Genomic DNA, 72,089 nt, shown 5'->3' with positions numbered 1-72,089 from the left:
AAATCACATATAAGGGTAACTTATATAAATATTAACACCCACAACATAATATATAGAAGAAAATATATTAAAGTTTGAATAACTTAAAGTAATTGCACTTATATGGAGATGCAAGTCGGAGCAATGTGAGAGGTGTATCCCGTGCCACATATTCCACATGCAGCTCCTCTTGTGTCACTTTCATTGATTTTGTATGTTCGTAAGGTGAGTGTGGGGGGAGCCATCGTATTTGTCTTGAGTTCTGCGGTTTATGCTTTTGTTGTTGCTGCAAATGAGATTTTGAGGAAACATGCTTGGAGGTTGAAATTGGATGTTGTTACATTGTTGCTTCCTATCAAAGGAAGTGTGTTTTCTCAAGGGAACCAGGTGGATGACTTTATCTATAGTACTTTGCTTGACATGGGCACAAAAAGTGCTACAATCATATCCCATAGTGCATTGCCTCAGTAGATGTGGGCGTCAAATGTTGCAATATATTCAAATCAATCAACTAAGGTGTCTGATAATGAGAGTCCTGTGTGGGGCTGGACGAATGATGGCATAGAAACTGAGCACTCGTCATTCTCCTATTCTAAACTATGTTCGATAATGGAGTTGCCTTTAACAGTGCCACGCTGGTTGACAATTCCTCTAGTTGAGGAGGAATCTTGATCAAAAGTGTCTACGTTGTAGGCAGTGCTTCACTTGCTCCCATTCTTTTGGCATTTCTCTAGAGTACTCAAGACTGTGGGTTCTGAAAGCAGAAAGGTTGCTTATATGTTGGTGTTTCCATTGGTTGTGCACTCGGTGTTCTTGCATTTTGGTACACTAGATCACATCATCCACCTCAAAATTTTTTACTTCCATTGGTTTTGGATGGATTTTTGATGAGTATCGTTTGGTTCTACATGATTGCAAATGAGCTTGTTGCTCTGTTGGTAGGATTGGGTGTAATTCTAGGGGTTAATCCATCAATCCTTGGATTAAATTTATTGGCATGGGGCAACTTGATGGGTGATTTAGTGTCAAATGTTGCACTGCCAATCAATGGTGGGGATGGTGTGTAGATCACCTTGTTTGGATGCTATGCAAGTCTGATGTTCAACTCACTTATTGGTTTGGGGATGTCTCAATGCTGCTTGAATCCTAGTCAGAGAAACCTGGCTTGTACATTGTTCCACAAGACAAAAGCCTCTTCTATACTATGGGATTTCTCATCTCAGGACCTATTTGGCCACTTGTTTCACCAAGGAATGATATGCGTCCTACTAGGAGGCTTGGAGTCAGCAGCATTGTCCTCTACTTGATATTTCTCTCTGTTAGGGTAATCAGTGCCTCGGGAATCATATCATTGGCTGGCTAAGTTTACATTTGATGTAGCGAATATTAAGGAAGAGTAGGTTAACTACAAAGATTTTTGAAGATGATGATGTGTATTTTGTGTTATCTATTATTGTCATCTTGAAGCTATTTCTCACGAAGGACTAGGAGAAGAAAAAAACAACCCATGATCATGATCAGTTATTGTACTTGCAAGTTGGAAATGAGTAATCAATTGTTGTACAATTAAATTCACTACAAGAAAAAAGGGATATGGCAATGCTTTTGTATGCTTTATTCTGATTTATGATTGCTTGTTTTGTACAAAGATAAGATGATATATTTTGAATTTACCATCCTCTACTTTTATGTTGTGATTTCCCTATTTCAGTATAACTTGAAAATCAAACCAAACATGAGATTTGAAAATCAAATTTGAACACTAGAGGTAAGTAGTATTCTGTTAAAATTCTATCGGTTTCACTGAAATTGCAAGTGCAATCTTTCTCAACATAATTTGAAAATCAAACCAAACATGAAATTTGAAAATCAAATTTGAACAGTAAAGGTAAGTAGTGTTCTGTTAAAATTCTGTTGGTTTCACTGAAGTTGCAAGTGCAATCTTTCTTTGCTTTCAAGATTTTTGTAGGTTAATTATTGACTTCATTTTCATATCAGACAATGCTTATGTTAGAGAACATATTCTTCTCATTTGGAAATTGGCTTGGTTGCTTAATTATTATTGGGGGGGGGGGGGGGAATTTTGGGTGGTTAAAATTGGTTGGATTTTTGTTTATTAGGTAAGTAATCGTTTTTGTATTATTGACGAAATTTTTTGTTACTTTTTTGGGTGGTTAATATGTATATGTATCTGTTTGTGACTAATTAGTCACTGTTATTTGTATAGTGTAGGCAACTGCATTTTCTATTAGGTGCAAAATCAAACTTCAAATTATAGTAGTGTCTTTTGGCTTCTATTGCTAGTAAGTGTTATTCTGTTTTATCATAGTAGTGTTCATGTTTATTTGTATTATTTTCAAGGCTTGCTTGCTCACTTTGATCTTCTCTCTCTTTACTCAAAATTTTGCATGAAATTTCTGATTTGAATATATATATATATATATATATATGTAGTGATGAAGTTAATATTCCATATCTGAGAATATATTGTAGATATGAAGGGGCATGAGTTTTAGAGTGGCCCTATAGCGACCCCGGTCTTTTCCCATTTGATTATTGTATCCGGACTTAGGTTCCGTAGATTCTGTCATTGTATAATTGTTGTTGTTGTCCCTTATTTTCTCATTTGGACTTATAGGATGTGTTGGGTAGGTTTGTTTCAGGTTGGTTGGGTTTAGAAACCAAGTGTTGCTGTCCAGAATTTTGGATCTTCGCTCGAGCGAGGAGTTTGTCGCTCGAGCGAGCTGTTTTTTTTTTTGTTCTTCGCTCGAGCCGGGGTTTGGTAGCTCGAGCGAGAGTTTGCGTCTGATTTGGACCTGTAGCTTTGCATTCTTGGCTCGAGCGAGCTTTTCTTCGCTCGAGCGAGTTAGTTCGTTCTTCGCTCGAGCGATAGTTCCTTCGCTCGAGCGTGTGTCTGGTTACAGACCTGAGGGTTTGAGTTCTTCGCTCGATCGAGTTTTCTTTCGCTCGAGCGAGCTTTTGTGTTGTTGGCTCGAGCAAGGCTTCCTTGGCTCGAGCGTAGCTTCTCTGTGTCTGGTCGCTCGAGCGACCAAGTCTTCGCTCGAGCGAGCCTGTCCAGTTTATATACACAGCAGCGGGTTTTGATCAGTCTTTTTCATCTTCTTTTGATTCCAAACCCTAGGTCCGACTTCTCTCTCTCCCTACTCACCTTCTTTCTTAGGTTTGATCTATTTAGAGGGTGTTTCTACCCTAGTTGCTTTATTAAAATTATAGAGGGAGTCGAGGGCTTTCATTTAATCTGAACATTTGGCGATTTGGAGCACATTGGTATTTGGGCACTCATCTCTGTCTTCACCATTTGGGTTGTTTTCTTCGAGGTAGGGATTTCCTACTCCATTTTATAGGTTTTGTTCTAAGTTTTGGTATTTTGATATGTTGGGGATACTTTGGTAAATTTTGGGAAAAACCCTAGTTGTATTATTAAATTAATTTGTATAATTAATTCATGGAATTGGGAAAAGATGGTTAAATTCATGGAATTGGGGAATTCATTGATTAAATGGCGTAGTTGGATAATTTGAATCATTTGTCTATTGAATTGTTGACATAGTTATTTTCAGTTTAGAAATAACTGTTTTGGGCTATCGGTGGAGGATAGTCGTGATTCTTGTAGACATTGCATGTGGATTAGGAATAACTGAAACTAATCACATTGGTTAAGTCATTAATTTTGACTATTGCATTGATACAGAAAATACGTGTATTGATTGAGCATTGCATTTGCATACATTGTTTTGTGTGGGAGGAGATAGGGGATGTACTCCACGGTTTAGGGGAAGATAGGGGATGGACCTCTGAACCGGATTTTGTTTGGGAGGAGATAGGGGATGGACTCCATTAGCATCACTTTTATGTGTGCTTATTTATATAGAAGTGTTTTTATTGATACAGCACTAAAATGTGTATCAATCTGGAAGTATGAAGTGTTTTGATTTGAGCTTGAGTCTCATTTGTTTGTTGATATTGGAAGGATGTGAATATGATATATATATTTCACTGTTGTAAGTTTGGCCAGGTTCTGAGCCATGTTGATAAAGTTGGAAAGTAAAACGTATCTTAGACAATAGTGTCATGAGACTGTAAAATGAAGTAATTGATTATCTTGGTTAACCATCTGTTGAATGCTATTACTTTGTTCATTGCTTATATGTGGTTTAGTATATTTCTACTGGGCTGTGGCTCACCCTTTATGGGAACATCATTTTCAGGTCCAGGTGATAAGCTACCTCCCAGGACTTAGCATGGAAGGATTTGAAATTTGAAGACTATCTTTAGTTGTTTGTTTTTATTTGATAAATAATCAAGCCTAGGGCTTTAATTGTATTTGAGTTAGAACTCATAATTTGCGTCCAAGTGTTGGCTTGGAAAGATGTAAGCCCATAGGGCATTTAATTTGATGTTACATGTAATGTTTTTATTTAGTAATACTCTGATGAATGAATTAATAGATTGTTTTCTTTAAATAATGCATGTTGATGATATACATATATTGGGTTTATTTTGAGGGCGTTACAGGCCCCTTGATTGAGTTTTGGCTCAATGAGGTGTGTATATTTTGCAGTGTTTAATTGATTTATTTATACTATGCAGCTGATTTTTTCTTTTTGAATTTCAAAATGGCAATTTTAATAAATTTGCACTAGCTTATAGATGGGTCACTCCAAAAGCATTAAGTTCCATAAATTCTATTAAAAAAAATTAAACTAAACAACATTTACTTTGTTTGGCTTTGAGTGATTTTGAGTTTTCAAAAACAATACGAGCTTTTATTTTTTTTATTTTTTGTGTTTTGTTATCTTTAGAGGGGGAAAATATATATTTTTTACTTTTTAGATGTACTTAACCTATATGCATCTAAAAAGCAAAATATTGGTAATTTTTTTTTTTAAATTCAACAAATACAAAAAAAAATGAAAATATACTATTTATTTATTTTTTTGTATGTAAGTGAAGTTTTAAAATATTTTTCATAAATATTTTACTTTTGAAATGTATCTGAGTGTGTAGATTTAGTGAATCCACAAAGTAAAAAAAAATTACTTAAAATATTTAAAAAGTTCACTAAAAATGAAAAATAAATAACTCAAAACTATTTTTAATAATTGTAAGAGTGATTTAAACTTCTTAAAACAATAGATTTTGAATTTATATTTGATGGGGGTCTCTTAACTTTTTAATGAGATTAATTTATATCAAACAAAATATTGGTAACATAAATAATATTTTTAAATTTTTTTTTGATAGTTTGATGGGTTACTCGGACCCCATCGGTTACTATGTGCAGTCACCCCTAAACAAGATACATCTCCACTACTTAGTGACGATGGTAGACATTGATCACATCAACAACTACGATTGGGGTGGCACTGCTCTAATCAACCTCTATAGATTGCTAGTGTTGTCATGTGTAGCTGAGAGATGACCATCGAAGGGCATTAGAAATTATGGAAGGTACAATTTACTGTTTTATGTCATTTCTACATTGCACATGTCATTTATGCATTTATTCTAAAATTTTTGCCTCATCTTGTACTAATCAACTCTTTGAATTGTAGATCTAGAGCTTTGAGTATTTCAGGGCTAATGCCCTTGACGCTCAGGAGATGGACTAGCACGTCATCCTTTGGTCCCGACAATACTTCTGTTAGCATCACCACCAGTCCCCACGGTTGTCGAGCTTTACAAGTTTAGATAGTATTTCGACATAGTCACCCCCGATCAAGTAATTGGCTTAATCCCTAGTCAATCATGTACTATGTCGCTTTCATTCATTATGCTTTGAGATTTCTAAACTTCAAACTTGTCTTGTTTGTGACTTGGGCGTTGTGGGCAGTTGTGGCATTGGATATTGTGATGTGCTTCATCGCGGTGCTCAACATCACTCTGGTGAGTTGGAGAGGATTTTGCTAAAGGGCCCCTTCTGTTGAGTTTGGTATTTCGACAAGCGGGGATGCTGCTAGTCTATGGGGATGGCTGCCCCCAGAGTGCCTGCCGTGGTAACAAATTGCATGTGAACTACTAACACCTTCACTCTAGACGACATCATACCAGCCAAAGAGGGCACTGATGTAGAGATCTTCTATGTTGTGGCATCTAATTCTTTCATGACCATGACTTCCCTACTAAGTGAAGGCAGGGACGCATATATGGCACAATATAATCCATCCATCCCCAATATTATGATCAATTCATCACGCATGCTCCTTGTGCGAGATAAGAGTTTGTGCTTGTGTGTGACTACGTCCCTTTTTTATGAAAAAAGCTAGGAACCCACACTTATGGACCTCAAATTTATCTCGAATGTGTTTGTGTGTAGTGGAGATTGAATTAATGAAGTATGAGGTCTACATATGAAATGAATATGAGCCATTGATTTTTTTTTTTTCTGGTAAATTCTGGGTTGATAAGGGTGGATTTGTAGTATAGTTGCTTTTTATATGAGGCAGAGTTACTATTTCATCTGACTAGTTATTTTATTTATTTATTTATTAATGTTATAAATTTTATCCAATTGAGATTTTACTATGTTAACGGTAGTGTAGACAATAAAATCCAACCACCACCATCACTAACCATCACAATAATCATAGATGAAATATCATTTTACCCCCAAAATGTAACGCCCTCAAAATTAACCCATTATATATCATTGACATGCATTATTTAAAGAAGACAATTTACTAATTCATTCATCAGAGTATTACTAAATAAAGCATTACATGTAACATCGAATAAAATGCCATACAGGCTTACATCTTTCCAAGCCAACACTTGGATTCAAAAATATGAGTTCTAATCTCAATACAAGAAAAAGCCCTAGGGTTGAATGTTTACATGTACTAATAAATAACAACTATTAACTAAAAGTAGTCTTCTTCAATCCAGATGCCAAACCCTCCCAAGCTAAGTCCTTGGAGGTAGTTTATCGCCTGAACCTGAAAATGATGTTCCCATAAAGGGTGAGCCACAGCCCAGTAGAAATATACTAAACCACCTATAAGCAATGAATAAAGCAATAGCATTCAACAGATGGTCAACCAAAATAATCAATTACTTCATTTTACAGTCTCATGACACTATTGCCAAAGATACGTTTTACTTTCCAATTTTATCAACATGGCTCAGAACCTGGCCAAACTTACAACAGCGAATCACATATATCATATTCACATCCTTCCAATAACAACAACAAATGAGACTCAAGCTCAAATCAATACTTCATACTTCCAGATTGATACACATTTTAGTGCTGTATCAATAAAACACTTCTATATAAATAAGCACACATAAAAGTGATGCTAATGGAGTCCATCCCCTATCTCCTCCCAAACAAAATCCGGTTTAGAGGTCCATCCCCTATCTTCCCCTAAACCGTGGAGTACATCCCCTATCTCCTCCCACACAAAACAATGTATGCAAATGCAATGCTCAATCAATACATGTATTTTCTGTATCAATGCAATAGTCAAAATTAATGACTTAACCAATGTGATTAGTTTCAGTTATTCCTAATCCACATGCAATGTCTACAACAATCACGACTATCCTCCACCGATAGCCCAAAATAGTTATTTCTAAACTGAAAATAACTATGTCGACAATTCAATAGACAAATAATTCAAATTATCCAACTACGCCATTTAATCAATGAATTCCCCAATTCCATGAATTTAACCATCTTTTCCCAATTCCTTGAATTAATTATACAAATTAATTTAATAATACAACTAGGGTTTTTCCCAAAATTTACCAAAGTATCCCCAACATATCAAAATACCAAAGCTTAGAACAAAACCTATAAAATGGAGTAGGAAATCCCTACCTCGAAGACAACAACTCAAAAGGTGAAGACAGAGATGAGTGCCCAAATACCAATGTGCTCCAACTCGCCAAATGTTCAGATTAAATGAAAGCCCTCAACTCACTCTATCTTTTTAATGAAGGATCTAGGGTAGAAACACACCCTAAGTGGATCAAATCTAAGAGAGAAGGTGAATAGGGAGAGAGAGAAGTCGGACCTAGGGTTTGGAATCAAAAAGAATATGAAAAAGACTGATCAAAACCCGCTGTTGCGTATATAAACTGGACAGGCTCGCTCGAGCGAAGACTTGGTCGCTCGAGCGACCAGACACAGAGAAACTACGCTCGAGCCAAGGAAGCCTTGCTCGAGCCAACAAGCCAAAAGCTCGCTCGAGCGAAAGAAAGCTCGATCGAGCGAAGAACTCAAAACCTCAGGTCTGTAAACAGACTCACGCTCGAGCGAAGGAACCATCGCTCGAGCGAAGAACAAACTAACTCGCTCGAACGAAGAAAATATCGCTCGAGCCAAGAATGCAGAGCTACAGGTCAAAACTGGACGCCATCTCTCGCTCGAGCGACCAACTCCTCGCTCGAGCGAAGAACCAAAATCCTGGACAGCAACACTTGGTTTCTAAACCCAACCAACCTGAAACAAACCTGCCCAACACATCCTATAATTCCAAATGAGAAAATAAAGGACAACAACAACAAATATTCAATGACAGAATCTACAGAACCTAAGTCCGGATACAATAATCAAATGGGAAAAGACCAGGGTCGCTATACAAAACTTTCACTCTTTTTTCAATTTGACTCCTAGACTTCGATTAATATCAATTTTATACCCAAACTTTTGAAATTTTGATCAATTTAGCCCTTGCCGTCACATTCTGTCTACAATTGGACAAAATGTGTTGACGTGACACCAAAGTTCATTAGAAATTTCATTTTACCACCCAAACTATACCTTAAAAATTGATTTGCTCCTCAAATTAAAAATCAATTTGCTCCCCAAACTAAACCTTAAAAATCAATTTACCCCTTTTACTATGTTAACGTTAGCTTAGACAATAAAATCCAACCACCACCATCACTAACCATCATAATAATCATAGATGAAATATCATTTTGCCCCACCAAACTTTCACTCGTTTTTCAATTTGACCCCTAGACTTCAATTAATATCAATTTTACACTCAAACTTTTGAAATTTTGATCAATTTGGCCCCTGCCGTCACATTTCGTCTATAATTGGACGGAATGTGCTAACGTGACACCAAAGTTCATTAGAAATTTCATTTTACCCCCAAAACTATAGCTTAAAAATCAATTTGCTCCCCAAATTAAAAATCAATTTGCCTGTCAAACTATACCTTAAAAATTAATTTACCCCCCACATCAGCACATTTTGTCCAATTGTAGATCGAATGTGACGGTATAGGCCAAATTGATCAAAATTTTGAAGGTTTAGGTGTAAAATTGATATTAATTGAAGTCTTGGGGTCAAATTGAAAAACACGTGAAAGTTTGGAGGACGAAATGATATTTTTACATAATCATAACACATTTTAATTATTATATCAAATTTCTAATAATTTGAAATATAAAAATCAAACAAACAAAACCCAAAATTGATTAAAAAATCAATTTGTTCCAAAAATCAAAAAATTAATCAAAATTTTTGAAGCAAATCAACTTTTTAGGAACCTCTAGAATTAATTTATGTATATTGCACATACATATCACTCCCTACATTAAAGACTCCAACATGAAAAACATGCTTTGATGTGCATACCATGCCTTTTTGGTGATTATTAATTTATTTTTTATTTATTTATTTATTTATTTTTTTTTGTGAGAAGCAAAGAAACAGATATATATTAGCTTCTGTAGCCATTAACTTGTCTAGCTAGTACATGAGTCCTGATTACCTTTAGAAATAGAAAGAAAATCAAAATCCTTACTAATTAGTTTAATATCATTAATAATAGTCGCAATGCTCCAATCAGGGATGCCTTGCCCTTGCAAAGTAGATATCAAAACTTGACTCCGTAAAAATGGAGATACTTAACTGATGCTGGCCTTTAGCCCAATGAATAGCTTCCCAGCACACTTTAACTTCGGCCAACAATGGAGAAGGAAGCTGCATCCTAGAAGCATAATCTTGAACCCGTGATTGATCTATATTGAAACAAACACAAGCCACACTTGCACTTTGATTAGCTGCCTATTGTGTGAACCATCTATGACAAGTCCACACCTAGTAATCTATCATATTAGAGAGAGTATTTGCAAGCATACATATATCATCATCATTACAAACATCAGCAATAGACGTTGAGGTATTAAAGCCTGCTCTAAACATAGGGATGATCTCCAAGTAACATTAGACGTAAGCTCTTCAGCAAGAAGATTTGCTTGCACTTGTGTCATATTCATGCCTTTAAACACATAACTATTTCTCTAACACCAAACGGCCCAAAGAATAGCAATGGATTGAACAATAATTTCATGATCCCAAGCCTTCTTAATCTATTGTTTGAACCAGTTTCGAAAAAACATCGGATTTTCTCTACAAAAATTAGGCCTAATGAAGAAGCTCACCAAACTCGTTGAGAATACTAGCATTCAAAGAAACAATGGTCCACAGTCTCAATCCCTTTATCACATCGTGAACAACTAGGCTCAATGAAAACTCCTCACATATAACACCCATCAGACCGAAAAGATATAGTGAAGACACTTCTATAAGAAGAGTGTCCTCTTAGGTAGTCTAAGATTCTACAATCGCTTCCAAATGGGATCACTAGAATGGTAATGTGTACCCCTATGCCCTGAGCTTGTCGCATATAAATAACCTGCCTTAATGGTGTATTGGCCAAATTTAGTAAAGTCCCAAATAATTTGATCTCGCAAAGGCACCACTATTAAATAAATACCCCTAATATAATCTATGCACTCCAGTGGAAAGAATACTCCTAGAAGATTAAGCATGATTTTGAGTATCAATGAAGTGAGACAAATTCAAACATGTTAAAGAATTGCGAATAGCTGGAATCCATTGATCCTCCAAAGAGGATTAACTAACTTACCATCCTCTACCACCCATCTTATCTTTGATTTTAATACGTCTCTTCCTCATAAAATTCATTTCCATCCCAATTAAGCATATCGATAAGAAAAGATTGTGATGAACAATATTTCCCCAATAGAGCCTTGGAGAATAGGGATTTAGGGTCAGTCAAAATCCTCCACACATGTTTGGCTATAAGTTCTCAATTAAAAAGACTTAAATATAATCATTTGTTGGTCTAATAATTATAATCACCAAAAACATTTGGTAATTATAATTGGTAGACCGAGAGATGACTTGGTACTGAGTCCTGTTATTTTGTTATTGTGAATTATAATATGTTAATTAGTCTTCAACATCTAATCTAAACATCAATGAACTATTTATATATTTTTATTTCTATATTTCAATTTATATATGTAATTCATGGTTGTGATGCGTATTTAATTTAATCTTTTGAAGATCAAAATAACATTTTAACTAAAATCACAAGATATGGGTATGTTTTACGGGACAAACCGATAATTTTTATAACTAATGAAAATGATAAAAACATGGACTTGAAAACTGTTCATGGAATAAAAGTGAGAATTTTACTAAATAATTATGCTTAAAAATAATTAGTTTTCAATGAATTAATTTTTTATAAATTAAAAAATAATAATCAGTAGCTTAAAGGGGGAATTTCATTTCAATGTTAGTACAAAAAATATTTTCAATTTAGTGGTTAATGTTAATTAAATTTTCTTTCGATATTGCAAAGTTTCCACTAAATTAATATTAATTTTTTCAACTTTTCATTAAAATGGTATTCCCCTTGCGTAGAAAAGAACAATACAGGATCTACGTATTGCGTAGAAAAGAACTATCCAAAACATGCCACTTACCAGTTTTGATCATTTCAAGCTATTTTAAAAAAAAAAATTTAAAAAATGAAAAAAAACTTCAACCCTTCATCCATTCCACAAAAATACCACGATACCAGCAGAGCATTATACAACTACTACTAGATCAGCACCTCATAATTAAACCCTAAATCAGCACCTCATAATTTCATACAAATCAACAAGGAAGTTTGTATCCAAGCTCCAATTTGCATATACAATATTCTCTCTCTAATAATAAAAATTCCTGGACAAAACAAAACCAAATTATCAGCACAATCAATAGTATTTAATTGTTGTATTAACCAAAATAACGGCAAGTCACAATGCAAAAATGGATTGTTCGTTGGACCTATAAAATTCTGAATAAACTATCAATAGATCCTAATAGTTAGATCTAATCCCCATCAAATCTTATTGAAAACAGTTCCTAATAAAATAGACGCTAAAAATAATTTTTTTGTAACTTTTTGCATGTCGCTAAAAATTGACAATTAGTGACATTATTTGTCACGATTTTTATAAATTGTCACTAAAACTTCAATTAGTGACGTTTTTCTATGATAAATTTTTTAAACTCACTGTAAGTTGAAAATTAGTGACACTTTTTTGTGACGATTTTTTTAAACCGTTGATAAAACTTCTAATTAGTGACATTTTTTGTAACAAAATTTTCAAACTATCAATGAAAATTAACAATTAGTGACGCTTTTAATAGTATTTGATGAAAAACGCCATTAATTATCATATAACCTATTTAACAATAAATCCACTTATTAGGACTTATACGAAAATCCCCATAAAATTCTCAAACTGATGAAAAATTATAAACCTTTTATCTTTCAGGCAAATTTCTAACATAGTAAGATTATGGGTTAATTACATTTTTAGTTCCCAAAATATGACTAAATTGGAACAGTTTTTATACATTGGGGAAACGATTGACACAATTTAAACATTGAGGACCAAATTGAAACACTTTCATACATTAGGGACCAAATTGACACAACTTAAATATTGAGGACCAAAATGACACAACACTCATACTTTGGAAACCAAAAATGTAATTAAGCCTAAGATTATGGTAGGGCCCAAATCTTGGCAACTTTACCAGAAACCAAAAAAATAAAAATAATAATAATAATAAATAAATAAATAAAAAGGTGGATGGGTAAAATTTAGGAGGGCAACACTATTGCCAAGGAAAAAATTATGTTGAATTGACAAAACTGCCATCCAAGTCAATTCTCCTGTTAGGGAAGTCAACGATGACTGAGAAGAATGAAAAGAGAAAATTTGATAATAGCCACCCCAAGCAAGTAAAGACTCGTTATCCAGATAATTAGATTGCCTGCAATTGCTGTTGACTAAATAAATGGAGAAACCCAGTTTCAGGCAATGCAACTAGTTCAATCAGCTCATCATGGCTTTCGTGTGGATTTCCGGACTCCACGAGCGATACAGAAATCTGTGAATTTAGCAAGAAGCAAAAACTAAAAACTACTATTCTTTACCATAGATCCTTTGTTTCTCTTACAAATTTACTTGAGATTGCAAAGAAAAAAGATGTTATTTTTAAAAGGAAGAAATTGGAAAAATGGTAGAATGTTACATGGTAAACCAACTAATTTGAAGAAACACAAAAGGACTTCCGGCTTCCTTAAATCAACTTTACCTGCATACATCTAAGAATAACTTCTGGAATGCAACACCTTCGACAAAGGCCCCGCACAATGTATGTAGCTGGGCCTTCCAGTGTTATCTTTGCTTGAATACCAGGCATCTAATCGTGAGATCTCCATTGTTATACCAGCTTGAAATCGAACAAGCTCTCCTGCATTCATATATTATATAACCTAGAAGAAAGTCAATGTTGTTTTAAACAATATACAACCTATAACTAGTGGCTCACAGGTTGTCCATTGTGTTTACATCTCCATTTACTAAATACCATGTAGCACAAGACATATGATGTCAAACAGCTCCAAGTAATTCCTGTTGGATGCCTTGTATTAGACTTTAACCAATCCGACATATAGAACCAAATCGTATTTCAGCAAATTTAGACAAGGACCTGAATGTATTGGCCAATTTGTGACAGAAGAGCCAACAATCCAACTGCCAATATCCTTTTTTCAAGCAACGTGCAGAAAGGGCCAAGAAACTTTTGTAGACTTTCAAATTATCCCATCAACCTTTGTATTTTAGTTGTAAATTCTATTCAACACAAACATGGCATGATTTTTTTGGAAACAAAAAAGTATTTAATTAAAGCCACAAGCTTGCAACTCTGTATACATGTTCATATATACATATAACAAGCTTCTATTTTTTCAAGGTGTATTTGGATGTCCCCTCAAATTTGATTAGTTCTATTGCACATCATGTGGAATCTGAAGTAAAAGTTGATCACCTAAAAAATTGAGCCATCAAGTAAAATAGGAGTCTTCAACCAATTCCAGTTATCAGATTTAGGTTCCAAAGTAATGCAGTTACAACCAGTCCTTACCTTTAAAGCCAGCAGCAATCACTGTAGCAAGAATACCACCATCATTAAGTTCATGTGGACCAAGTCCATCACCGTCTGTTGCCAAGCAGCGAAGAACAACCTCAATGCAGTAATTGTCTGTTGATGAGATAGAGACGCTCACCTTGCCATCAAGTAAAAATGTCAGAGACAAAAGATGTGTGTGTATATATATATATATATATAGAGAGAGAGAGAGACCTAACTTAAAAAGCATATGTGATGAAAACTAGTTTTTTTTTTTTTTTTTTTTTTTTTTTTGAACTGGATGAAAACTAGTTTGGAAGAAGCAAATTTTACATATTACATAATTATATCCTACACCTCATCAAAATATGTAGATTATACAGGACTTAAATATCAAGTGATTCATAAACAAATCAACTGATATGTAATGGTATTGTTTCAGGAACTAAAAGGTTTAATTTGAGTTGCGGTCAAAAGTTTTTAAAGGCGAATGCATAACTCGAGGATTTTTTTTTATTTTTTATTGGCACCGGGTGTCCAGATCACAGTCTGACTAATTCACAATGGTGCACAAGCCCTCGGCAAGGAGCTTTCCGCAAGTGGACCACGGTTAATTCCAGGGTTTTCCCCCAATCTAATAGCTCCAAGAAATTGTTAGCACCTCAGAGGTTTCGATCCCTGAACCTTGGAGGGAGCACAGCCCCAAGACCCAAGGCCTTGCCTCCAGGCCAACCCCTTGGGGTTTAATTCGAGGGGAGGCGTAAGCCTTAATGCGTTGAGGCATAAGCATTCAAAATTTATATTTTAATATTTAGTTATTAAATCAAATATTTTAAATTACTAGATAAATAAATAAAAAATTACTAAAATATAAAAGTGTAAATATTTTTCTCCTTAGATTAAACATTACACTGTAGAGAAGGAAACCTGCCTTCATTAAAAGTGAAATCATTAGCTTTAGTGATTGAACTTCTCACTTGAACATTAACTGTGTTTTTTCTTGATTGATCATTTCCTCTTATAGAATATAGTTGCAAAAATGGTTCTTTTTATTTTTTGCTTTTTTTATGTTTGTTTCATCTACTAGACTAAGTTTAACAAGAGCCTAGGGGAACTTCTTCATATGCCCTCATATGCTTCTGCGCAAAAAATGTACAAGGCTTGACTATGATGCCAACCCCTTGGGAAACATAGTCTAAAAATTAAAGCCTTGATATGTTTTACCTTAGCCTTGAGGCGAGATGAACATTAGGGCGAGCCTCAGTAAAACCTTTTAATACTTTGGTTGTGGTATGAAACCCAAGAAGTAAGGATACAGACAACACAGCAAGTTCCAAATACAATCACAGTTGAGTCATGGCTAATTATCTATTTAATATGAAATTAAAAACAAATTATTGATTTTTTTTACATAGCAAAATTTCTATTTACTATATGAAATAATAACAAATACTTCATGTTCTACATATACATGTTGAAAAGAGTTAGGAAGAGAACTTAATGTTTTGCTTTTAGAAGTCACAATTGAAGAACAATTTTGAAGTTGTAAAAGTTCAAGGTTCTAAATATTAAAAAACCCAAACGATCGATAAATATTTAAATCCATACTACTAATTGTTCTTTGAACTTTTCAAAAAACCACATGTTCATACTTTATACATCATATTCTATGAAGCACGGACACTTCATTTGACGTAACATATCAGTGTCCAACACGTCTAGGACACAAATATGTTCGGAGACACGGCATATATGTGTTGGACACACCCTCTCTTGTGTCCCATTTTTTTCACTTTTTTTGGGTGTTGGACAACCTCTGACATTCTCTATAGCGACCCCAGTCTTTTCCTTTTGATTGTTGTATCCGGACTTATGTTCTGTAGATCCCGTTGTTATCAAATTGTAGTTATCGTCCTTTAATTTCTTATTTTTGAGTTCTAGGATGCGTTGGGCAGGTTGGTTGGGAAACCAAGTGTTGCTGTCCAGATTTTTGGACCTTCGCTTGAGCGAGGAGTTGGTCGCTCGAGCGAGCTGTTGTTTTTGGTCCTTCGCTCGAGCCAGGGTTTGGTCGCTCGAGCGAGAGACTGCGTCTGGGCTTTAGACCTGGGAGTTGTGTTTCTTGGCTCGAGCGAGCTTTTCTTCGCTCGAGCGAGAGAGGTGTATGTTTTCGAGTTCTTCAATCGAGCGAGCATTTCGTCGCTCGAGCGAGCTTCTGGGTTACAGACCTGAAGCATCGAGTTTTTGGCTCGAGCGAGCTTTTCTTCGCTCGAGCGAGGGTTTCTTGTGTCTGGTCGCTCGAGCGACCAAGTCTTCGCTCGAGCGAGCCTGTCGGGTTTAAATATGCAGCAGCGGTTTTTAAAACGTTTTTTCACATTCTTTTGATCCTAAAACCCTAGTTCCGAGTTCTCTCTCCCTCTACTCACCTTCTCTATTAGGTTTCATCACCTTTTAGGGTGTTTCTACCCTAGTTGCTTTATTAAAAAGATAGAGCGAGTCGAGAGCTTCGTTTTAATCTGAGAGTTTGTGGATTTGGAGCACTTTGGTTTTTGGATCATCATCTCCGTCTTCTCCATTCGGGTTATTTTCTTCGAGGTAGGGATTTCCTACTCCATATTATAAGTTTTGGTCTAAGTTTTGGTACTTTGATATGTCGGGGGTTATTTGGTAATTTTGGAAAACCCTAATTGTTTTAATAAATTAATTTGTATAATTAATTTAAGGAAAATTGGGGAAATTAGTTGAATTCATGGAATTGAGGAATTTCTTGATTTAATGGTGTAGTTGGTTAGTTTAATTACCCACCTATGAAAATGTTGAAATTGTATTAGTTAATACATTTATTTCCTGTTTAGAAATAACTGTTTTAGGCTATCGGTGGAGGATAGTCGTGATTGTTGTAGACATTGCATGTGGATTAGGGAAAACTGAAACTAATCACATTGGTTAAGTCATTGATTTTGACTGTTGAATTAATATAGAAAATGCGTGTATTGATTGTGTGTTGTATATGACAAGTGTTTGATTCATTGCATATGCATTTTGTTTGGGAGGAGAGAGGGGATGTACTCCACGGTTTAGGGGAAGATAGGGGATGGACCTCTAAACCGGATATTGTTTGGGAGGAGATAGGGGATGGACTCCATTAGCATCACTATTATGTGTGCTTATTGATTTATGGAAGTGTTTTTACATGTTGTTGATACAGCACTAAAATGTGTATCAAATGAGACGTATGGAAGTGTTTTGATATGAGACTTAGTCTCATTTGTTTTGTTGATATTGGAAATAATGTTAATGTGATATGTAGTTCACCGTTATAGTTTGGCCAGGTTCTGAGCCATATTGATAAAAATGGAAAGTGGAATAAATAATGGAAAGTGAAACTGATATTGTGTTTCAACCATCTATTGAACGCTATTGCTTTATTCAATGCTTATGTTTGGTTTAGTATATTTCTACTGAGCTGTGGCTCACCCTATGCGGGAACATTATTTTCAGGTCCAGGTGATATGCTACCTCCAAGGACTTAGCTTGGAAGGATTTGGACATTGAAGACTTGTCTTTAGTTATTTGTTTTTATTTGAGATTACATGTAAACATTCAAGCCAAGGGATAAATTTGTAATTGAGTTAGTACTCATTCTTTTGTGTCCAAGTGTTGGCTTGGAAAGATGTAAGCCTTTAGGGCATTTACTTTTGATGTTACATGTGATGTCTTTCAATAAAAGTACTCTGATGGATAATTTAATGATTTGTTTTATTTTATTAATGCATGTTAATGTTATATATTATGGGTTTATTTTGAGGGCGTTACAACTTGGTATCAGAGCGTACCGGGTTCGAATACTTCGGGTACGTGGGAAGTGATTAGTATCACAATGGGTTCGTCTCGCTTGATGGAGACTTAGTGTACTGTTATATGCTTAAATGATAACATGCTTATGTGACTGTGGGTATGGAATGTAATTTCTAAGATATTGATTGGAACCTTGAGTTTCTAGTAGTCTTGTTGGAAAGGCACTTGATCAATGCTGCTTCCAACCGGAACTATAGTAACGCCTCGGGACTGTCATTATCCAGGAATGAAATTCGTAGGTGCTTATGTGATTATGTGCTTACGTGGAATGAATTATTGTTGTCCAATGCATTAGGACGCAAGTGTTATAGTTTTGGCACACTTATTAATGTGCTAACGTCTCTGTTACCTTTATTAGGATGTCAGGACGAGGACGTGGTATGCGTGGTAGGCGTGGTGGGCAGGAGATGCCTATACCGGATGAGATTCTGGCAGTACAGGAGAGAGTTGGCCAGGCCAATGTGGCCGAGCCGGTAGGCCAGCAGGCTATGGGCGCTTTGGCTCGAGAGATAGCAGGGGCATTCAGGGAGTCAGTTGGCATTCTTAGGGCTGAGAATCAAGCCCAGGTTGTTGTTGCAAATGCAGGACCTTCTTTTCTGAAGAGGGAGTTCTTCCGGTCTAACCCGGACGAATTTGTGGGTGACCCAAAAGAGCCACTTAAGGCAGATGAATGGCTCGAACAGACAACGAAGACGTTTGAGATGCTTGGCATTGAAGACGAGGGGTTGAAAGTGACCTTGGCATCTGTCCAGCTGAAGGGGGATGTGGGTCAGTGGTGGAAGTTCACCAAGGGTCGTATAGGAGGTACATGGGAGGCTTTTGTGAATGCTTTCCAGGAGGTTCTTATCTCTAGCAGTCAGGGAGAAGCTGAGAGACCAGTTCTGCCAGCTTAAGCAGTTGAGTTCTTCAGTGGCCGAGTTTGAGGCTGCATTTACCAGCTTGTCTAGGTTTGCACCTGAGTTGGTGGCGTCTGAGGAATGCCGTTCTATCGAGTTTGAGAAAAAGTTGAGGCGTGGCCTCAAGCTGAGAGTTGGAGGAACTATGATTCGGGATTATGGGCGTATGGTTGATGCTGCAGCCCATATGGAGATCATGATGCAGGAGGAGGAGGAGGAAGGGCAGAAAGGCTCCAAGAGGAGTCAGGATGGCCAGAGTGATGGCAAGAGACAGAGAGGTTTCACTCCTTAACAGTCTCAGAGTAGCTTTTCTAGATCGACGTTTCCAGTGCCGAGTGCAGATTCTGGGAAAGGCAGCCAGGGAGACATTACCTGTTTCAAGTGTGGTCAGCTGGGCCACAAGTCTCCAGTTTGCCCTCAGAGGGGACGAGTGCAGAGAGCAGCATCTTATTCGGCTCGATCTCAGAGCCAGAGTCAGGGTAAAGGCCAGCCGCTCTCTTGTTTTCAGTGCGGTCAGGCAGGTCACATGAAGAGGTATTGCCCGCAGTTGAGTGGCACATCTGGTGCATCTGGTTTGAGGCAGACTCAGAGTCATCAGCCAGCTCAGTCAGTTCAGGCCTTGAGGGCCAATCAGGGGGCTTCATCGGCCCAATCTGTGCAGCAGTCTTATGCTCCTAGGGGTGAGCAGGTTGATCAGAGACCATTTGGACGCGTGTATGCTGTTACCGCGCAGGATCTTGTACCGGCTCCATCGGTTGTGAGAGGTACCTTCTTGTTTTGCAATTCGGTTGCTACTGTTTTGATTGATACGGGTGCATCTCATTCCTTTGTGTCTACTGCATTTGCATTTGTTTTGGAGTTGGAGTTAGCACAGTTAGCATTTCCTATTTGTGTAGTGTCACCTCTTGGGGGTGAATTGATCTTGAAACAAGGTGTTAGGGGTTGTGATATAGAGGTTGCTGATTATAGGCTTTCGCTCCCTTTTGTAGTTATGCCCATGAAGGGCTTCGATGTTATTTTGGGTATGGACTGGTTATCGTCATACTAGGCTGTTATTGATTGCTACCGCCAGAGGGTCACACTTCGTACCTTGAGCGGGGAGTGTTTTCATTTTCTGGGGGATCGGGTTGGTAGAGTTTTGCCATCAGGGTATGATCCGCGAGGGCGGAGTGAGCTTAGTGGTCTACTTGCTAGCCTTTTAAGTAGTGAGTGTGATGAGACCCAGATTGTGTTGCCGAGAGTGGTTGGTGAGTACTCGGACGTCTTTCCCGAGGATCTCGTTAGTTTGCCACCGCATCGAGAGATTGAGTTCTCTATTGATCTAGTGCCCGGCACGGCGCCGATTTCTATGGCACCTTATCGTTTTGCCCCAGCCGAGTTAGTTGAGTTGAAGATTCAGCTCCAGGAGTTGCTAGATAATGGCTATATTCGTCCTAGTGTTTCGCCGTGGGGAGCACCGGCCCTCTTTGCTAAAAAGAAAGGAGGTGCTTTGAGACTCTGTATCGATTATCAGAAATTGAATCGGGCTACAGTTAAGAATAAGTACCCTATGCCTCGTATAGATGATCTATTCGACCAGTTGAAGGGTTCCCGTTGTTTCTCTAAGATAGACTTGAGATCGGGTTACCACCAGTTGAGAGTCAGGGAGGAGGATATTCCGAAGACAGCATGCCGTACGCGGTATGGCCATTATGAGTTTCTGGTGATGCCATTTGGGCTCACCAACGCACCGGCAGTGTTCATGGATTTGATGAACCGGATATTCCGGGAATTCTTAGATCGTTTTGTGGTCGTCTTCGTGGACGACATTCTGATTTATTCGCCTTCATAGGAGGAGCACAAGGAACACTTGAGAGTGGTGCTTGAGTTACTAAGAGCCCATAAGCTTTATGCTAAGTTTGGGAAGTGTGAGTTCTGGCTAGAAGAGGTGAAGTTCTTAGGCCATGTGGTTTCTGGGGAAGGGGTGTCTGTTGATACATCCAAAACTGAGGCAGTGCAAGATTGGGCACAGCCTAAGAGTGTGTTTGAGATCCGCAGTTTTCTGGGATTAGCTGGGTATTATCGCCGGTTTGTGAAGGATTTCTCCAGGTTAGCTTCGCCTTTGACTAGATTGACTCGGAAGGGAGTCAAATTTGTATGGAGTGAGACTTGTGAAAAGTCGTTCCAGGAGTTGAAAGTTAGACTGACCACCGCTCCAGTCTTGATTATTCCGGAGAGAGGGTTGGGTTATGCAGTCTATTGTGACGCCTCACGAGAGGGTCTGGGCTGTGTGCTGATACAAGAGGGGAAAGTGGTTGCCTATGGCTCACGTCAGTTGAAAGTACATGAGAAGAATTACCCTACGCATGATCTGGAGTTAGCAGCTGTGATATTTGCCTTGAAGATTTGGAGGCATTATCTTTATGGTGAGAGGTTCGAGGTATTCTCGGATCATAAGAGTCTGAAATATCTGTTTGCACAGAAAGACTTGACCTTGAGGCAGAGAAGGTGGATGGAGTTCATTGAGGATTATGACTTCGAGTTGCATTATCATCCGGGGAAGGCCAATGTTGTGGCCGATGCCCTTAGCAGGAAATCTATTGGTGACATAGCTAGTATAGCCATCCGAGAGTGGGAGATGTTGGGTGCACTTGAAGAGTTTGATTTGTTTCTGGGTGAATCCGTTGAGACTGCAGCCTTGTTTTCTGTTGTTGCGCAGCCTACACTTGTGACTCGAGTGTTAGAGGCTCAGAGAGGTGACCTTGAGGTAGAATCCCTCCGAGAGAAGATTTCCAGAGGGAAGGTTGGGAAGGGTTTGACGGTGTATCCCGACCTGAGTGTGAGATACCGAGACCGTCTGTTTGTACCGGAGTCTTGCCGAGAGGAAGTACTCCGAGAGTTCCATCATTCACGCCTTGCGGTGCATCCGGGAGGCACTAAGATGTATCAGGATTTGGGTCGCCAGTTTTGGTGGCGGGGTATGAAGAGAGATGTGGCAGCTTTCGTGCCCAAGTGCCTTACTTGTCAGCAAGTGAAGGCCGAGCATCAGAGGCCAGCGGGTTTGTTACAACCCTTGCCTATTGCCAAGTGGAAGTGGGAGCATGTCACTATGGTCTTCGTTGTAGGTCTTCCGAGGACTCAACAAGGTAGTGATGCTATTTGGGTGGTTGTAGACCGGTTGACTAAGTCGGCACACTTCATTCCTATGCGCGTGAGGGATTCAGTAGATCATCTTGCCAACTTGTATATTCGGGACATAGTAAGGTTGCACGAGGTCCCAGTGACGATCGTCTCAGATAGAGATCCTCGTTTTACTGTCAGGTTGTGGCAGAGTTTGCAGAGTGCCTTAGGCACTAAGTTGACCTTTAGCACGGCTTATCATCCTCAGACTGACGGGCAGTCCGAGCATACTATTCAGATCCTTGAGGATATGCTTCGGGGTTGTGTCCTTGACTTTAGTGGGTCGTGGGAGAAGCACTTGCCATTAGTGGAGTTTGCCTACAACAACAGTTTCCAGTCTAGTATCGGTATGGCACCGTTTGAGGCCTTGTATGGCCGACCGTGTAGGTCTCCAGTTTGTTGGGCCGAGGTGGGCGACGCACCTTTGTTGGGTCCGGAGTTGGTGAGGGAAACGACGGAGAAAGTTGAGCTTATCCGTAAGAGGGCTTGTTACAGCCCAGAGTCGTCAGAAATCTTATGCCGACCGTAGGAGGAGACCTTTGGTGTTTGAGGTGGGTGATCATGTCTTTCTGAAGATATCACCTAGACGGGGATTGATGAGGTTTGGGAAGAGCGGAAAGTTGTCCCCTGGGTTCATTGGTCCTTTTGAGATCCTTAAGAGGATTGGCGAGGCTGCCTATCGTTTAGCTTTGCCACCGCAATTGTCCGGAGTACATGACGTGTTTCATATGAGTATGCTTCGAAAGTATGAGCCGGATCCATCACATGTGTTGGATTGGACCGATTTAGTGGTTGACGAGGATGTCTCGTATGAGGAGAGACCGGTTCGGGTCTTGGATAGGCGGGATCAAGTTTTGCGAGGCAAGACCATCCCTTTGGTAAAGGTTCTGTGGAAACATCACGGGGTGGAGGAAGCCACTTGGGAATGTGAGTTGGAAGTCCGCGAGAAATATCCGGACATGTTTATTAATATGTAATCTTGTATTTAAATTTTTTAATATTGTTGGACATAAGAGCTTTATATATGTCTTAAGTTGTAAAACATTGAGAATGTTTTGGTTTAATGACAGTAGTTTGAAACTTGCCTCATAATGGAAGTGGAATGTAACATTTATATGTTGAATGTGTTGTATACATCATGAAATTGAATATGATATGGAAATGGGAATCACGTATATTGAAATTGTTAAAATTGGAAGGAAAATTGCATATTAATAATGCAGGTTGAAATGTATTTGAGATGCCTCTAGATAAGAGATGAAATGACCGGTATTGGGTCAAGTTGTTTATTATTGTATTGTCATATTGTTGACATTTAAGAAAAACCTGTTTTCGAAAACTTATGCTTAATTTCGGGGACGAAATTCTTTTAAGGGGGGGAGGTTATAGCGACCCCAGTCTTTTCCTTTTGATTGTTGTATCCGGACTGATGTTCCGTAGATCCCGTTGTTATCAAATTGTTGTTATCGTCCTTTAATTTCTTATTTTTGAGTTATAGGATGCGTTGGGCAGGTTGATTGGGTTGGAAACCAAGTGTTGCTGTCCAGATTTTTGGACCTTCGCTCGAGCGAGGAGTTGGTCGCTCGAGCGAGCTGTTATTTTTGGTCCTTCACTCGAGCCAGGGTTTGGTCGCTCGAGCGAGAGACTGCGTCTGGGCTTTAGACCTGAGAGTTGTGTTTCTTGGCTCGAGCGAGCTTTCCTTCGCTTGAGCGAGAGAGGTGTATGTTTTCGAGTTCTTCTATCGAGCGAGCATTTCGTCGCTCGAGCGAGCTTCTGGGTTGTAGACCTAAAGCATCGAGTTTTTGGCTCCAGCGAACTTTTCTTCGCTCGAGCAAGGGTTTCTCGTGTCTGATCGCTCGAGCGACCAAGTCTTCGCTCGAGCGAGCCTGTCGGGTTTAAATACGCAGCAGCGGTTTTTAAAACGTTTTTTCACATTCTTTTGATCCTAAAACCCTAGTTCCGAGTTCTCTCTCCCTCTACTCACCTTCTCTATTAGGTTTCATCACCTTTTAGGGTGTTTCTACCCTAGTTGCTTTATTAAAAAGATAGAGTGAGTCGAGAGCTTCGTTTTAATCTGAGAGTTTGTGGATTTGGAGCACTTTGGTTTTTGGATCATCATCTCCGTCTTCTCCATTCGGGTTATTTTCTTCGAGGTAGGGATTTCCTACTCCATATTATAAGTTTTGGTCTAAGTTTTGGTACTTTGATATGTTGGGGGTTATTTGGTAATTTTGGAAAACCCTAATTGTTTTAATAAATTAATTTGTATAATTAATTTAAGGAAAATTGGGGAAATTAGTTGAATTCATGGAATTGAGGAATTTCTTGATTTAATGGTGTAGTTGGTTAGTTTAATTACCCACCTATGAAAATGTTGAAATTGTATTAGTTAATACATTTATTTCCTGTTTAGAAATAACTATTTTGGGCTATCGGTGGAGGATAGTCGTGATTGTTGTAGACATTGCATGTGGATTAGGGAAAACTGAAAGTAATCACATTGGTTAAGTCATTGATTTTGACTGTTGAATTAATACAGAAAATACGTGTATTGATTGTGTGTTGTATATGACAAGTGTTTGATTCATTGCATATACATTTTGTTTGGGAGGAGAGAGGGGATGTACTCCACGGTTTAGGGGAAGATAGGGGATGGACCTCTAAACCGGATATTGTTTGGGAGGAGATAGGGGATGGACTCCATTAGCATCACTATTATGTATGCTTATTGATTTATGGAAGTGTTTTTACATGTTGTTGATACAGCACTAAAATGTGTATCAAATGAGAAGTATGGAAGTGTTTTGATATGAGCCTTAGTCTCATTTGTTTTGTTGATATTGGAAATAATGTTAATGTGATATGTAGTTCACCGTTATAGTTTGGCCAGGTTCTGAGCCATATTGATAAAAATGGAAAGTGGAATAAATAATGGAAAGTGAAACTGATATTGTGTTTCAACCATCTATTGAATGCTATTGCTTTATTCAATGCTTATGTTTGGTTTAGTATATTTCTACTGGGCTGTGGCTCACCCTATACGGGAACATCATTTTCAGGTCTAGGTGATATGCTACCTCCAAGGACTTAGCTTGGAAGGATTTGGACTTTGAAGACTTGTCTTTAGTTATTTGTTTTTATTTGAGATTACATGTAAACATTCAAGCCAAGGGCTAAATTTGTAATTGAGTTAGTACTCATTCTTTTGTGTCCAAGTGTTGGCTTGGAAAGATGTAAGCCCTTAGGACATTTACTTTTGATGTTACATGTGATGTCTTTCAATAAAAGTACTCTGATGGATAATTTAATGATTTGTTTTATTTTATTAATGCATGTTAATGTTATATATTATGGGTTTATTTTGAGCGCGTTACATTCTCCGGACATGCGTGTCCCTTTTTGGAACAATCCTTGGACACGATGATGGCCTCAAAAAAAAAAAATCACTGATTTTGTTCATGCAGTCTGCAGGAACCCTAGATCTACGATTCAAAGAAAAAGTAGAACAAATCATGCCAGCATAACTACAATTAATGTTATAAAAAAAAAAAGGCAAAAGGAAAAGAAACGTACTTACCTAAGTTCAGCTTAGTCTTCTTCAACAAATCTTTACTTTTTTATTAGGGTTTGTAACCTTTACATCTCACCAAATGGGCTAGGCTGTAATACTCTCTTTTTTGTTGGTATGTTGTACACCTGTTATGGGATTTGTTGGGTGTTTTATTCTACATTTCCATCGATCCAATTCATTATGCAAGGCTATGTATTTGGATCTTAGTTGCACGAAGCAGGGGTGGGGGGGAGAGAGCATATAGAAGTTTTTAAGGTTGGGAATGCCTATGGAAGCGTGTATATATTTCATATATTAAATGTATAAAAATATTCTAACAATTAATTTTCTACGTAAACATAAAATATGTATTAAAATATGAATAAGAATTTGTGATTGATGCCAATTCCAAATTGTTTTTTTCAAGTATGAATACACATATTATATAAATAGAAAGTACTATCATTAGTTTAAGTTGTTATTCTTTTGTTTCTTTAATATTTGTATGTTTTTCATTTCTATCTCAGTTGAGAGCTTGTTTCTTCCTTAACGGAAGGGAGTTTCTTAAAATTTTCTTACTTGGGAGCACAGAAACACGTTTCTCAACAAGAAGCGCCACCTCAGTAGAAGTTTTTTGCTACTAAAATTTGGATATCATCAAGCCCATCCTTTCAAAGAAAGATACGTGGAAAAGAAATATTGCAATCAAAAAAATAAATAAATAAACTAGTTTATTATTAGATAAAAACATGTCCAATAAAAAAGAAAAAAGCATAAAACTCAATATTAATTTAGTATTTTTGAAATTCATGAATATTGTAATATATGTGGCATATAAAATATATAAAAATGCCTTTTCACGCTTCCATAGACATGTCGTGTCTTGCTTTTTTGAAAATCGTTGTGTTGGCAAATCCGAATCATGTTGTATATTTGTCACGTGTCAAGTGTCTGTGTAATAGATGGACCTAATCATGGATAAAGTAGCAGTGACCTTTGGAAAAAAGGGCACCTTAATACATTACCAGACCATCCCACTTAAAATAATGCAATCAAATTTGGCATATAGATCCTTAAGGCACAATGAAGCACAAAAGTGTAAAGCTATCCTCAAATTACCAAAACTAATATACCATTTCATTTGGCTCCTATCCCTCTGAATCATATGACAGGACAAAAGGAAGCAACATACCATGAGCTGGCGATTTAAGTCAACTTCCTTGCTTACTGAAGAATACAGGGCACTCATTAGTGTTGCACACAATGTGGCATCCGGGCACATACATTCACCAGAAGGTAGACAAAGCATTGCAATGGCATGCAATTCTAGGAACAAAGGTTCTACTGATTCATAAACACGATCTTCAGTGGGAACCAACCATGGATTTTCTTTTCCTAAAAAATAAAATATATCAATTAATTCAAACCTGAAAGCTCAGAAGTGGAAGAACATAAAATGATGTGACCAAGACAACGATCCGTAATAAAAACTACACAAATAAACATCGTGGCTAATCCAATGATCTCTACATGCAATGTTTGTAGCATATAGTTAAATCAACTCACTCAAGAGCAGTGAAAATGATGAATTTAGTGTTTCCTTAGCTGCTGCAATCGCTCTTTACTTTTCCTCGACTGACAATTCAAGGGGAGAAACTTCCACATTCTCTAACTCAACTTTCAGCCAGTTGCGATAAGTTGCATCACAAGAGTAGTATTCGCTCTAATTTAATGAAACATTGTACAAACTTGCAGTCTTAGAAGTGATAATGTATCGAGGCCAAAAAAAAGCATAAACAACATTGAGTGCAATGAACAAAAACAGATCTAAATAAACCATACCCAGTCCTGGAACTCTCTTAGGTTCTCAGAAACATCATGATCCTCAGTAGAAAGAAGAGCTTCAGTTGGCTATTTCAAAGGCTCAGCAAGAAAACTTAGCAATGTGTGGGCACCTATGGGCATTGCAGGCACCCTCCACATGGAAATAAGAGCAAACTCCCTGAACAGTATGTTGCTACAATAAAAATGAAAGATCAGTTATAGCAAGCCAACAAGATGAGAACAAGAAAATAGGTAGGTAAGAAAAATAGTAAAGTAATTAGTCAAGCATGTATAAGAATAATGCAAGAAGAGACCACAGTAGCAGACAATGGGAGAAACTAGACAAATTCAAACCACAAATAGATGGTAGAGCTTAATCAAAGGAACAAGAAAAACATGTTCAAAACCTGGGTTACCAGAAAACGCTAATACCCTAACAAATTACGTATTGGTATGCACGTTCCAAAACATGGTACACTTCCGTTCCAAAATGACAAAATTTAGTGATCCAAAGCGATTCCAAAAGTTTTTTTCAATATATGTCCTTAAATGTTACCTTAGGAGGAAAAATATCAAATATAATGAACTAAAATCTAAGGTGAGTTAAGTTTTGACAAGACAAAAACATCAACAAAAAAAAATGGGTCATAATGCTAATAGAAAATATTACATTTATTGGATGTCTAATAGTTTTAAAAAAAGTATTTTAGAAGTACCTTAAATTTTAAAGTACAATATATGCAAGTCTCCCCCTATCGTACCACATTTTAGAGCATGTGGCGTACCACGTGCCCGTTCTCGTTCCCGTTCCACGTACCGGAACGATCCATGTCCCAGGTAACATAGTTCAGAACCCAGAAGCACTAGCATTAAAGACAATATCACAAATGTAATTGCTTCCAATTTTAAATCATGTAAAGAACAAAAATAAAAATAAAAATCACTAAGCTCTCATCATTCACTGAAAAATGGCATTTTTAACATGATTTGTGGCCATGTATACAAGTATCGAATGTCAGTACTAGAACCAAATGTATGATATGGAAAACCCCACAATTCAAGACACGGGGAAAATGACTCATATTTGTATTCATCTAAGTTCCATTATCCTTGTACTAAATACACTCCTGTAACTTGGTAAACATCAGATGGGTAAAGGAATTTATAACTAGGAGAGGCCAAAGCCAGTTAGCTGGTGTTGGTTCGACCTATTGAAAGTATCAGGAGAAAGTCAAATTTAAGCATAACTATATGGGTGAGAAGGAAATTACCTAGTGTTGATTTCTCCAATATGGGGAACAGATCAAACTAGGAACAAACCTCACATTTGGCGTAGGTACAAACAAAACTTTTTGTAATTTTTCAACAAAGTGACTATCCTCATGCCCAAACCTTCATACTCACACTTGATAACCCACATTTATCCATAATTTGGTAGAGCCATTCACATTGATTATGTCAGTGCAATCTATGAAGCATCGACGCTTCAAAACGAGTGTCGTAGCCGTATTGGACCCGCAGGCATTGCGGGGACACGTATAGGACACGCCACATGTCGTGTCCCCTTATTTAATTAATTCATTTTTAGGGGACACGTGGGACCACTTCGGGGACACATATAGGACACACAGCGTGTCCCCTTATTTATTTTCAAAAGAAGTGCTTTTGGTGAATGTTGGACGTTTACAGTGTTTTAAAAGGCTCTAGGCGCACCGAGGCGATACGGTCTACTATAGCCAAAGCGCGAGGCGTGAGGCGAAGCGCGTGCCTCACCAAAGCGAAGCTCAAGTAGTAGAAGAAAAGCAAAATTATAAAATAGGCAAATTTTTCAACATAACATATATATATATATATATGTAATATTTAAAAAATCATAACCATTTTCGATAATTTCTAAACATAACATTCAATCTTCTAAAAATTAGAAATATAATATAAAAGATATAAAGTATAACATTCAATCTTTTATCACTTTTTGCTCTCTTTTGACTACATTTGGTCATTTTATATTGAATAGTTTTGAATCCCTGTGGGTATGTCCACAAAAAAAGCACTTAATCAACAATTGGAGTAGAAAAATAGATAAAGCCCATGAAGCCCATGCCTTGCGCCTCAAAAAAAGCCCTCACCCCAGCGCCTAAGCTGCGCCTCGCGTGTTGCGCCTCGCCTCGATCTGTTCGAAGCGCAAGGTTGCACCTCATTGCGCCTTAGGCGCGCGCCTTTTAAAACACTGGACGTTTATTCTTTTTTTCTTAGATTTAAATAATTAATAGATCATCTATAAAAGAAAAAAAAAAAAGACATAAATGATAAGTGTAAATTAAATTTTTTTTTTTCAAAGAATTAGTGTTAGATTTTGTTAATTTTGATTGTTTGTAAATGTAATATTAATCTACATAGCAAACAAAAATATATGAAAAAATATTTTATCGTTGTGTTACCACCGTGTCCGTGTTGCATTTTTTGAGATCACCGTACCCCGTGTCCATGTTCATGCTTCTTAGAGTGCAAGTAAGCATATAAACAAAAATAAATGATAGGGATCATTCTGAAGTATTTACAATTCATTTAAAGCTTCAATAATTACTTGAGTACATGGGCTTATGGACCACTTGTTTCCAAGTTGAATCTGGAGGTATGCAGAAAAGCCTCTTTTTGAGCATGGTGTTTTATTTTTGAACTCAACTTCCAGTTGCAGCCAACAAAGCACCCATAGGAGGGGGAAAAAAATAAGAATTCCACTCTAATGGACGCATCCTCTGAAGACTCAACAACGCCTAGGCTGCTTCAAGTGACAGGACAGGAAAGGAAAGGAAAATCATTTTCTTTTACTGTCATGTACACGTGTTCAATTGTTACAAGAAAATGTAGGTTCCACCATAACTATTTTCTTTAAGGAACTAGTTTTCCTCAAATCCTTTCCTATAAAAAGTACAAGATTCAGCATCCCGGAAAAGTTGAAATTATTTTTTTATATAAATTTTCTTTTAAACTGAATAAATAACGGGAAAACAAATTATTTCTATTTTATTTTCCTTTCCTTTATGTTAAACCATTTTCTCAAGAAACATTTTCCGGTCACAACATATGCCTGACATCAAGTTGTGGAAGGGGGCTATTCTTTTTTGACTTTTTCTTTACTGTTTGTATTAGAATGAGTCTTCATGAGACAATTTTTCTACATTTCAAGTGGATTCAAAGCCTCATAGAAGGATCTGCCTTTAGAAAATTCACTTTCTAGAGTTGTTGCCAGGTGTTTCACATATAAAATATTTTTCCAACCAAAGAATTTTCTTTCACATATTGCAAGGCTTTTAGTTTAAAGCTACTATTGAAATGTCATTGTGAGAATATATTGTATATATTCTATATTAGGCATAGTTCTGATTGTATATAGTAGGCTTGATTTAGGCACGATTGTAATTATGTTATATTAGGTATGATTGTGATTATGTAATCTTTGTATTTCCTCTTTAGTTTTAGGTAACGGGTTACATATACTGAGGTCTTGATGTAACTATATATACAATTGAATATACAAATTTCTCATAAAATCTACGGTCTTGACATATAAAATCATGAAATTCCTTTACAGATAATAATGGATCCACTATAGAGAAAACTACAACCAAAACATTTCAAATACCATCAATTCCAAACATGGTTATTGAGAAGTTGGCAATGTCTTTTTTTTTTTTTTTTGATCAGCAACAGAAAATAAAAATTTTATTTAGGCACAAGGCCAAAAAGAAAGAGAGGATGAGGCATCCTCAACAAGGAAAAAGAAAAAATACATCCAAAGAAGACAAACAAAACCAAAAGACCACCAACTACATATTATTCAAAGCAAACCGACACCCAATCTGAAGCAATCAAAAACAGAGGGATCCCGCGGAACACAGGACTCGCCGATGCCCAAAAAGATGCTAAGTATCTCACTCTATCCCATAAATAATCTATATCCCTATTTCCTCCTTTGAAAATACGCCCATTCCTCTCCAGCCAAATGACCCAGGAGATTGCAAAGACTACACAACTCCGAAGAACTTTAGCCCTCTTTGACCTTCCAAAAACTTGAAAATCAAATAATAGTATTTGAGCAACTTCTTTAGGAGCCACCCACTGTACATTGCCCAAACCAAATGCCCTATTCCACAAAAGCCCTGCCACCGAACAATGCAAAAAAAGATGATTCAAAGATTCTCCACTTTTGCAACACATTATGCACCATTGAGGATTAAGATACCATAAAGGTCTTCTCTTTTGCAATGAATCATTTGTCAAAGTGCCCCCATGAACCAAGATCCACATGAAAACTTTCACCTTAAGAGGAGCACATGCCTTCCAAATCTTTTTGTGAAACAAAAACTGAGGTACATGCGGAATATCAATGATTTTATCCAGAAAGGATTTGCAAGTAAAAGATCCTACCGAATGAATATTCCAAAACCATCGATCCTCCAAACTTGGAGACAAAGAAACATTTTCAAGCCTTGACAATAAAGATATCAACTCGGGAACTTCCCTATCATGAAGATGATGGGAAAAATTAAAATTCCACGAACAAGGAGGCAACAAAGAAACAGCCACGGACGAAACAGAACAATTATGAGATTGAGAAACTCTATACAGAAGCGGATAGGATTCAGCAAAGGACAAAGATCCCACCCAAACATCTTCCCACAATCTTACCGTGTCCCCTTTACCCACCCTCACAGAAATGAATTGGGACCAAATTGGATAAATATGAGAGTTAGACTTCCACGGAGCACGCCCATTACCCCTAGAAACCACCCGAGAGTCCCTACCATTAACATGCAACCCATATTTACTTTTGATAACTGCATGCCATAATGAATCGCGCTCAATTGGGAATCTCCATAATCACTTGCCCAATAAAGCCATATTTCTATCCAGTATATTACCAACTGCCAAGCCGCCCTTCTCCTTTGGTAATGACACCGTTTCCCATTTCACCAAATGATCCTTCCTTCCTTCATCCTTCCCTTCCCACAGAAAATCTCTCATTAGCTTTTCTATGGTTTTTGCTACCTTGACCGGAATCTTGAACAAAGACAAGAAATAAATAGGAATCCCACTCAGCACTGTCTTAACCAAAGTGTACCTACCCCCCCGGGACAATAAGGCCCTACTCCACCCTTCTAACCTCTTACCTATCCTTTCTACCACTGGATTCCAAAAACTGTCCCCTCGTGTTACCTCCCAGTGGGAGGCCCAAATACTTCATAGGAAAAGTCTCAATCCCGCAACCAAGCAAATCGGCCACACTTTGAATCAGTCTAGGATCGGTATTAATACCCGCCACCCTACTCTTTTCTAGGTTAACCTTAAGCCCTGAAATCACCCCAAAGAGCCTTACCACAGAAAAAAGGTTTGCCACTTGGCACTCGTCCCCCGTAGAGAAGAAAATAGTGTCATCCGCAAATTGCAAATGTGACACACTAATTCTATCTCTACCAACCTGTAAGCCTTCAAACAGGCCTACCTCTTTAGCTCTGTCAATCATCCTACCTAACACATCCACTACCAAAATGGATAGAAAAGGAGATAAAAGGTCTCCCTGTCTCAACCCTCGCAAGGCCTTAAAACACTTCCCTGGCTTACCATAACTATCACCGACATATTACAAGACACCAAACAACCCCTAATCCAAGATCTCCATCTCACACTGTACCCTTTCTTATTCATCACGAAATCTAAAAAACGCCAATCTACATGATCATACGCTTTCTCAAAATCTGCCTTGAACACAATGCCTACCTTCCGCTACTTCCGACACTCCTCTACCACCTCGTTTGCCACCAGAACCACATCTAGAATTTGTCTACCTTGCACAAAAGCCCCGTGTGTCTGAGAAATTGTATCCCCTACAGAACATCTCAGCCTTTTTGACAATACCTTACCCAAAATCTTGTAGAATGATGTAATCAAACTAATGGGTCTAAATTCTCCCATTCTAATCGCTCCCTACCTCTTAGGAATCAAACAAATAAAAGTGGCATTTGTACATAAATTAACCACCCCTGTCTCGTAAAACTCCATGAAAACTCTTACCAAATCCCCCTTCACCACCTCCCAGCAGTCTTGAAAAAGCAGCCATGGAAAATCCGTCTAGACCCGGAGCCTTATCTCTTTCACGCTCAAAAACTGCTTCCCTAATCTCGTTTTCCTCAAAAGGTCGCTCTAACCACATCGCAATTTCCTGATCAATAGGCTGCCACTCAAGCCCGTCTATCCCAGGCCTAACAATATCATCCGCCGAAAACAAATTAGAATAAAAATAAAAAATCCCCTGAACTATTTGCTCTTCTCTATCCACCACTACACCTGGCCTTACTTCCAATCGCTTAATGAATTTCTTCTTCCTTTTCCCATCCGCAATTCTATGAAAAAATTTTGAACTAACATCCCCTTCTTTTAGCCATTTCACCTTTGCTTTTTGTGCCCAAAAAATCTGCTCCCTAAGATTCAACTCTTCCAATTTCAAACCTAACTCCCTCCTCTCTCCCCTCGATGCCTCAATCTCACTCCCTTGCATCTCCAAAGTATCTATCTTCTTAATCCTGCGCAAAACCTGACATTTAGTAGATTCCAAGTTCGTGAAAACCTCCCTATTCCGCTGTTTCACATTTTCTTTAATCACTTTCAACTTTCTCATGAATCTATAACCCTCCCACCCCTGACAAGTAGCAGAATTCCACCACTCCTCAAAGGCCTCTTTAAATGAATGATGTTCCAACCACATATTCTCAAATCTAAATGGAGCCGGACCCCACCTAAAAGGACAACTCTCAAACATCACTGGACAGTGATCAGATACCAATCTTGGTAATGCCTCCTGCCTGACATTGGGAAAAACCCCCTCCCACTCCAAAGAAAATAAAAATCTGTCCAATCGACAACATATCCGCCTTTCCCTTAAATTAGACCATGTGAACCTAGCATTAAATAGAGGAGGGTCAACCAACTCGCACCCTCTAATAAAACCATCAAAATCTCTCATACTCCTATTGATTCTGTTCCCATTAAGCTTTTCCGAAACCTTCCTAACCACATTAAAATCCCCTCCTAAACACTAATTTGGAGAGCATAACCCAAATAAACCAAATAACTCATCCCACCAATCTTTTCTCCTAGAAGGGCCATTTGGACCATATACCCCCGACAGCCACCACTCACCGAGATCTAGATTCCTAAACCTAATTGATAGTGAAAACTCCCCAACTACTGATTCACACTCTGACACAACCCTCTCATCCCAAATACTTAAAATACCTCCTGACCTTCCCACTGACGGTACAAAAGCCCACCTTTTATGTCTAGTTCCCCAAATACTTTTAATAAAAGTCCTATCACAAGCCTCTACTTTAGTTTCTTGAAAAATGACTATGTCAGGTTGATGTGTCCTCAAAAAACCCCTAATGATCCCCCTTTTCTTTCGGGATCCCAAACCCCTCACATTCCAACTAACAATCTTCATTGATAATCATTGTCACCCCTAACCTCCACATGCCTTCTGTCGTAATTAATTGTACTCACCAAATTCCTTAACTCCTTGGCCCCCTTTCTAACTGAAACCCCTCCTCGTCTAGTACTCTCTCCTCTAGTGACACTATTATCCACTCCACTACCATCACCCTTCCCATTTAAACTTACTAAGGAGAGCCCCATAACTTGAAGCAAATGCTTGAAATGGGGTACTTCATTCTCCTCAATTGGACATGACGCATACTTGCTTAACTCCATCAACCAACGCTCTGTCTCTACCTCACTATCCCTCAAACTACTAAAAACACAGCCTCTTCTGTGCAAATGCATTACAGAAGCTCCCTCTTGAGCATCATTTACTTGGCCTGCATTTATATTTGCATTATAGGATACGGGGTTAGTGATAGAAACATCCCTCATGGCTCCCGAGATATCTGGAGTGACTCCTCTATCGTCCCTTCCCCTAACAGAACACTTGAGACCAAGACACTGAGAAACCCCTATCCTATCCCCAAGAGAAAAAGAGTCAGGAATAACAATGTGACCCCTCTGTGATGACAGTTTTGTAGAGTCATGATGAACAGAGTCACTGACATGATCCATTGTTTCAGAGACCTCAATTTCATCCTCCTTGATAATGCCCTTCTCAGTTTCGTCCTCCTTAACATTGTCCTTCTAAGTAAAAAGATTAATAAGCTCGAGATCAGATTCTTCTTGATCTTCTTCTTCACGACCTGAACCAGAGTCATACTCTGAACTCTCCTCAGACCCAGACCCATAAATATTCAAGGCTTGCAACACTTTAATAGGTTCGAAACACCCTTCATCCACCTTTCGACTCAACAATTCAGCATCATTCTCTTCTTTGATTCTTTCATCGACCCATTCATCCACTTCCGCCGCTAGTCTTTGTTCTCCTTCAACAGAGTCGTCCATCCTATTAGCTAAACCAAGCTGAATCTCCTCCTGCGTTAGTCGATCCTGATTGTCCCTCTGTAAATACCCATCACCTTCACCATCGACACCTCCTTTCGTGCCAGACGATAGCCGTCGCTGGATCTCTCTCGCTCCAAGTGGTTGTCCTTCGTCTTCGATCAAATCGGCCCAATGGTTGAGACTCGGCCCTAATTCCCTCCTCCAAGATATGAGCCCCATTCATATAACCCACTGGGCCCAATTCATTTGAATTGAGCTCGTCATTTCTATTAGGCCCACCATTATATTCCTTGTATTGTTTAGAAAATGGCCCATCCTTTGGAAAAACAGAAATGGGCTTTTGATAATTAAACTCCTGGCCCACATGTAGCAAATCACTTGAACCCAAAATTTTACTCGGCCCATCATGTTCCTTCTGTGGCCCATTCAATATCATTTTGATCCCCCTATCTCTTGGTCTTCCCCCTACCTCCACTACATCACCGAATCTGTCCCCAGACCCTTCAACTCCTTCGCCCCTTCGACTTCCCCTAACCAAGCTTTCCACATCTCCTCCCTAACCCATCAACTTCCATGTCGTCGGCGATGGGATCGCCTGAAGGTGCTGGTCGAAAAACCTTTGGCCACGTTTCCACTTGGCGGCGCACTATCTTGGACAAAGATTTCAGACGAACCATTGACGATCGTCCTTCCACCTTCACCTCCATGAACGCCTGCAGAAAACCAGAGTCGAAGCCTCTGACTTTCAACCTAGCCTCAAAAAGATTATCCAAAGCTATGGTTCTTCGATCAACTTCCAACAAACCACCACATTTCTCTCCGATGATTTGGAAAACCTGATCATTCCAAAGGGTAAAAGGCAGATCGCACACTGGCAAGTTGAAAAAAAAGATTAGCATCCATTACACTGGCAAGTTGAAAACGAGTTAAGAAATACCTAGGTGTAGAAGTTATTATTAAGGATGGGATGTTGGGGTTAATAGTAGGGTTGTTCATTATACCTACTAACCCGCGTAAATCGTCCGGCCCAGACTGCCTCATGATGTTAGAGACAATTTCAAGCAAGTGAATGATTGGCTACGGTTTTCTAATATATTATTTCACCAGTTTGCGGTCGGAAATGGATACAAAAAATACACACCTGACCAAATAAATATAATTATATAGCATTTTATACTGGTGGCCTTGGAAGTACACTTGTGTCAATCTGAGTTCTCTATGACAGACTGCTACACTTTCTCATAACCATTCAATATCTTTCTCTCATTAACCCAAAGACTTTCCCAAAAAACAAAGATACTTTCTATCTCTCAGTCTCTTTCACTTCCTCCCATTTTCTTCATAGCCATTCAATGTTTTTCACTTTCATAAACCCTAAGAGTCTTTTCTAGAAAACTAAGATGACTCTCTATCTCTCAGTCTCTCTTCACTCTATAGGTCACTCACACTCTGTTTTTTCTTCTCTCCATGGAGTCTAAGAAATATTCTACCTCTCACTCTCCCTCTCTCATCTCTGCTTCTCTCTCTTTTCCCTTCCATCTTCAATCTTCCTCCCCTCTTTAATGGTGGTGGTGACAGTGGCAGACAAGGGTGATTGTGACGGCAAGCATTTGTGGTCATGGTGGTTGCAGATGCGGTTGCGATTCTCTCTCTCCCTTTTCCCTCATTTTCTTCGTCCACTCTCTCTTGCACAGATCTATAAATATATGTATATATATAAGTTTTAAGGTGTATTTTTTTGAAATTTGAATTTCATTTTTTATAAATTTTTTTCTACTCTCTCTACCTTTGTTGGATCTTCAAAATCGATTGAACTGACTATTAAACCGAGGTCTATTATTCGGTTGATTTTGAACAGTATATCGATCAATAACGGGGTGATTGATTTCTTCACCTGATGGTGTCGGTTCTGCCGGCGGACTAAGGGTAAACCCGACCCGACTCAACTCATGAACACTTGCAGTTAATATAGCATGCATACAGGGGACAAAAGAAGACTCACAATTCCACCAGTCATCGATTATGGGACTTGAAATTTTGGTCAAGCAATATCACGAAAGGATTTTGACGCTGTGAGTACTTATACCACCCCGACATATGGTGAGCCCTACGAGCACCACGATATTATCACCATGCCTCTACATGACAAAGCTCGGAGACCCGACGATGTCCTCACAAGACAAATTGAGGTTGTATGCCTAGCTTAAGTAAACAAACCAAGTATGGATGCTTAGCTCACTAAAGCAGGTGCCGCCCTAACAGGCAAGCGCTCCAAAGTGAATGAGTCAAAGTATGAAGAGCACAATGCATGGTTGGGAGCATATGTGGCAAAGCCGATTTCACTGCTTAGCCATAACCTACTCAATAACACCGTGGCTCTAGAGCACCCAGCTTGCCTAGAGCCTATGTTGACCATTGTTCTTTGTACCTCATTCTTACTAGGAACACTCGAGAATGACTATCTCGACTCAATCAATATAACCTGGTCCTCAGCTTGCCTATGTCTCCCTTGTGCACTCCCTATGTCTCCCTAGGCATTCACTACTCGAGATCATTTAAGGATTATAGATTGGAGGCTAGGATCAAGGGTTTGTCAAGGTTAACTGGCCACCCTAAGAAAATAACTCCACCTTGACTAGGCTTAACGAGAGGGGACATTGACCTTTCACTCTCGCCTGCTACATGCCTTGATACACCTCCCAAGATATCATGCCTACCCATGCAACTCCTATGATGACCTAAACAGTGAGTAATTTAAGCTTTAACAGTTAAATTAAGAGCTAATAGGTATAGGAAGGGATTAAAGTTGATTTGGGGGTGAATGGATAGGGCTTTGAGGTTGAAAAGTGCACTTTTTGAGGGCTGTGAATAGTAACCCAATATTAATAACTAGGGTATGTGAGAAGAAGATAGGTTTAGGAATCAATCCTAAAATCCCTTTGTTATTATTGGGACTAAGAAAGCTTTCTCAGTTATTATCAAACCCTAATGGATTTTGGAGCTTTCACAGTCCATAAGAAAGCTTCAAAGCATTGAAATATTTTTAATATATCGACTCCATTAAATTATAATCATTAGATGGCTTTATATAGAACTAGGAGACTTCCTAAACCAACTAGAATCAAAAAAGAAAACTACTAAAACTATTTTTGACTTCCAAAACCAACTTAAGACCAAATAAAAAGCATAAATAAAAACCAATTAAATAACTGGACCCATAAGACAACTCATGGGCAATCGCTGCAGCCCATGTCAACAAATTTGAAATTACTAAAATACCTTTTGACTTAAAAAGACTAGAAAACAAAAAAAAAAAAAAATCATAAAATTAGACTTTAATAATACTATAAACATAATTATATAAAATTCCTATAACTTTCTTTTTGAAATCATGCCAATGTCTAAATATCATCGCTTCTTTGAATTTAGCTTTCCTTGAGCCTCTTATATTCTGCATCACCACCTCTGATACCCGATACCTAATACCTACAGACTTGAGTTGGTAGATGTATATTGATTGACCTCTCTAACATTTGAGATAATCCTCCCACTTTTCCGATTTTTGTGCATGTAGAAAACTGTCCGTGTAAATAGAAGAGACCCGTTGCAATTTTTATGGGACCAAATACAAATAGAAGTACAAATATATATATATATATATATAACTGTGTAGCAGTGCTCGGAGAAGTTTGGCACTAGAAGCCTGAGCCTCATTAATAGTGGAGGGAGGTGTAAAGCAGAGCCATTGTACAACCATAGCCTTTTGAAGACTCTGCAACCGATGTTGCTCAGCAATATCAGGTGATTTATCATATTTTCCAGCTTTGATTTCCCGAGATCTTGACAGAACCCTGTTAGCGTAGGTTGTAAATGAACTCCCCAGTTATAAACATAATACTATTCAATTCACCCTGTCTCAAACAATAAAACTAAGGTCAAGGAAATAGATAAAAACCTCTCAACAATTTCTTCGAAACTGCCTTTCGAATCATCTCCAAGAGAAAATGGTAAGTACTCAATACCAGAAACGAAGATTTTATATTTGACATGCACACTGGCCAAAGAAAAAGCAACATGTTACCACATTAAAAACAAACTCACAACTTCATATTTAAGAATCTTATAATCTGTGTATCCAGGATAGTTGGTAGCACAGCATTTTCCCTCCCAGTTCTACACACAATTTGTTGAAAAGGGAAATTAGAAGCATGTTTATCACACAGCTAGTGGGATATTTTACAGCAAATGAACAAAGAGAACAGTTATGAAACTGTTCACAGTACAGTACCCATAGGCCAACGAAATAAAGAAGCCAAGGCTCCTCATTTCAAAAGAAACAACCATACACCTCCTTAATTACAACACGGATAATCTTGCTAACATAGTTTAGCTGAGAAAACCTGGGCACAGTAACATTATCACTGCATTCACAGAATAAACATGCTCATTATGTTTGCAAAATAGTGTACATTTATACAATACAAACGTAATGAGCATGTTTAGAAACAAAAAATATCTAACCGTATGCACACACACACACAAAAAAAAAAAATTCCACTTTTGTTAATATATAGAGAGGACATAGGACCGTTACAAAGACCAATACTGTTTTCTTCCGAGCTATAGTATTTTCTAGAAGTTCTCTTCTTTCAGTAACGCATCTGTAAAAAATACTCAATCCTAGATTGAAATTTCCACCTCCAACTATATGGCCGTCTTCAGTTCTATTTAGGGTGAATTACAATACAGGGTGTAGGACCAAAAAAAAAAAATTAACAAAACACAGGAGGGTGCAACTCATTTCTTGATGGGACTGCAACTCAAACACTGGGGAGTTGCACCCCTCCATTTTGTGTAAATTTTTTTTTTCCTGTCCCACTATTCGGTGATTCCCCCAATAATAAATAGTGAAGCACAATTGAGGCACCTGTAAATTGTGCACAAGCCTAAAGAAGCATCAACTCCAGCCCGGCCAAAAAAATTTGGAAAAAAAAAAAAAGACTAAATAAATCAAACATAAAGGAAAAGGAATGAACAAGTGGGAGAACAAAAGAATGAGTAATGCTATACACAAAACAAATCATACAAACTTTTTTACTCTTATATCATTGAAGTGAGTCCAGTTTCCAAAGTTTCATTAAGCATAGATGCCAACCAACTCTTCATGGTGCTTTGAAAATAGAAATATCGCATACTTGGAAAATTAGAAATTGCATTTCCCAGTTAATGGTTGCACATAATGTCTCCCAATGCATGGCAATACCAAGCTAATGTAGACAATTGTATCTGACTTTGTTTAACATATTACCAAATCATATAATGGAAAAAAAACATAACCTTCGTCATTCTTCACAAGGCAAGTAAGCCATCCTATCTACGGATGGCACACATTTCAGGCGTATGAAGCCAAGTCTCATCCAAGAGATTCTCAAATGAATCAACTTGACCACATGGATGCCATCATGTCCTTTATATAATGGACAAGCAGAAAATTACTGGTACAAATTATAGAATCTAAAGACCAAGGTCTTACAAACCAAAAAGCAAATACAGACCAAAAAATTTCTAACTGAAATCCATTACAACAATTGACATTTGGTTTTCTATACAATACGTCACATGTCAGTTGTAACTTGTGTTCGATAACGCTAATTAGCTTTAATACAGTTACTCTCTAAAGAAACCAACTTGATTCTATGCTTTAAAACTGTAACTCTTTCATTTTTAATAAATAATTACCATCAGTTGTTACTTGTTAGAGTGCTTTCTCCTGCCGCCCGTGCAACTATCTTACTTATCAAAAACGAATATGAAGACGAATTGTTCTACTGTATCATCTTTATATGTTCTTTCAAATGATAATTGCAAATGAACATGACATAGCTGGACTCTCTACCTTGATAACTCTGAGGACAAACAACAAAACAAAAGGCACAAATAAAAATAATAGACACATGTAAAATACTATTGTCCAGGGGTGACCATTGGTCCAATGGTAAAACCTTGACCTAATAACCTTGAGGTTACGGGTTCAAGTCACGGGGCAACCACTTTGTGCACTATGCCAAAAGTTAGGTGTGTACCCAATCTTTCTCCTCCCAAACACATTAATGTGTACTAATTGGGCTTTGTTTTTTTATGTAAAACACTATTGTCCAACTCTAACCATGTTAAAAAGATAACTCCACTGTGACAATTATTTTAGGTATGACAATCTATTGATCTGTAAGAATGAATGATTAATAAGCATGGCTCAGAAACGCTGACATAAGAAGAATGAGGTCACCAACAGTCATGATCTTCTCTCTGAAAGCACCCTTCATTTGTTCCACAAGTAAGTATCTAAGCAGAAGAACCAAGTGTGCACCAAAACGAATCATCTGAGGATCACCATGAGGCCTGAGAGAAAGCAAAAAGCACAGCCAGCTCAATGACATGAGTATCCCATGCTCGGGTGGATGAATGTTTATAATAACAAATAGTGTTTCAGCAAACACGGATGCATGCATGCATGTGCACGGAATGTTCTTTTCACTTTTATTTATTTACTTTTTTTAAATGGAAGAAAAATTTCCAAACATGGTCCATAGTGAAACAGAATGCTACTTCGAATGCCTGTAAGAAACATCAACAGAGTTATTTTAGGATGTTTTCTTTTTAAGCATTTGGCAGTATATTTCAGCCACCTATCATGGTCTAGCTTTCAAATAGATCAACACAAAGCTGTGAATGACGACTTGGATTTTACATCTATTTCGTTAATCACAAAAAGAATATAACTAATATAACAGGTGGCCACAAATTGGAAGGACCATAACAAGTTATAGGCACATGAACATCTAAAAGACAACAAAGGTTTGTCTCTAGAAACAGGACTCTAACTTTAAATGCCGATAAAAAGTAAAAAATCACCTGAAGACGTTTTCCCCATCTTCGGATGGTGATATCCATGACCACATAACGTCTAGCAGATGCGGTATATCCCCCATCATAAGATTCATCTGGACATCAATGTTCAGTAAGAGAAGACTGGCCAATGACATATTCAAACCGAGGAAACTAAAACAATTGCCACATTTGCTTATGTATACAGAAAAGCAAAAACTTCTTTCTATAGTAGAAAGCAAAAATGACCAAGCATAGATACTTTGTTTTTATTAAAATTAAACAGAGCAAGCAAACATACAATGCAAGGACTTTGAAAAAAGAGAAGTCAGGAAGAGAAAAACAATAAAACAAATAGTGGTGCTCCAAACTTGTTTCTTGGAACAATATACACAAGAACCAAACCAAAGTAAGCCTTGTGTCCCAACACAATACACACAAGCAAGCAGCAGAAAAATATATGTAATTCATCAACAGGTCACACGGATGTCATGATTCATGACATGGTGTATAGGGACCTACATTAGGTTTTTTTTTTTTTAAATAAAAAATAAAAAACTGCCAAAAGTAAGATAAGGCGTGAAATTCTTCCATTAAACATGGAAATACATAGAGGCGAGAAAGGAGATACACAAGTAATCCAATGAATGCACAATAGACCTGCTGTGCTAAACAGATAATCAGCAAAATATTGTAAAGGCAATATGATACCAATGAGTTGCTAGCAATAGGTTCGTCACCAAAATATTGTAAACCCTTTGCTTTTTCTCATCCAAAGAGGGAACTGAATTATATTAAGCAATAGAGTACAAAACACCTCATAAATGACAGGACCAAATAACACATGTTAGAATTGTGTTCTTTCTGCACCCAATTACTCAACTCACCTAAACAAACTTTTTCCCTATTACATGCGGTAGGATATATGGTCATTTCCCCTAGCTGGCAATATTTTAAGTCGTATCTTCCAAATCAATTATGTCTTTTCTTATCATCTCAATCCATCTCCTCCTGGGCCTTTTACTTCTTTTACCACTCAATGTCTATGAAGCACCGACACGTTCCCTAGGCCTGCGTACGAGTGTCGGACACGTGTCGGACACGGACACGCGTCGGACACGCGGTGGACACGTGTCCGACACTCTCTCTAACGTGTCCTCTTTTTTTTTTTGAATTTTTGTAGTGGGAGACGCCATGGACACGCTGTGACACTTTCGGACACGCCTGAGGTGAATCGAATCGAAGCCCTAACCCTAACTGAAATAGAGAAAGAGAGAAAGAGATCGAGGGAGAAGAGGAGACAGCAAAAGAGATCAAAGAACGAGAGAAGACGGAGATCGAGGGAGGAGATGAGAGGAGACAGACAGAGAAAGAGACAGAGAAAGAGATAAGAGGGAGGAGAAGAGAGGAGCCTAACCTGTTCTGATCAATGATGAAGCTGAGGTATTCTTCTGTCTCCATTTCTTCGCCTCGTCCTCTTCTGTCTCCATCTGCTTCTCCTTCTTCTCCTCCCTGTTCTTCTTCGACTTCTCCTGTTCTCTCTCTCTCTCCTCCTCCCCTTTTGCTGATTCACTTTCCCCTTTTGCTTCACTTTCCCCTCTTTTTTTTATTTCACACGTTTCTCTCTCTCTCTCTCCTCTTTTATTTCCTTCACTCCTTTTTTTCTTTTTTCTTTTTTTTTTCTTTTTTTATCTTTATTTTTATTAAACCTAAAATTAATAAAATAAATTATTTTTATTTAAAAACACTCATTTTTTATTAATTTTTTTAAAAAAATATGTTTATTGATTTTATTATTATTGTAGTTGTATAAAAATTAATAATTTTTTTTTTAGACATATAATAAATAAAATTAATTATATATATTAAACGTGTCCCCAGCGTGTCGTGTCCCTATTTTTTGAAAATTTACGTTTTTGCGTGTCCGTGTCGTGTCCGTATCGTGTCGCGTGTCCGTGTCCGTGCAACATAGCTCAATGTGAATCAAATGAGTCCTCCTTACATGTCCGCATGTTGGTCCAGGTTGCACATGCTTATATAATGCACATTAGTTTCATACCCCATGCAATGTGGGACTCTGCTTCATAGTCATACCATCGCAAACGGCCTTCTTCCATTTTATCATGAGTTGGTGCCACTTTTAACTTAAGGGTGTTCAAAAGGCCGAATCACCCAACCCGCCCAATCTGATCACATTACGAATGGTTTCACCAATCCTACTGTCGGCAATGGTTGAGAATCTCAAAATTTATTTGAATTTGAGTCGGACATCGAGGAAAATTCATTTTTTCTCAAAATGCCTTATAAGTTATAGCAATCCAACCAACTCTAATTCTTTCTATGAGCCACATTTTCCTCAATCTTTATGAATAATTGACTCAAAACATCAAAAATTGACCACTCTTGGGTACCACTTACCCCTCCTCAAGTTTTACTCGATCTTTACCTTTATTTCTAAGTTCGCTAAAATTGCATTCCACATAATTTGTTTTTGTCGTATTTAACCTAAAACCTTTAGATTCAGTAGTGTCCCCACAATTTTAACCTAAAAGTTTGCCCCCCTTATTTGTCAAATAAATGATATCATTTGCATACTATCTCACGCATGTTGAACATCAAATGTGTCGTAACATGTTTGGTCACCTAGTCAACAACGACCATGAAGTTTCTTTATATCCAATTAACTTTGGAATATGCATAATTTGTGTAGAATAGAACTCATAATCTACTACTCAACATGGCTAAATATTGTTCCTACATAGAGATATTGAATGGTCTAAATATTGCTAATTCGGTTATTACTATGTAATTGTGCAATGTATTAGTTTTCATGCATGCTTAGGATGTGAGAGCCAGTAAAGCAGAATTAAATTCCTTAAGCTTGTGTTTGGATCATAGATTTGGGTAAGAGTTTGGAAAAGGAAAAGGAAATGTTGGTGAAATGTAGCTATATTTCATTCACAATTCACTAACTTGTACCTTTTCTCTTTCCGTTTCCAAATCTCTACCTAAATCTATGATCCAAACAGAGCCTAAAATAAACTTTGATGATTGAAACCAGCAATAGGTGGCTTGATCCTTATATTACTGCAAAACAATCTGCTTTTAGGCAGTCCATCAAACAAGTTAACTATCAACAAGACATCATTTCCAGCAAGTCATAACCACCCTTATTTATAGTGGAACAGGTGGCCCGTGAGACTTCATTTTAGAGTTCAAAATCAATCCGTATAAAGAAGTGGCATTTGAATATTCAAGTATGCTAAAGTCTTTTGCTAAGAAGATGCTCTTACTTCAATTTGCCGGTGCTGCTCCTTGCATTCTTGAGTAATAGCTTCATGTACTGAGTCGCTAAATCATGCAAAAAATAGAATTATCAAATACTAATATACCCCACTAGAAAACCGTAATAAATTGACGACGTATACCTTGAATGGAGTTTCTGAAGAAGCGCAGACAGATGCCGAGGTTGTTGATTCAGAACTTGTAGTGGCCAATTTTCTGGTCCAACTGTAGATGGAGAAACACCGTTTCCTTGTCCATGACTTCTGTCAATTGCATCTTCATAAGTTTTAAATTGATCCATTCCACTTGGTTGCAAGCGGGCTAGTTCAAGATCCACCTGAACATCAAGCCATGACTTGGCCATCGCCCAACATGCTGACTGCAAAAGCATTGGAATTTAATTTCCAAGATAACTATAAACTACATAAGTAACAGGGCAAGAAAATGAGAAGAAATGAAGATCAACGCAAATAAAACTGCCTAGAAATATTGCAAAGGAAGCAGCTAAACCTCAAGATTTGAGCAATTTAAACAAATTACGTATTTAAACTACGAATCAGAATTCACTGCCTCAAGCTCTAAACTTAACACATTGCTTATTCACAGAACTTGATTAAGTTGTCTACTAGTATAGTATGAGAAAGTATTCATGACAATGGAAAGCGATGAGCATAAACAACAATACAATGTGGTTGTTGTGAAGGCAAATATGTGGCGTGATCGTTATTTTTCTCCCTTCAAAAGGTGGGGGTTTATTGGAATGATACTCTATTGACCTCATAATGGCTAAAAATACCACTAAGGCCTCGTTAGGGAACTTGGTTATTTTAGTAGGCTTTTATGATTTTTTGGCTATTTTATGAGATGAAAAAAAGTCGTGTTTGTGATGATTCGTGAATTTTTTAGTAGTTGAATATATGGTTGTGAGAGAAAAGTGATTGATTGATTGATGTGTAGGATGTGACATTTTGTCTTATTGCCTATTTTAGCCTTTTTTGTTTTTATAAGCTATTTTAGCCCCAATCCTTTTTTCCAAATAGGGCCCAACTCTATTATCCAATCACGGCCAAATACAACTTGTTAAGAGAGGGCCTTGAAAGTTTATTACCCCTTCGCAAGAGGTGCTTCTTGTAAAGTATAAGCTTCTAGGTCTGAAGTATCTGCCTACAACCAAAGCAGAAGTTAAATAAAATTGTGCCTTGTTGAAAATTATTGAAAAGCTCAACGTGGTTTGAAGATTGGGATTAGATAAGATGTTGGTCAAGTGGTATTAAATAGAATTCGAAAGAACTACAGTATAAAAAGGTGCCTTAGATGTTGTATGGCTGAGCTTTTATCTTTTTGTATAATATCAATATACATAGGTTGAGCCTTGAGGCTGTGAACCAAGCTGTCATTGCGAAAATTGGTGAATACAACCACAATGAAAACTTAGAAGTTTCAAATAGCATTTTGTGTGCTTGGTAGTTGTGGGTAAGTGAGGTTAGAGGTGGTCGGTTGCAAGACCTCTGGGAAAATGAAGAGCACTTTAGTGGTTTGAGAGCACTGGAGGTGGAGAAACAGAAGACCAAAGCAGGCTTAGAGATGGGGGAGCGTAGTGAGAGACCTTGAACACTTAGAGCATGTTTGGTACGAAGGAATGGAATCAGTATGGGAATGGAATGCAAGGTTGAATGGAATGGAATGTTCATTCCCATTCCATTATTTGGTTGCCAACATGGAATGACATAGAAATAGAATGATAATTCTTATTCTCATGTTTGGTTATGCCTTTAAATTAATGGAATGGAATATTTTTTATATTTTATTTATTTATTATTTATTTTTATTTTTTTTAACAAGCTAGTAACAAACAAGTTAAAAATTCATACAGATTATGATAGTTGTGAAGCAATGGTGTGAGTGGTGGTATTGGTGGCGGCATCGGTGGCCGTGATAGTAGTGGTATTAGGATGGTGGTGGTGGTAGGTCACTATGATGGTGGTGGTGGTAAGCTAGTGTTGTGGTGGTGTTGTGGTGGTTATGGCGGTGGTGGTGTTGGTTGTGGCGGCGACGGTGATGATGGCAAGTAGTGGTAGTATAGTGATGGTTCTCATGATAATGGTGGTGTGATTTTTGTAAAAATGGTGATAGTAGTGGTAAGGTAATGGTTGTGGCAGTGACGATGGTGGTGTTGGTGGGTAGCAGTAGTAGAGTGGTGGTTCTTGCAATAATGGTGGCGGTGGTGTGCTTTTTGTTAACGTGGTGGTAAGGTAATGGTTCTAGCAGTAAAGGCAGTGGTGATGGTAAAAACAGAGGTAGTAGGGTAGTGATTCTGATGATGGTGGTAGTGATTGTGGAGGTGGCGGTTGTAGCAGTGGTAGTTGTGGTGATGGTGGTATTGGTGGTGGTGGCAGCGATGGCGTAGTAGGGTGGCGGTGGCGGTGGTCGTGGAGGTAATGGTAGTGGTTGTGGAGGTGTGGTGGTGATGCAGTGGTTGCGGTGGTGATGTGCTTGCAGTTGTGGCGGCGATGGTGGTGGTGATAATGTAGTAACGGTAGTAGTGGTAGTGATGGTGGCGGCAATAGGGTGGTGGCGGTGGTGATTGTGGCGATGGCAATAGTAGTAACGGTGGTGGCAATGGTGGGAGGGAGTGGTAGTAGAAGGGAATGGTGGTCGTAGCTAACTGATAATGTTTTATGGTGATTCTATGATAGAATGGAATGGCTATTCCTTGGGTTAGAGAAAGGAATGGGCATTCTCACATGTTAGAATAACAATTCCATTGAAATGACTATTCTCACTTAGATAAGACATACCAAACATGGGAAATGGAATGCAAAGTTAGAATGGACATCCTATTTAAGCCCATTCCATCGTACCAAACGTGCTCTGGGGGTTTGTGTAGTTATAGTAGGGTTGTTGTATGATGATCGTGGTCGTTGCATGTATGATACGTTATATAAGCTCCTCTAGTATTGGAGGAGCCCAAGCAACTTGAGGGGCAGGTGGCGGGCTCCCCTCACCTCAAGAAGCTGATATAAACTTGGCTGTCATCTAGGGTGACAAGTCTGATATCTTCAAAGGCAACATATCATGCATGTAGAGGCATGGATATAAGGTCCACATTGCCTCTCTCTAAGGAGACAGCCAAGCAAAACCTTGACGGTACCATGGTCTTAGCCTCCAGTCCACAGTCCTCCGATGGTCCCCAAGCGAGGTTGCCTAGGCCCAACTCCCAGCCTAGAAAGCCAAGTGGTTGAGTAGAATGAGTGACATTAAGGCAAGCGTTAGGCTGCTATGCAAGCATATGTTGGCCAAAGGACTGAATAGGCAGCCAAGGGCTCAACCTATGTAGCACGGACACGGACACAAGACACGACACGAATACTCGAAAACGCAATTTTTCAAAAAATAGGCGACACGACACGCTGGGGACACGTTTAATATATATAATTTTATTTATTTATTATATGTCTAAAATAAAAATAAAATCATTAATTCTTACACAAATCACAATAATAATAAAATTAATAACATAATTTTTAAAAAAAATTAATAAAAAATGAGTTTTTTAAAATAAAAATAATTTATTTTATGAATTTTAAGTTTAACAAAAAAAATAAGTATAAAACAAAAGAAAAAAGAAAAAAAAAAGAAGGGGAGAGAGAAACGTTGAAAAAAAATATAAAAGAGAAAATAAAGGAGAGGGAGAATGAAGTCAAAAAGCAGAGACAGACAGAGTCAGAAAAGGGAGAGACGAAAGGGAGGAGGAGAGGAAGAAAATGAAGAGGAGAAGAAGAAGACCAGAGAAGATGGAGAGAAAAAGGAGAAGAAGAGAAGAAGTAGAATACCTCAGCTTCTTGGATTGATCTGAAACAGGTTAGGCTTCTCTCCCTCGATCTCTTTCTCTCCTCTCCTCCCTCGATCTCTTTCTCTGCTTCTGTCGATCTCTTTCTCTGTCTCCGTCGATCTCTTTCTCTCTTTCCCTGTCTCCGTCGATCTCCTTCTCTCTTTCTCTGTCTCCTCTCCAACAGTTAGGGCTTTTCGATCCCCCTCAGGCATGTCCGGAAAGTGTCTTGCCATGTCCATGGCGTGTCAGACTGGAAGATTTCAAAAAAAAGACACGTTAGAGAGAGTGTCGGACACGTGTCTACCGCGTGTCCGACGCGTGTCAATGTCCGACACGTGTCCGACACTCGTACGCAGTGCCTGGGGACGTGTCGGTGCTTCATAGGGCTCAACTTTAGGCCTCCAAGAGAGCGTGGGTAAGTAAGAACCCAAATTGGCATGCAAGTGAGTCTAGGTCCTCAATGAGCGCGTAGGCAAGCTGACAGCCTAGCTCATTTGTCTTGGAGCTCTCCATACTTGATGGTGTGCATGCCTCGACTTAGGCTAGGCATGCAATCTCAATTGACAGTGGTGCCTTAGAGGTTTCCCATGTGGGGGTGTGATGACAATGATGCGGTGCCCGAAGGGCTCGCCACGTGTCGGGCGTGGTATAGGTACCTACAGTAGTCTTGTATAAGATAATAATATAAAATTGTCTCCTCAAAGAAAACGGACTTTACCCCGTAAATGTGACATCAAAAAATAGACAAACTGATCTCACCATTCTGCTACTTCATTGCCCTTCTACAGCTACATTTAAACAGTTATTCAACTAGATAACAATACGACAGGTCAACAACTAATTCTCCTTTCATTGCAGCAATTCAAGAAAACCAAATTACAAAGATTAATTATTTGCAATATCAACCACCTCTTGTATCAGTTTACTAAATATTTTTCAGGGTTAATTTCAATTTTATCCCCCAAACTATTGTCGTTTTTTTTCTATTTCATCCCTAAACTATCAATTTATCTAGTTAATCCCTAAAATTTTGATTTCAGTTCATATGGTTCAATTAGAGATGGCCCATCCAAATCAATAATGACGAAAAGTTAATCTACTAGGCAAAAAGATAATTTCACAGTTTGGACAACCTAATAGTGGGTTTGGCAATTGCTTTTTTAGTAGTTTTTTTATTGGTTTTTTTGGTCTTTAGTGAACTTTTATAAAAAGAAAAATTCAAAAAAGTTCACTTTTATGTCCTACTAGACTAGATAGACTTGAAAAGCAACTTTAAAAAAAAAACATTAAAATTGACTTTTTTGAGTTTTTTTCTCTAGTGAACTTTTCTTGGAATTTTTCAAATTTTTCCTACTTTTAAGATCCATTTAGACTTGACAAACCTAAAAAGTAAAACGTTATGGCACAAATTTTTTTAAAAAAATACTTAAGAGAGAAAAAAAAAAAAAAAAAAGGTTTGCGAAAAAATGTAGCTTTGTTATCTATTGCCAAACATAGCCTAAATCATACAACTACTATATTAGACAACTTACACTCTACAACCATACACCCATCTTCTATAACCCTCATTTCATATTAGCAAACAAAAAAATGATTGTTTGGTCATGTGGTTTAAATTGTTCAAATATTAAAATGACTTTTTGCCCAGCAAATTAGGTTTTAACAAGAACTTAATATCTTTAGGGACTAAATAAAAATAAAGGGTAACTTACAAATACACCCCCTGAGATTTGCTTAAAATACAAATTATCCCTTATCGTTCTGGAAATTACATCCCGCCCCTTCAAGTTTCTAATTGCATAACCAATGACCCCTTTTATTAATAAATCATCAAGTCAGTTAACTGTTTTTAATATAGGAGAGTAGTTAAGAATTTTATTTTTTTTGTTAATTTTGTTAATAAAAAAATTTGGCAAGGGGATATTTGTAATTTTCAAAACTATAGGAGGCAGTTCGTATTTAACTTAAATCTCAAGGGGTGTAATTAGCCTAAATAAAATTAATAGTTGAAGGATGAAACACAGAGTGGCGATAGTTTCTAGAAACATTTTTTTGAGCATCAACAAAGAATTTTATTAAAAAAGAAAAATGTGAGGAGAGGACAAGAAGCCCTCAAACAAATAGAGAAAGAAAAGGCAGAACAATCAAAACAAATTTCACTAAACTCCTAGCACTAGAGATGGCAAACAACAGCCCAATCTCTAGAAATCAAGAAAAATGAAACTCCTTCAAAAGGAAGCCAAAAATTCCACAAAGCCAAATATGAAGCCAAATAAAGACGAATATCCCGCCCTATTCCACAAAGCCTCCTCATCTGATTTTTTGCTGTGAAAGATTCGTGCATTTTCTCCAACCAGATAGTCCAGAAAATAGCAAACACAAGCTCTCTTGTTGCCGCCAAACCCATCAAACCTAACACGAAGCATATGAATGCAGTCCCACGGAGCAACCCACTAAACATCACGTAGGCCAAACAAATGCTGCCATAAAGCAAAAGCCACCGGGCAGTCCAAAAATAGATGATCTGCCGATTCTGAGTTCCTCTTGCACATCACACACCATTGAAGACAAAGAAAGTTATTGGACCTTCTCCTTTAGAAAAGGTCATTGGTTGTGACACCCTTTTGAGATAAGGACCACATGAAAACTTCACTTTATGAGGAACAGTTGCTTTCCAAATTTTCTTATGAAGAGGAAACAAAGGGACAGAGGGATCATCAATGAATTTATTGAACAGAGATTTACAAGAAAAGACCCCTGAAGAATTGATATTCCAAACCCTACTATCACAAGAGGAAGAAAGAAAAACCCCATCAATCAATGACAACAAAGAAGCCAACTCGCCAACCTCCCTATCATTTAAATTCCTACGAAAACCAAGATTCCAAGAAATAGGTGCCACATTAGAACATGCCACCGATGCTATTGAAACATCCCGAGTACAAACCAATCTGTAAAGGAGAGGAAAAGCTCAATTGAACGAGGAATCCCCTAAACCAAACATCCTCCGAAAATCGGATACTCACCCCATTCCCCACTTTCAATGATAGGAAATTGGACACTTGTGGATATGGCCTGAACTTCATACTTGCTTTTAATGATAGAATACCATAGTGACATTCTTTCAACAGGAAATCTCCATAACCACTTACTCAAGAAGACAATGTTCCTAGTAACAATGTTTCCTATAGCAATGCCCCTTTATCCCTAGGAAGAGAAACAACCTCCCACTTAACTAGATGATCCCTTTTACCCTCATCGCACCCTTTCCAAAGAAAATCTCTTATCAATTTATTTTCCTCGCAATGTTGACCGGAATCTTGAACAACGATAAGAAGTAAATAGGAACATAACCCAACACGGACTGTACCCCCCCCCCCCCGGGGGCGGGGGGAATAACAAGGATTGCTTCCAACCCTCTAATCTTTTCCCAATTTTGACAAGTACTGGCTCCCAAAAAGATGCCGATCTAGGATCTCCTCCCAATGGAAGCCCAAAATATTTGAGAGGAAACTACTCAATGGGACATCCCAACATATCTTCCATCCTTTGCTCATAGGTAGACTTCAAATTAATACCCACAACACTACTCTTACTATGATTAACCTTGAGCCCCGACACAATTTCAAAGATTCTCAAAAGCATTAGCAAATTGCCAACCTTACCCTCCTCCTTTGATGAAAAAAAGATAGTGTCATCCGCAAATTGTAATGGGTGACACCAATCCTATCCCTACCCACCACTTATGAAGCATGGGTACTCCGAAAATATTGTTATACTCGTACCGTGTACTTACCAGGTACTGGTAATCGTACCGATAGGACTGCATGCGTACCGAGTACTCGAAATACATACTGGGTACTTTTTATACATTCTTTGATAGTTGGGTACTGGATAGGTACTTCATGGGTACATCAAGAGTACATCAAGCTATGAGACATTGGTGGGGATACGTTTAATTTATTAGAGAATTCTTATTTACTTGAAATTGTAAATCCTTTACATGATGTGCTAGAGATGAAAGATATATTATTCAATGATGAAGTTGATAAAAGTGAAAACTAAAGCTTCAAGTTTTTAAATTTTGCTTAGCTTGATTTTGAAATGAAACTTTATTTTGTAATTTCTCCTATTTAATGGCATTAAAATAGCTTATAGACTTTGCTTTGGTATTGGTATTGTTGAACCATGATTTCTCTTTTGGTTTTATAATTTCTCCTTTTAGTTTTGGTATTGAACTTTAATTTATAGATTGGATCTCAAATTATAAATTATAAAAAAATAAAAAACTTATTGGCGTACCCCAGCCGTACCCGTATCCTATTTTTTTTAAGTCTTGCCATATCGGCATACCCGTATCGTACCCGTACCAATATCCGTACCCGCACCCGTGCTTCATAGCCCACCACAAATCCTTTGATAATATCCTTTTCTTTAGCTAGAACGATGATTCTACCCAACACATCAACTACTAAAATAAGCAAAATGGTGACATATTGCATGACGACATTCACAATGACCTAAAAGAATTCCCAGCATTACCATTCACAATGACCGCCATATTGCATGACGACACACCCCCCCAAACCCACCTCCTCCACCTAGACCCAAAGCCCTTCTGTAATGACCCACCACATATAATATCTTGCATTTAATTAATTAAGGAGATTTGGATTTTAATTAGTTATTATTCTGATTTAGTTTGGGATTTATAAGAATTATGGAGTCTGATTTGTATATGATTCTATTAAGGATTTATTTTGGAATTAGAAATTGAAAACCTAAATGACTTAAGGAGGTGAAATTGACGAGTTGAATCAGTTTAATTTCAAGTATTAACCCATTTGGGAGTTCAATAAATATTCAATTCAGTTTAGTAAAATTCAGATTTGATTAATTGGAGTTAATTAAGTTATGAAGATTGGGAATTATGATTATTATGAATTAAATTTACTTATGAGGTGTCCAATTTGAATATGTAATTTATTGACAGAGATTTTGAGTTTAATCTGAAATTGAAGGCCTTAGTGATTTGAGAAACCAAAATTGATGATGGCAATAAGTTTAATTTGATATTTGGAGCCTGTTGAGAGTTTGATTAAAAATCTGATTCAGATTGGTAAAAATTAAATATATTTAATCGGGCCTTAGTTAAAGCTAATTCGACTAATTAAATTACATGGGATTTGTAATTAATTATGATTAATTAAATTATGTGCTAATCAAGAATTATTAAGACTCGGTGTTGCTTAATTAAGTTAATCTTAATCATAAATAGAATTGTGGAATGGTCTAGAATTTGTGGGTGTGGGTGTGGGTGTGCTGAGAATTCTGTGTGCGCGCTGAGAATTCTGTGTGTGTGTGTGTGTATGTGAGTGATGTGCTGGAAGAATTCTAGTGTGTGTTTGTGTGTGTGCACGTGTTCCCTAATGAAAAAGTAGGGTGTGTATATGTGTATTGCTGATGAGTTCAAGGGTGTAACTTCATTACTCATGTTTTCTGCTGGGCAATTTTAGAGAGAGAGAGAGAGAGAGAGAGAGAGAGCTCACCTTTACCAAGAGAAGTTCAAGATTTGAAGAGAAGAAGAAGACCCAAGGGGGGAATCAACTTTAATTTCTGAAATTAGAGCTTAAGGTATGGGAATCATGCTTGATTTTTGTAGAATCTTTGTATTACACTTAAAATTAAAGATGAGTTTGGAATCAACATCATGCAATTGGAAGAAATTAAGGAGAAAATGAAGGAAATTGAGCTAGGTTCATGGTTTTGGAAGTTATTTGGAAATTAATCATTTTGGATTTGATTTATATTGCCTTGCATAAAATGGAATTTCATTTTCACATACATGAACAAATGCTATAAGTTTTGATACCTTAAATTTACATGCATTTTAGATTTCAAGAATTTTGAAGAATTGATTCTATGTTTTGAAGAGAACTAAGACGAACATTTGAATTATATCTTAACTTAATTAATTTGTAAAGTCCTTGTAAACAAATGTTTTCTTCCCCGTGAAATTTTTATGTCATGTTTTTAAGTTTATGAGTTTGATTTTGGGTTTGGATTTTGAAATATTGTTGCATGAAAGCTTTTGTATCGCATTTATTTCAAAAAATTAAGTTTCCATATTCAATTTCATGTTTTGTTCTCTAAAGAAAAGAAGTATGGAAAATCTTTACATGCATAAAGATTTAATTCGAGTTTTTGCAAATTATTGAGGTTTTAAGTAAATAATTCCTAAAGGGTCATGTATTGGTATTTTTCCAAAGTATTTTCATGATTTCAAACAAGCCATGGATGACCCCAAGTTTTGAAATGAAGTTTGGAAGCTAAATCTTCAGTTTTGAAAACCCAGAAAATTTACAGACCGCTTGAGCAACCAATTAGTGGCTCGAGCGAACATTACAAGCTTCCAAAACTTTTGCAATCTTTCCAGACCGCTCAAGCGACCAATTGGTGGCTCAAGCGAACCCACCTTATGTTTGCTAGTTGCTCGAGCAACCAAGTGTTAGCTCGAGCGCACTTTTGACCCATCCAGTATTTCTGCAGACTGTGCAGTCCGCTCGAGCGACCAAGAGGTGGCTCGAGCGGTCAGGCAGTTTCAACATGTTTTGAAAAATTACATCTTTTTTATATTTTCATTCTCATCTCTTCTCAAGCATTCTTAGGCATAAATTATGACTTATTGAGGATTAATAAGTTAAGAACCAACAAAAGTTAATTGATTATGAAGCAAAGTAAGAAATCAGTTTATTTGAAAAGAAAGAATAAGTAAGAATACATGAAACAAGAATTCGGTTTATTAGGGAAGAAAAGAATAAGAGAAGTTATATGTGATCAAGAGAGTAATATTGTGTTTCGATATGTTCGTTTGTGTGCTTTGTGCAGGTTGGGTGTCCGAGGAGTTATGTTCGAGTCAAGCCCACTGTAAGTAATATCTCTATAAAGATATGTTCGAAAAGTGTTCTGTAAATTGTTATATGAATCATGTTTATGAAATGTTATTTTATATGAATGAATGAATGAATGTCCGATTTTAAAATGTAATCGTGGCATCCATTAAAAGGCCCTCGCCTGGGAGAAACAATACCATGGCCCTTTGATTAACAAAATATGCCCTCGCCTGGGAGGAAACAATACCATGGCCTTGTGTTGATGAGGCCCTTGCCTGGGGAAAATAATACCAAGGCCCTTCATTATTTGGTTACAGAGATTTCTAATGTTGGCCCGAGTGGTCCTTTTGCTTGACATAGATGGTCCCGTCGTTTAGACTCATGTGATTCCTTTGTTGACCTTCATGGTCCCTTTGATTATGCTTTTGGGCCCTTCGTATTCGACTAGATGTACCACGTATAATGTTTTGTTAATGGATTCAATATGGAAAATGCTTTGTTTGATTCAGATATATGTTTCATTTGAAAAAGTATGATTTCAACACAATAAATGTTCGCTTTGAAAATGATGTTATATGATATTTGGAAATGTAAAAATATGGCAAATACTTTGTTTTGAAAATGATATAAGATTCGCTTTGAAAATTGTAAGACATACTTTTAAATTGTTATAAATTGTTATGGACTTCATTCATTAACCTCTTTATTTAGGTATTACTCGTTGGGCTCTAACTCACCCCTCTCTCATATATATGTAAGTGAGCAAGTGGAAGATCAGCATTAAAGTTTGCCTCGAAGTCCGCCCTTTGTCAAGCCACCCAAGCAGTGCCTCCGTGATGAGGCTTTAGTTTTATTTTGTCAAGCTTGCTAAGCTTTGTATTTTTTTTTTTTTAAGTCTTATATATATGTGTGTGAGATGTATTAAGATTTAAATATGTATATGATAAAAGTATGTTTGAATGTTTTAAATATTTTAGTTCATCATGTATGCACAGCGCAATGGACATTATTCATTTTGTTTTACTTCCGCTTCAAGCCTCGATATTAATTAAATATTTTTGAAATTTTGTCTTTAAGGCCTGATTACAGGCCAGTCATGGCCTAAACCTTTAGGAGTGGGTTTGGGTCGTGACACCTTCCTTTCCAACTCAAAATCCAAAAAGCCCTAATTCACATGGTCGTATGCTTTCTCAAAGTCCACGTTAAAAACAATGCCCTTTTTATGCAATCCCCTATATTACTCAACTAAGAAGCACGGACACGGACATGAGACCTGGCGATTTCCAAAAAATGGGGCCACGGACACAGCGGGAACACGACAATAAAATATGTTTTTATATATTTTCATTTACTATTTAGATTAATATTACATCCACAAACAATTAATATTAACAAAAACTAACTCTAATTCTTTTTTTTTATAATAATAAATAAAATAAACACTTTTAAATTAACACATCTTTTTTTTTATAGATGATCTATTAAGTATTTAAATCTAAGGAAAAAAATAATAATAAACATTTAACATTCATCAAAAACACAAAATAAAAAGGAAAAAAAAAAAAGACAACTTGGCATGTCCCTAGTGTACGTCTCTGAAGTGTTTCCAGTGTGTCCCCTGAAAATAAATTAATTAAATAAAGAGACACGCCATGTGGTGCGTCCCATACATGTCTCCGTCGTGTTCGCGTGTCCCCGAAAGTGTCAACAATCTTATTGGCCACTAGGACCACATCCAGGATTTGCCGTCCATGCACAAAGGCCCCTTTTGAAGAAGAAATGGTTTTCCCAAGGACAGCCCTTTTTAAGGAGCATCTTTCCCAAAATTTTGTAAAGTAGCGTAACCAAACTAACAGGCCTGAAATCTCCAGTCTTAACCGACTTCTCTTTCTTGGGAATGAGACAAATGAAGGATGCATTGGTGCATAAGTTAACCTCCCCCACTCTCAAAAAACTGACCAAACACTTTCATAAGATCCCCTTTCACGATCTCCCAACAATCTTGAAACACTACCATTGAGAAACCATTCGGGCCTAGAGCCTTATCTCTCTCGCATTCAAACAGAGCCTACTGCACCTCACATTCTTCAAAAGGTCTCTTGAGCCAACTGACTTTCAAGGTATCCACAGGAGCCCAAAAAATACCTTTGATCCCTAGACGGTCCACTCCTCCATTAGAATAGAGAATCGAGTAAAAATAGAAAATCTCATTAACGATTTTCTCTTTCCTTATTCACCAACCAATCCTTGCCCAATTTCCAAATTTTTAATGAAATTCTTCTTCCTTTTCCCCGACGCAACCCTATGAAAAAATCTTGAATCGATGTCGCCGTCTTTTGTCCATTTCAACTTAGCTCTTTGTCCCCAAAAAATCTGCTCCCAAAAAACAAGCTCTTCCAACTTTAATTTGAGCAATGATCTCTCATCTCTCGAAGTCCTAGATAAACCCTCCCTAGACTCCTTTGCATCCAAATCTTCAATACCTCAAACTAACTCTGCTTTCAACTCATTTAGATCACCAAAAACTTACGCTTCCAAATCGTTAAATTCTCCTTGACCCCTCTCAACTTTCACATAAACTTGAAACCCTCCCCACCCATGGACTCTTCCATTCTCCCACCACTCCTTGAAATCGGTTTTAAAAGAGCGATTTTTCAGCCATGTGTTCTCGAATCTAAAGGAGGTTGGACCCTATTTAAAGGGACAACTCTCAAAAATCACCTGGCAATGATCTGAAACAACTCTTGGCACAACCTCTTCCCTTAAATCAGGAAACAACTCCTCACAACGCAAAGTATGAAGAAATCTATCCAACCTACGGCAAACACTATTCTCCTGAAGATTAGACCAAGTAAACCGAGCACTACTCGAGGGTAGATCAATCAACTCACACTCTCTTATAAAGGAATCGAAATCCCACATACTTCTATTTGTGGAAACCCCATTGAGCTTTTTCGAAATCAGCCTAACCAAACAGCCTCCTCAATATATATGATACATATATATATATATGTTGCAATCCATGTTGTAGAAGCTAAGTAGACATGCTTAGAATCAAAACCACAACTAGGAGAGCTTCTACATGTGCTCATATGCATTTTATACCAGGTAATAGGTAGGAGGAATAAGTGGTTGATTTTTCTTACAAAAAGGTCAAAAGATGTATCAAAGCGAATTATGGGTGAACAAAAACTGATTAAAAAAAATTTATTCACCCAAAAAAAACCGATAAAAAATTAGAAGGTAGCATCATTAAGGAGCAAAAAATTACCTCCCAGTCTGTACAAATAGGAAGAATACGCTTCAAGTTACTACACTGGGCTGCATATACTGCTGTTTCATATTTCCCACCATCTTGCTCTGCAATTCTCTTCAATACAAGAAGGCATAGAAGAAAGGAAATCACTTAATTGATCGACCATTTTTTAATGGAGAAATGGCGGCATCTTATTAAGCTATGAATATTGAGAATCTCCAAACAAGAAGAGCAGAAAACAATTTACAATAACGTCAATTGTCTACCAATCTTACAAGAGAAACTGAACAAGATTTGATTTATTAATCAATGGGAGTTGCCGAAGAGAAAAATTAGAACCACAAAATATTGAGAAAAAGGGAGCACAAGGAATGTGTGCGACATTTATAGAAATCACGCATAAGAAAGTTCGCCCACAGAAAGTACTTTGATTAAATATTTTTTCCCGTACCTCTGATACACAATAGGTAGCCCATTTCCAAAGGCGCCATTGGTGACCAATGCCACTTTCGAGTTCAATAGCTTGCAGAGTTCTATTCTTTCCATTTTTTACCAGGGCTTCAACTGATGGACATAGGTCCAACCCTCCAAATGGGCATAGAGTTGCAGCTCTCCATGGCTGCCCAAAAGGGAATTTAATATCACAATGGGGCATGAAGTTTACAACTACAACCCCAAAAAAATTTTGCATACCTGTCCAGCAGACCGGCAAAGATCACAGGCCTCCTCTAGTCTGCCAGCCCTTAACAAACTCCAGATATCTTCCAGAAGAGATTCATCTTGTTTCTGTTGATTAAGAAAAAAGTTTACATAATTCTAACAAACAAAAAATAAATAGACAAATAATATATTTCAAAAAATGTTAAAAATCTTCTAGATCTACTAGTTTCAGGAAAATTGAATCCAACAAGATGAACGACATAGGATGCAGATACAATGCGTGGTTACAAAGCTGAACAGATGTGAAAAGGACTTTAATATACTGAAATGTAATCAAAATTATATTCAAAATGTACTACAACAGACCACAAGCAGTTCATGTAACGCCCTCAAAATAATAACATTAAACCCATCAAATAGGACATGCATTTACATTTAAACTAACCGCATTCCTTTATTCATTCGAATTCCATTACATAAGTATTACATGTTAACATCAAAACAAAATGCCCTACGGGCTTACAGCTTTCCAAGTTAACACTTGGTTTCAACAAAAGAGTACTAACTCGTTTACACATTAAGCCCTTGGCTTGAAGTTACATGTAATACATCAAAAGTAAAACAACTACACTATGTCCGCCTCTAGCCTCCCAAGCTATGTCCTTGGAGGTGGCATGCTTCCTGCACCTGAAAATGATATTCCCATATAGGGTGAGCCACAGCCCAGTAGAAATACACTAAACCAACCATGGATAATGACTAAAACATTAGCAATTGATAGTTGGTCAACACTGATACAATCACATAAATTACATATTTATGTCAACGACTTACAAGTCCCAATTACTTTTCATTTTCCCTTTTTCAACAGATAAGCTTGCTAGCTCTATCATCATTTCCACAGATATGTATAAAAACTATATCTCACATTCAGATAAGCATAAAAGCTATATCCACATTCTCAACAGATATGTATATCAACAATATCCACAGATAAGCATACAAGCTGTATCCACATTCTACAACAGATATGTATATCAACAATATCCACAGATAAGCATACAAGCTGTATCCACACTTCACAAAGATAAGCATATGAGCTCTATCTTCACTTCTCTAGACAAGCATATGAGCTCTGTCTACGGAGTTCATCCCCTATCTCCTCCCAATACCTATCCGGTTTAGAGGTACATCCCCTATCTTCCCCTAAACCGCGGAGTACATCTCCTATCTCCTCCTCTACACATAACGTATATAAACACATTGGTTCTATATACAATCACACAATACACACAATTAATGTATTCTATCAACCGTCAAGTTCCATGACACATTCCATTGATTAGTTTCCGTTTACCTAATCATCATGCATTGTCTACAACAATCTCGACTATCCTCCACCGATAGCCCAAAGCAGTTATTTCTAAAACAGAAAATAAATGCACAAATGGATATTCAATCAACATTTTATTTCCTCATTTCTCACCAATTAATTATCCCAATTAATTAAACGATGTAATTAGGCCATTTTCCATAATTACTATTTCAACCCTTAGGTCCCATTTTCATCAATGATTCAACAATCATTCCATTTTCTATGCCAAACATGCATCTAGGTTTATTATGAATAAAACCTCAACTTTTGTAAAATTACACAAAAGCCCAAACTTTCACAAAATTACCAAACCAAGCCCAACATCTCAAAATACCAAAATTTAAAGACAAAACCCATAGAGAGGAGTAGGTTATCCCTACCTCAAATTCGGAGTCCCAAAGGAGAAGACGACAAAACCCAACGTGCTCCAAAACTCGTGATTTTCAGATTAAAATGTAGCCCTCGACGATCAACAACTTTTTTGTAAAGGCCAAAGGTGAGTAAATCACTCCTACTAGATCAAAACCTAGAGAGAAGGTAGAGTCTAGAGTGAGAGGCTCAACAATGGTGATTTTGGAAAAGTAAGAGAGAGAAGAGAAAGTGAAAAAGTGATTTAAAGAGTCACAAATTCGAAACGTTAACCCAGGTCTCCGCTCGAGCGTAAAACACCCCGCTCGAGCGTCCACTCACAGACTTCCGCTCGAGCGGCCAACCTCCCGCTCGAGCGCAGAATGCACTCGCCCAGCACTTTTGCAGAACCAGGCCTCCGCTCGAGCTCCCAACCCTACGCTCGAGCGTACAACACTGCACAACAATTACTGAATGGGTGTAATCTACGCTCGAGCGCCAACACCTCCGCTCGAGCTTACAGGCCAAAAATCTGGGCAACTAGTTTTGGTTTCTAAACTCAACCAACCTGAAACAAATCCGCCCAACACATCCTATAACTCGATATACAAGGTACAAAGGATGCAAACACGATAATAAACAACAACCAACATCCACGGACACATGTCCGGATCACTGTACAACAAGGGTAAACCCGAGATCGCTATAGTTCATGGGTGAAATAAAATTATATATATTGAGACAATTGTTCATCGAAAAGTACTTTATCATCAGGTAGTTGTTCAGCATGTTCACGAGTTGGAGCATCAAAATCCAAGTGATGAACAGTTTTTGGTTTTGAGACACCTTTCTTTAGAGCACGTTGGGTATGACACCAGACCCCAGAGCTGGGGAGATAAGTACCAACATGAGAACCTCTCACCTGCGAAGACAACCAACAGTTATGCCAACCATACCACAGAACTCCTAATACAATTTCAGTCAAATTATTGTGAAGTTTAAACTATCAGGGAAGAACCAAGGAAATCAAACAATTATTGTTAAATACAATCTTCTTCAAAGAAGATAAATGACTAAATGGCTGCCAAATGGTTCTTTCGTGTTCTGTCTAGATATTGATAATAGGACCCAACATAGCATAATCATGGCTTGATCATTCTGCTTCGGGCCAACCACATGTTCAAATATAAAAACTGGAAGTCAACCGGGCTGAAAAAAACAATGTGAATGAGAGCCACAAAATTGTCATCCCATAATCTATGTTTTCATTAAGACATCTCCATTTTCATTTTGCATGACCAGAAAGCTTAGTCAACATTCGCTTACCCATCCCACAACTGGTGGTATTAATGAAATCTCCAGCATCCAACCATACCAATCAATCATCCATTTCAGCCTCCTCTGTTTTAATTAAAGCTCGCCCTTATGAGTGTGTTATTCCGTCACTTCCTGGATCTTGTCCATCAATAAAGCACACCCATTGTCCTACTTGACTTTCTTTCCAATTCGATACATATGCTTGATCCCACACAACAATGTTTCTACTTTCATCATGAAATTAATTTATGGATATTTCCTTACATCTACGCTGTTTTTTATCTAACAATTGACAGATAAAATCAGCAGTCTTAGTAATTTGTTGGACAGTGGCTATCCATTATCATTACACCCTCGCCACCTGCCCCCAGTTCTACAAAATCCTTTTACCAACTCTAGTCTTGCTTCTCATATATACCCATTGAACTCTAAAGCATCTCAACTTAAATCAAGGCAATCAAGCTCTAAACTATCACAGTCTGTACTAGTCAAACTAGTGATCACAAATGGCATACAACATGGGATCTCTTCCCTGAAGTGGCCTGACCAATCCAACCATAATCAATCCAAAAGAAGACCTTCCCAATGCAACCTTAACCTATTGTAATTAAGAATCACTTCACACCCCCCATGACTCCATCAAAAGCCACAAAACTATATGAAGATGCTCATCTTTCCTTCAGTTGCATAACATAACAATAACTTCCATGGGTAACCAACATAATACTAAACCAAATAATATACTACTATTCTTGTCTCATTTCTTGAACTTTGCTCAGTCACCCTCTTAGTTTCACAGCACACCTCATAAATTTTTCACATAGTAGTTGATGCAGCATTTATATCCCTCTTTATTCCTTCTCTTTTCTCTCATCATATAAAATACCTCCTTTATTCCACATGCAGCTATCATCAATACTTACTTATCAAAAACAATTAAATAAATACTCCCCAGTTGAATATAATTTGTTCCACTGTAATAGGTGCGAACCTCAGTTTTGTTACGCTTCATCTTACAATGAGACTATTCTTACCTTCAAAGCCCTCAATTAAAACCCCAATGACTTTCCCATATCTGTAAATTGCTCCCAAAAATAAAATAAAATAAAAAATAGATACGGTTCCTAAAAACAGGGAAGTTAATAATTTCTGCTGTAATGCGTTCCCCTATGTGGTTTATTGGGTAAATAATGAATGTAAAGTTGTCACTGTTCCACATCCTTTAATTTCTTCATGACACAAGCATTTGATCCTCACCCATGATGCATGTAATGTAATCCATCTCTAGTTTCCAAATGACTTATTCTAGTAAGTACATGCATGTCTTGATCACCACACACCGAAGTTGTAAACTTACAATATGGATCATCATGTGAATTTATATATATATATATCTTAGACTTACTAGTCACCATTTAAATATAATTATCAACTGAAGTTCTCCCTTTTCTAGGACCATATCATGCTTTGTAACCTTCCCACCAAAATTCCTTCTGAACTACAATGTATTAAAACAAAATTTTGCTTTCAGAATACAATTTACAATTGCTCCTGTTCAACCCTCCAAGGGCCCATCATCAATACTCTCCTAACACAACCAGGCAACTCATTTTGCAAGTCACTGATTCTTCTACCAAATCACATTCTCCTTTTACTAATACAGAATAAAAGTTTTAAATCTTTTGCTTTCAAATTTCAGCACATAAAACCTATTGCATATTTTATCTTCTTTGCCACCCAATATCTTGATATTATATTTGATTTATTATCGTGCACTAAAATCTCTCCAGGAAAAAAGTCTTTGATCACTAAGTTGTCTGCTAATTTGGGAGAAGGCACAACACTCCAAGCCTTACACCTCATTGATGTGCATGTTAAAGAAAAAAGATGTTAATTTTCACTACCTAAATCATTTGTTTACAAAAATAGATCTCAAATAAACTAAAAATAACAATGGCTGATTATGATATCAATTCAATAATCGAAAAAGGAAAAAATAATTCAAGTATATGGTGGATAATGGTATCAATTCACAATAGTTGGCAACTTCAGACAATCTGTTGAAATGAAACAAGAAAGGCATTCAAAATCAAAATTGAATTTTAAAAAGTAAAGAAACAACAAACCATGGATAAGCATTAGACCGTCAAAACAGGAGAAAGTAGCAGACTCATCACCTCATTATCCAAATCAAGGACTTTGGAGGCTAATCCTTCAAGCCACTGAACAATCTGGAGGCCTAATTGTGCTGTATGATCTGCAACAACAAACTGGCAAGCCTCCAAATGCGAAGTTGTTGGGGACTGTCGTAAGGCATTAGATGAAACTCACAATATAAGAGCAAGAAAACATAATGGAAAACTTGAGAGTTAACAATAGTAGATGCGTCACCAGCATCATATCTTCTGGGAGTTCTTCATTTCCCACAAGAAGATGAAAAAAATACTTTTCACAAACAAGCCAACATAAACATGCAGGAGCCAACAAGAATACCTTGTCTAAACATTCAAGTACATTAAGTAACTTCAATATGCATCATTATTCCTAACCAGGAAACTATGTGAGCAAATATGTAACTAAAGTTTGAACATTCTAATATGAATGTTGGGATAGCCAATCATCTAATTTAAGAATTCAATTTGGAGGAAGTTACGAGATGAGAAATGTATATAAAAGAATGACCGATTTCACCATCAAATTGAAATTTGTTTAATAAGGCAAATGATAACACTTTGTAAAGCTTTCTAAGTATTCAATTAGACATGGTATCAGGTATGACATGCACCAACAATCAGGAATAAAAATCTTCCAAGATTTCTAATACTAGCTGATTCATGATCCGATATTGTAGCATATACCAATGTTGTCTCATCAAGATCATTACACCATGAACCAACAAGATACTCAAAAGTCCGCATAACCAGCCGAATTGAAACAATGGATTAAAAGGTGAGGTGCAGAGAGGAGTGGTCAAATATTACATTGACCAAGAGAGAAGAATTAATCGTAAATGTCTAAGAGAACGGTCAGATCACTTATATGCTCATATTCAGCAGGGATGTAACTGACAAATATAAACTTCAAGTGTGCTTTAATCTAATAACATGGAACTACTTCAAAATAATTTTTGAATGTCACACTGTTATTTCTTCTTAAGCACAACTAAATAATTTGATACCAACAGAGAATGGATAAATTACACAAATACTTCAGTCCTCAGTACATAAATCATTAAGTATGAACTTCCCAAACTTCAATGAGCATGCATTCAAGAAGTTTCAACATTGTTGTAGTGACACTGTAGAGTCCACTTTATCTATATAAAACATCAATTCTATGAAAGGAACATTAATGGTAGAGATTTATTTCCTTTCCCATATAGGTACCACAAAAGAGACCAAGAAGCAGCCTCATCAAGTAAGAGTTGAGCCTTCTGCCTCATCAACTTGTCCTCCACAATTCTATGTCTTTCATTGGATCCATACCTACAGAAGTAGAGCACAGGGACATAGTAAAACAACCAACCACGATGCTGAGCATTACCAAATTTAATATGAAAAAATCAAAACAAAATATTCATGATAACTGCATCCTAAGAACCTCATTCAACATGATTCAGAGCCAATATTTACACACAAAAAGGGCGCACTGTACAAAATATTTTAGGCAAAGACCTTTCTCATTGCTTCTTTCTTTATAAACTAGAAATGAGACTTCCTCCTCCCTTATCTGCCCACCTCCTATTTTCATCCTAATAAAGAAATGTTTCTCGTGCATGCACAGTAAAATACTACAATAATATTCACAATACTCAGCATGCTACAATGGTACATGTGCACACATATTCCAAAAAAAGACTCTTCAACAGAAATACAAATATATGAGAAGTGTGAGACCCACCTTATTGACTCCGATACATTGCGGCAAGATCTCTCAAATTGCAATATCAGATCAGGGATAGGCATCAACCCTGTGATACACAAAATGTCAACTATAAGATACACAAGGGAATCATAAATGTTATTCATAATAAGTTCTGTGGCAGATGAAACTTGAGCACGGAAAGGAAATTCTGAACACCAGTGTAGTAATTTAAAACGTGCAACAAGATAAAACATTCATTCAACTTTCAAAGAAGCAAATCAATAATCTTTGTAAGCTTCTCAAGTTTACCATCTTAGGTCCAAAATCCTCCAAAACATTCTCCAGGAGTTATGGAACGGAAATATTTATTAGGTTAGCACCAAACAGTTACTAGATCAGCATCCAACATGGGTCAGAATAACATAAGCACACCAAAAATTTAAAGATTTGGCAATATGTAAAATAACAATTTAACTAGAGGATAGCAAAGTTGACTCAAAATGAACTACAAAGCTTTGAGATCAAAATCAAATTTCATTTCTACATAAGATCATAAGCATCGAGTAATTTGAAAAGTTTCCATGCCAATTTTAGCAAGTAATTAAATGTTTATCCGCGAAACAACGAAAAACCAAGTAGCATTGGACAATTTCATCATCATGCAATCCTAAATGGATATATACCACAATGAATGACACAAACAGAAAAACTCCACATATATATATATATATATATTTAAATTGGTTGAACTTGGATTTACACATAATTAAACACAAAAACATAGAGGCATCACATATACAAAAGCATAATCAAATAGTTCATGAAACTCCAAAAGATTAATGCACTTGATGAATTGCCCTCTTTGATGTCAATGAATCCACAATAATTAAAGTTCAATTTTGTTTTTTAAATGATCCACACAGCTCCAAAATTGATAAACATTAATTAAATTCAATAAAACATCCTGTGATCTCACACCTACAAAAACTGGCATAGGTTAGATGAATAAATGCAACTTAAACACATCCTTCGAACCTGGTCAAAATCTATAACCATTGATGCAAGAGACCAATCCATATTTAAAAATAGTGAGAAAATTGTGATTTTAATTAAGAAATTTTACTTCCAGCACCTTGGAGAGCAGAATCAAGTAGAGAAGCAAATAAAGTAAAAGTTGTATCTCCGCCATCTGACAATGCATCATCCTCATGCTTGCAAGATTTTAATGAATAACTTCCAGGTCGATGTATCGAATCAACAGCAACATCTGCCTTAGATACACCACGACTGCCAGCCAATGATTTTCTCCACAAACCAGATTGTGTCTTTGCAGGTCTTCCTTCTAATTGATCAGCATCAAAGCTCTCAACCTCTTGTTTGATATCTTCAAGAAAAAGTGCAGCATTTGGCCGCCTTTCAATGCTCTGCCCATCATACAAAATCCTGGTTCCACTGAACTTAGAAACTGAATTGTCGTGACTGGAAGTTGAGTGCCTTTTCCTACACATTGCATAATCCTGGTTCCACTGAACTTAGAAACTGAATTGTCGTGACTGGAAGTTGAGTGCCTTTTCCTACACATTGCATAATCATTTAGTGCAGGTATGCACAAGCGAAATACAGTAAATTCTGTAATTCGTTAAAGCAGTGCTGGTAAAAACGCACTTAAAGTGCAATAACAGAAGAGCGTTTAGTAGGTAAAACGAAGCATATTTACAACACTACACTAAAAACATTCTATTTGATAAGCTTAAATCGAGCTTTTTTTTTATATTTTAACATATATAATTTATTAGCTCTACCTTTAGATTACAATGATGATGGTCGTATGCTTAATGAGAATGATCATTATACACTTTAGGATCGTATTGCGTTCCTTATGTTAGGCATGGACCACTAGTGTTTTTCGATTTTGACTTTTAGATATATTTTTATTCAACCATATACTTCATTTTGATCATGACTATCAAGTATCATTGTTGTAAATATTTTGTAATTGTGATTATTTGGTAAAGCACATGAGAAATTATATAAAAAGATTTGCTTAAATGGTATATGATTAGTTGGACACTTTGTTATATTATCCACCAATAATTGTTTTCAAATTTAAAGATATTGGCAAGTGATGCAAAGTATAAGAAGCTCAAGGAAGCGTAAATTCAAAGAAGTGACGATATTTGAAAGTTTGCATGATTTCAAAGAAAAACCAATAGAAACCATATATAATCATGTCTCTAGTATTATTAGAGTGTTATTTTATTATTATTTTTAAGTTTCCTAGAATTTTTAGCATAGGGGTATTTTGGTAATTTTTATATTTGCTAACATGGGCTATAGGGGTTACCCATGGGTTGTCTTGTGGATCAAGTTATTTAATTAGTTTTAATTTATGTTTCTTATTTGGCTTTAAATTAGTTTCGGAAGTCAAAATATTTTTAGTAGTTTTTTTTTTTTAGTTCTAGTTGGAATAGGAAATCTCTAAAGCTTATATAAAGTCGTGTAATACTTCTAAGTTAACAGAGTTGATATTAAAGAATTTCAGGAGCTTTGAAGCTTTCTTATGGATTGTGTGATGCAATCAAAACCTATGTACTAAGAAGGACAAACACGGATATACGACACGACACATACTACACAAGCATGCAGACATACCAACTTTCAAAATATGTAAGACATGCGGGGGACACACACGAAATATATAATTTAATATATTTATTATACGTCACATATATTCAAAGATAATAAAAAATGCAATATAACACTTATTTTATAAATTTACTTTGTTTTTTCTTTTATCATTGTATCCTAAGTTATTGCGCCTGAGAGCACAATGCACTAATACTATGGGGGGAAAAAAGTGTAGAATGGAAAACAAATGTTTTCAAGTTACTGTGACTTGTGACAAAAAAATAAAAACGTGCATTTCCCCATGTTTTCCTAATGAGTTAAACCCAGCAAGTTGACATGTACAAGGGTCTAAAGAATGTCACAGATTTTTGCCAATGTACAGTGTAACAAGGTAATGTAACAAATATCTCTATAACACTACCAACAAAAGTATTGAATAGAAGGAAAGGGGGCTCTATACTACAAGTCATGAACATGAAATAGAAATAGATTACTTACTGATCTGGGTAAAAGACACTTGCAACATCAAGCCTACATGTATGTATCTCCTTAAAACACTCAATTAAATAATGAATATTTACAGTGGTTGTAAAATATGAAATATAACTAAAGTGCAATGGCTATTCCAATTTGGTGTTGGTTACCAACAGTGTCCAATTATATGAGTGTAACTCCACTAGCAGATGTAAACATGGTATTTGTATATAAATGTGGTTAGACCAAATTGATGGAAATAAATGTGAACAACCCAAATGATTCTGGTTGAAATTGGGCATTTTAAATAAAAATGGAAGATACAAACTACAAAGGGGTTGTTATGATAGTGAAGAAGAAATAGAGGGAAAACGTGACTAGTACTGAAATGGAAAGCGTATGGTATGGTAAATAGAATAGAATACCCATAACGACGATAGCGCTCTCTGGTGCTGAGATCTTCGGGGTCGAAGTAGCTGGGAGAAGTCTCCATATCAACCTCCATCGCTGCAAATATTGGTTTTGGAAATCCTTAAAACCCTAAATCACTTCAATTGTGTGTCCATTCTGGCTTGGATCAAAGATAGACCCAAAGGGTTTAGGGTTCAGAGAGAGATAAAACCATAGGGAAGAGAGAGGCAGGGACGAAAAGGAGGGAAGCTAGACAGGAGTAGGATATGAGGACAAAAATTTGCTAATCCATGTCACAATAATGATATGGTGTAACCCACCAATCAAAATTCAATAATAGACTAGCTGGCTTCCTTGTCACCAAACAGCCTCTGTTTGCCGTTTCCGTTTGCAGTTCTTCAATTTTTTAAATCAATTCGAATTTTTTCTTTCACATGTTTTTTAATTTAGGCTCTTATAACATAATTTTAAGTTTGAATTCTTTTTACTCAAAAGTCTATGCGTGAAAATAGTAGATATGTTTGGTTTGTGTTTTGAAATAAAAATTTTTTAAAAATTTTGAGAAGGGAGTTTAGAAATTTTGTTTTGGTTTGTTTGATTGTATATTTTGAAAAGAGTTTTAGAATTTGGGAGTTTAGGATAATTTGATATTTTATTATAATTGAATAGATGTGCGTGAAAGAAAAAGTGATTGAGAAGAAGAGAGGAGAGAGAAAAAGTGTTTGGTTGATATTTAGGAGAGAGAAAGTGATTTTGAAATTTTTTTTTAAAAAAAAATTGAACCAAACAAAATTTTTAAAAAATTTCTCAAAAATTGTATTTTAAGATACAAACCAAACAAGCCCAGTATATTTATAAGGACATGTTTTGCAAAATGACCA

At 37.2% G+C, this 72,089-nt stretch overlaps 2 pseudogenes across 1 annotated transcript; one reads left to right on the top strand and one right to left on the bottom strand.

Moving 5' to 3' along the window:
- Positions 1-1,342, top strand: part of LOC145817739 (cation/calcium exchanger 4 pseudogene) — a 1,530-nt pseudogene extending 188 nt beyond the window's left edge.
- An 11,229-nt stretch (positions 1,343-12,571) lies between these two features.
- On the bottom strand, positions 12,572-71,518 carry LOC145789052 (nuclear pore complex protein NUP107-like; annotated as a pseudogene). The gene is made up of 23 exons (XR_014361476.1): positions 71,223-71,518; positions 68,828-69,195; positions 67,732-67,801; positions 67,203-67,316; positions 66,223-66,256; positions 66,009-66,134; positions 63,278-63,436; positions 60,825-60,917; positions 60,583-60,750; positions 60,147-60,245; positions 46,294-46,529; positions 46,159-46,216; positions 42,893-42,981; positions 42,244-42,379; positions 41,122-41,174; positions 39,936-40,106; positions 39,622-39,831; positions 27,554-27,728; positions 27,278-27,434; positions 26,904-27,106; positions 14,267-14,408; positions 13,433-13,591; positions 12,572-13,225 (listed from the first exon to the last, which is right to left on the bottom strand). The product of XR_014361476.1 is annotated as a nuclear pore complex protein NUP107-like (transcript).
- Positions 71,519-72,089: the final 571 nt, after the last annotated feature.

Source organism: Camellia sinensis, chromosome 2 (assembly GCF_055761805.1).
Source record: "Camellia sinensis isolate YWXY chromosome 2, ASM5576180v1, whole genome shotgun sequence".
Taxonomy (NCBI): domain Eukaryota; kingdom Viridiplantae; phylum Streptophyta; class Magnoliopsida; order Ericales; family Theaceae; genus Camellia; species Camellia sinensis.
Note: the sequence above shows the minus strand (reverse complement) of the source record. Positions and strands in the feature narration are given on the sequence as shown.